Source organism: Anolis carolinensis, chromosome 5, assembly GCF_035594765.1.
Source record: "Anolis carolinensis isolate JA03-04 chromosome 5, rAnoCar3.1.pri, whole genome shotgun sequence".
Lineage (NCBI taxonomy): Eukaryota > Metazoa > Chordata > Lepidosauria > Squamata > Dactyloidae > Anolis > Anolis carolinensis.
Genome location: NC_085845.1, coordinates 15,910,304 through 15,962,273, shown reverse-complemented (window position 1 = coordinate 15,962,273; position 51,970 = coordinate 15,910,304). Strand labels below are relative to the sequence as shown.

Below are 51,970 nucleotides of genomic sequence, written 5' to 3'. Positions count from 1 at the left end.
ACCTTAGAGGATGGCTGCCATAGATGTGGGTGAAACGTCAGGAGAGAGTGCTTCACCCTGGAAAATACAGCATTGAGTCGTGGCAGTCGAAGTGGTATTAAACCGCATCAATTGAGACTCCTGAAGGAGGCAAAATCAGGCATGGGCCAACTTGGGCCCTCTGGGTGTTTTGGACTCCAACTCCCACAATTCCTAACAGCCTACCGGCTGTTAGGAATTGTGGGAGTTGGAGTCCAAAACACCCGGAGGGCCCAAGTTGGCCCAGGCCTGGCAAACTGTCTCAATGGTGAAGTAGGCCCAACCTTCCTTTGGGGCGGGCCTCTCTTTGGCCCGGAAGCCGGCGGCATGGAGAGAGGCGGCGCTGCGGCTGCCACGTTGAAGCGGAACGTAGAGGAATAGCAGCGTCGGGCCTTGGCAGGAGGGGGAGCAGGAGCTGCAGGAGGAAGAGAAACAGGCCGCAGTCGGGCCTCGGCCTTTCCTAGGGAGGGTGACCGGCTACCCGAGCTTCTGGGCGGCAGCAGGTGAGGCAAGACTGGCCGGAGGCGGAAAGGGCTTCCTCCATTTCTGTTATACCCCTTCCTTTTGTGTGTCATTATTCCTGCGTGTTTGTTATGCCTTTCTGTATTTCTCCAGCAAGGGATACACAGGGCCTTTCCATACAGTCATATAACCCAGAATATCAAGGGAGAAAATCCCACAATATCTGAGTCCACTCTGCCATATATTCCAGTTCAAAGCAAATAATGTGGGATTTTATTCAGCTGTGTGGAAAGGGGGCTCAGACTCCTTCTACACTGCCATATAATCCAGATTATCCAGATCAGCCACATTGTCTGTTTTGAACTGGGTTATATGAGTCTACACTGCCATATATTCCACCCAGTTCTAAGGGGGTAATCAGGATTTTATATGGCAGTGTGGAAGGGACCTCTAAGGTGGTTTTGACCTATTCCTATAACTTTTCAGAAGCATCTATTTCTTGGTGGGCTCCCACCCCAAGTCCCAACCAGGGCTGACTCTGCTTAACTTGCAAGATGAATGCAGGATAACGGTCCCTTTTTAGGACCCTTCCACACAGCTGTATAAAATCCACATTGAACTGGATTATATGGCAGTGTGGACTTGGATAACCCAGGGCCCTTCCACACAGCCATATAACCCAGTCCTCTTCCATACAACTGAATCAAATCCCGTATTATCTATTTGAACTGGGTTATATGGCAGTGCGGACGCAGGTAACCCAGTTCAAAGCAGATATTGTGGGTTATCCGCCTTGATATTCTGGATTATATGATTGTGTGGAAGGGCGCTTTGGCAGGGCTTGTTGGCTTGGAAGTAAATGCTTCTACTTCCAGATAGAACTGCAGTCAACATTTTAATTATGAGGTAGAGATGTTCACAATGTTCTTTTCAATGATAAGAGGCTTTTGAGTCCCAATCATGGAATTTATAAAATAAATGCAACTCACTCAGGGCCCTTCCACACAATCATATAATCCAGAATATCAAGGCGGATAACCCACAATATCTGCTTTGAACTGAGTTATCTGAGTCCACACTGCCATATACCCAGTTCAAAGGAGATAATGTGGGGTGTTATAAAGCGATGTGGAAGGGGCCTTGACCTTCCTTATTCACAGATTCTGCATCCATGAAACCAGCTATCCAACATTTCAAAATATCCCCCTCCCTTCCTCCAAAAGCAAACATTTGAATGTTACCCAATCGCTATAAATAAGAAATACCGTTTTACTCTGCTCTTGTCTATAATGGGGTTTGAGCATCCAGGATACAGTCAAGCTGAAAAGTGTCCAGAGAAGGGCAGCCAAAATGGTCCAAGGTTTGGAAGCCAAGTCCTATGAGGAGCAGCGTATATTTAGCTAAGAAAAAAGAAGTGTGAGGCCCCGTCTACACTGTCATATATTCCAGTTCAAAGCAGACAATCTGGACTTTATATGCAGTGTAAAAGAGGCCTGTGGGCCCTTCCACACAGCCATATAACCCAGAATATCAAGGCAGGTAATCCACAGTATCTGCTTTGAATTGGGTTATCCGAGTCCACACTGTGATATGATCTAGTTCAATGTGGATTTTACACAGCTGTGTGGAAGGGGTCTGAGAGGAAACATAAGAGCCCTGTTTAAATACTGGAAAAGATGTGACATTGAGGAGGGGAGAAAACCTTTTTTTTCTGAATGCTCTGGAAACTAGGACACAGAGCAATGGATTCAAATGGCAGGAAAAGAGATTCCACCTAAACATTAGGAAGGACTTTCTAATTGTAAGAGCTGTTTGTAAGCAGAATAAGCTGCCTGGGAGTGTGTTGGAATCTCCTCCTCTGGCTGGATGGCCATCTGCCAGGACTGCTTTGATTGTGTCTTCCTGCGTGGCAGAATGGAGTTGGATTTGATGGCCCCTGGAGTCACTTCCAACTCTAGGATTCTCTGAGATACCAAGAGCTCACAGTAATAGCAGTTGTCATCGTAGCAGTAACAACAATAATAATAATATGTGGAGGCATTATTTTATATTATTGTGGATGGAGCATCTTCTTGAGCCTAAAGGTTAGTGCTCTGTTTTAGTAAGGGATCCTTCCCCACTCAAAACATGTCAGGAAACCTACTCAAGGAGCATCTCCTAGATGGAAGCTGGCATTAGCCACCCTTTAATTTTGCAGTTGTTTTGTTCCTTTGGTTTGTGGTGTGAAGCCGTTGGTTGACTCACTCTTTGTCTTCCTCTAACCCTCAGAAGTTGTAATATGGAAAGAAAGAGGTGGATTAAAGACTCCAAACGCTGTTGACCAATCAAAAGTTTAGTGTTTGCAAGGTTTTTCCCCCTATTATTAATTAGAATCCATGTGTGTATAGCTGTGATCGTGTTTTTTTTTAAAGGAGGGTTGAACCATATCGACAAAATGTATTGTCTATACCAGACATTGGCAAACTTCGGCCCTCTCTCCAGGTGTTTTGGACTTCAACTCTCACAATTCCAACAGCTGCTCTTAGAAATTGTGGGAGTTGAAGTCCAAAACAACTGTAGGGAGGGCCAAAGTTTGCCCATGCCTGGTATATACAGTACTTTGCATTAATCAGGAAGAACTACTACAGTAAGACCCCCCCCCCTTATGTACGGGGGGAGGGGGGATATGTTACAGGACTTTGCATTGATATGTGAAACTGCAGATAATAACAAAACCTGTTAAAATGAAGGACTTGCATCCCAAGAATACCATGGACCTGATGCTGGAAGATCTAGAAAGTGCCTTTGACTTTGACTTAGATAAATGAAACACTGGATACTGGTAATGTAAATATGGAGGTCACACTGTACTCCTTAACTAGTTCCATTCTTTTCATGTTTAAACCTCCATTTTAATCCCTAAGCGTGCATTATAAACGTTGCACGTCATAGTAAAAATGTTTTGAATGATAGGATTTATAGCTAATTTCTTGTGTCATCCTTCACCCATATTTACAGTACTGGAAATTATAAGAGTAATTGGTTTGGGTCACACTCTTCAAATATTGGAATTCTTACTATTTTCTTACCAGTGTCTTGATTCCATGGAGGTATTTGCTTATAAATCACATATAAATTGGAATATTATTCCAGGATTGTTTAATTCCAAATACTTTTTGAATGCACACAAAAGACAATTTAAGCTAGAGTGCTTACTCCGCAATCTTGTGCTTTGGACTCTGGTTAGTGGAGTGTTCGTGGTGATAGTGTATATATGTATACACATCTTAGTGAAAAGTTGTAGGTGAACTGGAAATCTTAATATATTATTCAAAGTTGTTTTTATTTCTTAGTGTTGCATGCATTCTTTATGTAGCACACTTTTTGCATTCTTATTTGAATGGCTTAAATAGTACATTTTAAGCAACTCCAGACAAATTTATATATATTTATATATCTTTTAGTTTTGGATAACATAGAGAAGGGTTATTACCCTTGTAATATTCCTTTTACTGTCTGTGCCGCTGTTCAGAGGATTTCCCCTCACTTTCTGTCACTGTGATAAGTGGATTTTGAAATTTTTGGCTTGTTGTGGAAACGAATTGGTGGTAAAGCTTCAGTGGAGACTCTTTTCCCCCATGATAACTTTTTTCCTGACTTTTTCAGGAATGAATTTCCCTTCCTAGGGATACATTTCTCTTACTTTCTGTTGTCTCACTTCTGTTCTTAACTAAGAGTTGTATGTAAATTGTAATGTTTGTAATTTGGGGACTGCTTGCATTACCCAGACTTGCATGAGGGTGAGTGCCAAGAATCTGTTTCTCAACCAAATTAATTATGTAGTGGTTTAAAGAAAAACCAGGCAGGATTGAGTACGTGTCCTTCTGCCTGCTAATCTCTCTAAAAGAGAGGTGGTGCTTTATTCTGTGCTGTGTCAGTATCAAAGGTTCTCTACATGGCTGGGCAATGTGAAATGTTCATACTATCCCAGGACTTCTAGAAATAGCAAGAGGCACCAGGCTGCTGTGGTGTTTTCAAAGTATATGTTGCAAAAGACAGCTTCATATTATCTTAGTTACTTTGGAAAGGTGGAATGTATTGTGCTCTATGGATACCAGTGCACAGTGCAAGGTCGTATCTTGTCTCTAAGGAAAATACTGCAGAATAAACAGTTATCCTATTCAATCCTCATCCTGGCACATTAACAGAATCTGCTAGTGAGTACCTTAGATGTGGGGTATTTTCAGATTGCAGAAAGAAATCAATTTTATTGCAAGGTATAAAATAACCCATATTTTCAGAAGTGTTTCTTGGTGAAGAATGAATGCTATTTGACTGTTTCCAAACACCCAATGCCTGAAAGCACATGTTCATATAAGTTGGAATGTTTGTTTTGAGTTGCTATCCCCCATGTGTGCTCCCCCCAGAATAGCACAGATAAGACTAAATTCTTGAGATACGGCACATCAACAGTGATCATTGGATGCAGTTTCAAACCAGTATTAAAGGCTGTGCAGATTATTGCATAGGAAATCCTGGAACCAGTTTGAGGCCCGGATGGTGATTATACAAACTACAGAACACTGATATGCATTAAGGGATTTCTTTTGTGTGCTTTCATGGGCGCTTGTTATCTAGCTGCCACAGTTTGAAGTTAGCTCTGAATTGTAATAAATGGCCAGTGTAGATGGGACCACAGTGTTTGTACCTGCTGCTTTTTCTAAAAGTGTATATTGCAGGTTAGTAAGTAAGTAAGTAACTTTATTTTTCTATCCCGCCACCATCTCCCGGCAGGGACTCAGGTAGGTAACTTAATGGCATTTCTTTCTTCAGATGGCAATATTCTAAAATGCCTATCTTCTTAGATGAAGGCCTAAAATGGAGCATCTTCCTGAGAGTTAAATGTAATGCATCCTTTGATATATGACTTGTTACTGGTTAAAACCTGTGAAGTGTGAACTATAATTCTAGGATTCAAAATTTGAATCCCTTCTCAGTCATGGAAGCCATTGCATTAGAGAAAGTGGTAGTAAACCCAACTGTGGTGATTAAATAAATTGTTTCTGATGTAATTCTAGAAATGAAGTAGAGGTTGAATGTCCCTTATGTGGAATGCTTGGAACCAGAAAGGTTTGGGATTTTAGATTTTAAAAAATTACTTTCGAATACTTGTATATTAATGAGGTGTCTTAGAGATAAGACAGAAGCTTAAACACAAATTCATTCAGTCCCCCTCGGGGTAGAGAAAAGCAGGATATAAATATGGTAAATAAATAAATTCATCTTCTATCTTATACACATAAAATTTAAAATAATTTTGTGCTTGAAACAAAGTTTGCCATCAGAAAGGAAAGATGTCATTATCTCAGCCATTTTTGGGGACAATTTTGGAGTATTTTGGATTTTAGATACAAGCTGTACTCTCAGGTTTGACCACTGTATATGGTGGTAAAATCAGAATTTACCACATTGCCACCAGAAATGTCTGTTTGAGCCTTTAGAAAATACTTTGTATTTCATTTAGGTTAAATAGCACCAGTTTATTAATTTTATAATGCAGTATCACTATCAACATTTGTATCACATCGTAGCATAATGGAAAGTGCTGATTATGACTTCTGTATCACTGTATGGATTATTTGAAAGATTGTATGAACCTGCTGCAGTATTCAAATCTTTGGGGTAGGCTTACACTTTAAGAAAATAATAGCATTTACTTTAACTTACTTATTTCCCCCGACTATCTATTATCAGAGTTTTAGCTTGTTCTTGTTTTAGCAATTGTAAGCTACTTTGGATACCATGCCAGAAGAAAACCAGCATGTAAAACAAATAAATAAATATGTTTTAGCTATGAGGAGCAATGTGGTATATGTCCATTTTAAAAACTCGGTTCTGAGCTTTATATAGCTTTTAAAAGGCCAAAATAATTATACATAATATCAGAAGCCAGCTCTAGGTTGATACTGTTCCATGAAAGCCTCGATATAGAGATCATGGGCTCTTACTTTCCTCAAAAGTTTGGTCTGTGGTTTCATGTGTGTATTTCACAATGAGTCATGTAGATTCTGGTCTCCAGCAAAGGAGAAAGAAGATGAAAAAATGAATAATGGATCAAACTATACTCCTATATGTGGGTGAAATGAACATTGTTATGAAAAATGTGTCACAGCCCCTAATTCATAATTTTCTTAGTTCTTTATATGCTTCACAAGTCACCTATCTCTAGACATGGCTTGGAGCAAAAGCAGCGCACTACCAAAACTGATGGGGAAGAGAGTGAGCTACTTCTTGTTCTTTTCTGTAGAATTAATGCAGTCTGACACCAGTTTAACTGCTGTGGCTCTTTGGCATGGAAGCATGAGAGTTGTAGTTCTATAAGACCTTTTGGCTTTTCTGCCAGAGTGTGTTGGTGTCTCACCAAACTACAACTCCTGGTATTCCTTAGCATTGAACCATGGCAATTAAAATGGTATCAAACTGCATGACATGACAATGTTGATGCACCTTTCGTTAGCCAGGTAAGGGTGTTCCGTATGCTCCATTTTTGGGGTTGGAAGAGATAGAGCAAATGTATGGAGCAGTGTAGACAGTTAATTCATAATTTACTTGGATGTGGGGCTTTGAATGCTAATTTTTCTGCAAGTGTGGGGAAATAACAGTATACTTTAGAAGCCTACGTATAGGTAAATCAGTCTAAGTACCCTAAAGACATCAGATTCCATCTGATCGTGGAAACAGCAGGGTCAGCCCTGGATAGTACTTGGATGGAAGACGTCCAAGGACTACCGTATGCTGTAGTGTATATTTCAGAGAAAGCAACTGACCAAACCACTTCCTTGCCTAGGAAAACCCTGTGAAATTCATGGGGTTGCCATAAGGCTAAAATCTAGTACGTACATGCGTTACACTCAATCTCTTCCAGTTGACTCAGGCATGTAAGCAACTCAAAGAGTTAAAACAGCAAATACATTTTTCATAGATGTGAATAAAGAGCATTTCTTGACCTCTCTCTTACTAATAGCAGTAGCGAGTTAAGATCTGGACTGAATACAGCTTCATGTTTGAGTACATTCTCATTGGGAGAAACATTATCTTCCTGTACTAAAATTAAAGCTAGCATCCTGTTCCCATTGACCAGGGAATAAGCTCCATTAAATACAATAGGCCTTACTTCGGAATCAACATAGAAAAATTTCAATTTTAGCATTGGAATATTGTTGGATGTTCTGAAAGCTGTTTTGACACAAGCATAATTTTTAGTATTTCAATGAATACTAAAGTAAAGCAATGGATACCTTTCCGTTTTTAAAGTTTTGATTTAAAAGGTGATTTTGTAATCTAGCTTTTATTTCTGTTTAACCCTACACCTTTCATTTATTGATGCTGTCTGTTATACTCTTCTCATTAGGATGAAGCTGAAAGAGATAGACCGTACTGCCATGCAGGCATGGAGCCCCTCTCAGCACCATCCCATTTACTTGGCTACTGGTACGTTTTTAAAAAATTGTTTGTTACAGTTGCAGTTTTATGTCATAACTCAAGAAAATTCCATTTTTTAGCAACTTGAAATGACTTTTCTAGGAAAAAACTGTACTTTTTGGATAGCTGTCTGAGTTGATTCAATTTAATTTATTTTTGTCCATTATGAAAACACAAGACCTGCATTACGGGATAAGATCAGGTTTTCCTTAAATAACAGTTTATAGTAAATTACTTGTTTCTATACAGGTACCTCTGCTCAGCAGCTGGATGCTACCTTCAGTACAAATGCCTCCCTGGAAATATTTGAACTTGACTTGACAGATCCTTCACTGGATATGAAGTCTTGTGCCACCTTCTCCTCCACTCATAGGTATGTGCAATTTTAAAAGCTATTTATCTAATTATGAAACCCATACAACACTGTTTTAAGTAGAAAAGCCTATCTTTAGCCCTTTAAGCTCTGAAAAGGTTTTAATAGCATGGCCTAGATTGAGAAGAGTTATTGAAAAGACCTACATACTTCTGGGATAGAACATTCCAAATCTGGAGGGTTTTTTTGCTCCTTCAGGTGTGTTTTGTTATTTAAGCCAAAAATTATAAAACCTGGATACATACCAGTGCTTTCATTTGTTGTTATGTACTTTTAGATGGTTTCTGACTTACAGCAATATCAAGGTGAATGTATCACAGGGTTTTCTGGGGCCAAGAGTGTGTGTCTGGTGACCCAGTGGGTTTCCACATCTGAACAGGGAATTGATCCCTGTTCTCCTGCAGCCACATTGGCTCTCTAAAGCCTCCATATGCATGGCCAAAGGCTTACATTGCCTGTATCTAGCCACTTGCACACATGACAGAGCACACAGCTTCATTGCCACACTAAACCAAACACGTGTATGTATTTGGCTATAGCTTGGCAGTGACAGATCTGCCATGCCAACCCAGATGTACAGGTCCCTTGCCCAAGGCATAGAAAGCATGCCAAAGTAAGATATGGTAGAGAGGGATCATTGCTTTAAACCATATGCAGAGCAGAGTCTGAACAGTCTCTACTTGAGGGTCAAAAGGGAGGGAGGGAGGGCGGGCAGCATGCTAAAGCTTGCAGTGGCTGGTTCAGGTATCACTAGACACTGTGGCTCTGCTTGGTTCTTTCTTATATGACAGGCATAGGCAAACTTTGGCCCTGCAGGTGTTTTAGACCGGCTGTTAAGAATTGTGGGAGTTGAAGTCCAAAACACCTGGAGGGCTGAAGTTTGCCCATACTTGCTATATGGCCTCTGAACATAGAGCGACAACAATGACTATAAGAAGCACCCCTCATTAGGATATTTCCTTTATCACCTTAACAGTCCAATGCACAGGTTAGGGATTTGTCTAAGCTTATGTCCCCACTAAACATCCTGGTCTTGACAGAGTGCACCTTTGTTTTGCACAGATGAACTTGGAATTCCTTGTGTGTTTTGTTGCTGTGAATCAACTTGAACATACATTCTCTTAGGAAAGGTTTTGCTAATGGACTTCTTTAGTAGCATGCAGAATATACTAATAATTACTTATCTAGCAAGGGAAACAACATGATCACAAAGGTGGTTTTCCCTGGGTGAGGCTCATCCATTGCACTCCAGGTGTTCTGACCCCTGCAATTTCCCCAAATGCGGGACACTCGACTGCATAATTTGTGGTACTCGTGTCCTTTGTTTAATCTCTGTTTTTTGTATCTTAATATGTATTTTATAGAAATACATTTTAATATGTATATTTTATAGAAATACATTTTAGATATGTATCTTTTATAGAAATACATTTTAGATGTGTGCATTTGTGGTATTTTTACAATGTTTATGTTTTTCAATTATTTTGTTATCTGCCTCGAGACATGAGGAGAGGCGAGTAAGAAATAAAGTTATTATTATTATTAATAGCTGCTGTTATTTTGTGGCAAAGTGGCTTTGACAGTGTCAATATGAGCAAGTGAGGCTAGTCTTTAAAGTGGTGAAGGAGCTGAAAATGTTCCGTTGACATTGGAATAAGTCCATAAATCTTTCATAGCAAATGTAATGTCAATAGGAAACTATGTGTGTCTGTTTGCCATTAGAAGTGCATGTCTTACTTAGACTGCTGTATAGCATTATTTTGTAGCATAAGCAGATCCAAACTAAAGTAGGATGAGTGAAGTGCAGCTTATGGACAGTATGCCACCTCCCTTGCCACTTCCATCTCCAGCAGTACTGTTTGTCATTGATGAAAAGCTGCTTTAGTCCCTCTCAGGTGCAGGAAAAAGATGGCTTCAGACTCAAAAGATACCCATCCTGATTTAAAGGTTTTATATTGTAGGGCTTTACTGGTTTAGTGTTTAAAATGCTGGAAACCTCAGAATTTATGCTCATTTATTTTTGCAGAAAACCTGAGAGGTAGGTAAGATCACCCATCTCATTTTCTCTAAAGCCCTATTTTAATTGGATATAATAGTCACAGAAGCCTTCTCCCTCTTCTGTCTAGTAGAGATGCGACTAGGGTTAAGAGTGGAGTCGAGTCCAGTTCCTCCTCTTTTCCTTCTCTGGATATAGTTAGAAAATACCTGGGCTGGGCTTAAGCAGAAATTTGGAACAAACTTTGGACAATTCGGCACAGAATTACTGTACATTGACTGAGAGAAGGATGAACCTCTCTAAGCGATCAATTCTTTTGAAATTGACTTGCAGGTATCACAAACTGATATGGGGCCCTCCTCAAGTGGCATCTGATGGGAATCTATCAGGCGTACTTATTGCAGGTGGTGAAAACGGAAATATCATTTTGTATGACCCTGCTAAAATATTAGCCGGTGAAAGTGAAGTTGTAATTGCACAGAAAGACAAGCACACAGGACCTGTAAGAGCTCTGGATGTCAACCTGTTCCAGGTTAGAGACCCCGACTCCCTTCCAGTATCACTTATAGTGTCCAAGTAAGAGCTGTCTGGATTAATTCTTACCACATGAATCTGCATCCTATTTGTTACAGACAAATCTAGTAGCCTCGGGGGCTAATGAATCTGAGATCTACATCTGGGATTTAAACAACTTTGCAACACCAATGACACCAGGAGCCAAGACTCAGGTACAGGATATATATTTTATCTAGCAATGTTTAGGCAGCCAGTAGATGGTGCTTCTCTGAGAGATAGACATATTACTCAGTTGCAGCTTAAAAAGGAAATAGACTTGTTACCTCTTTTAAAAATAAAAATAAATCTGTTAGTTTTAAAAGTGGTAGAAAGCCACTTATTTATACATTAGATTATTGCTGAAAGAATTAAGAGGTATAAAATTTTATATAATTGTAGTCAGCTTGTGTTGTTTTCCGAAGCTTGTTGTGTAGAGTTGTTTAAGAAAACAGTTGAATGATGGCCATCCTTTTGACATCAAATTTCTAGAAATGCAAGTAGAATGAGAAGCAGAATTAAAAGTAGCACCTGGTCATCTTACTTCCTTGTTAGCACTTCTACCATGGCATCCCACATGCCTTTGAGTATGATGTTGCCCCGTGTTATGCTTGTTAGAAAGGGTAATATGGTTTTCTTTTGGGGGGGGGGGGGGGCATTTACACTGACTTGATAGGACTGCAACTGTGATAGTGTGTCCATCTTGTGTTACATTCTTCAGTGAGGCATGATGAGATTTTGGCCTGTGGAGATTGATACTGAAATATGTTCTGCTTTCAACAGCCTCCTGAAGATATCAGTTGCATTGCATGGAACAGACAAGTCCAGCATATCTTGGCTTCTGCAAGCCCCAGTGGCCGTGCCACAGTCTGGGATCTCAGGAAGAATGAGCCTATCATCAAAGTCAGCGACCACAGTAACCGGGTAATGATTCATCCAGTTGTTTGTGAACCTTCCCCAACCTGATGCCGTGCATAATCTCTGATGTATGATTCAGGCTTATTAGGAGAGAAGCTACATGAGATTCTTAGTCAACTCTCTTGCTAAGCAAACAGTGGATAGAAAGCCTCTGGTTTGTTCAGCTCCTCCCATTGACAGGAGCAGCTAAATAGAAGTGATTAAGCAGACTCTTGTTAACCCATTTACTGATTCAGAGTAAATATGTTTGAACACAGCCATTGCTGCAAACTAATCTTCTGGATATGGACCTGCTTGACCATCATGCAAAGCTTTATAACTTGGATATCTGTCAAATATAATTGCAGCCATATTTGACCACATATTTTCTTGTCCAAGCAAATAACTCATTTTTTCACTGGCTTTGAGATTTTCGCCTTAATGCATGTTAATATATTTCACCACTTTCTAGTTCTTAACTTTAACTTGGATTTTATATATTTTTATTGAAACACTTATATTCTGCCTATATTTGATGGTCTCAGGCATACTACAGTAAAATAAATTTAAAACATTAAATGGTGACAAGAATATAGAAAGATTTTTAAAAAGTCAAATAGTTTTAATTAAAAAGAGATGTTTTAAAACCAGTTAAAATCATTTTGAATAACACAACAATAAGCTGTATGCCTCCTGCATAAAATTACTGTATTTCTTCTATTCTAAGAAACATTTTTTTCTTATATAAACATGTCTAAAATGGGGTTTGTCTTAGAATTTCAGTTGGATCTTATGTATGTTTGTTGGGGTGATGGTGATAGGGTGCATCTTATATAATCAAAGACATCTTACAATTGAAGAAATACAGCAATAAAAAACCAAAATTGTTGGTGCTGGTCAGCAAATTTCACATTTTCTGTAGTAAGCCTGAAGGTTGTCTACAACAGGCATGAGCAAACTTATGCCCTCCAGGTGTTTTGGACTTCAACTCCCACAATTCCTAACAGCTATTGGCTGTTAGGAATTATGGGAGTTGAAGTCCAAAACACCAGGAGGGCCGAAGTTTTCCCATCCCTGGTCTACAAGATGACTAAAGGAAATCTCAACTGTGTGAAGATGTTTTTTTTTTCTCCTTTGAACATGCTTTATCTCTTAGCTAAGCACTGGCTATGCTATTTCAGATGCACTGTTCAGGATTGGCTTGGCATCCTGATGTTGCTACACAAATGGTTCTGGCTTCAGAAGATGACAGGCTTCCTGTAATCCAGATGTGGGACCTTAGATTTGCATCTTCCCCACTTCGTGTTCTGGAAAGCCATGCAAGGTATATGTACTTTGCTGTTAGAAATTTTAATAGGGGTCAGAGTATGCAATTATTATTGTATAATCTATAGAATATGTTAGCAGACATTGAAAACATCACTACATCTTCATTCATTGGTTTTAAAGTTCCATATATACTCATGTATAAATCTAACTCATTTATTAAGTTGAGGGCAGATTTGGGGGCCAAAATTATGAATTTTGAAATAATCCATACATAAGTTGAAGGTAATTTTGAATTCTTCTAATATTGATAGTAGCTTCATGCTGTTTTAATTATAAATGTTTTTGTCTTTTTAATTCTGTTGTAAGCACTGTAGGACATGTTGAGTCTCAGTCTCGAAGAAACGAAGGTGTGGGGGTGGTTGTTATTAATACCAACTATTTTTAGGGGGTTTTTTGCAGCCACTGTTCACTTTTTAAAAGATTGTGTTTGTTTTTTCATTTTACATAGGGGCATTTTGACCATTGCTTGGAGTATGGCAGATCCTGAATTGTTGCTGAGTTGTGGAAAGGATGCTAAAATTCTTTGTTCGAATCCAAACACAGGAGAGGTATGGTCTGCAAATACCTTTCAGGCACACATTAACTTTGCACTTAGTACAGCACAACTAGACAAAAGTTTGGCTTTCTTTTAAAAGAAAGCAGGTTCCTAATAAAAAAGAAATAATGTTTATGTTTTATCTGCTTTTGGTACCAACTTTTTTGCTAAAGAAATAATGCTGGATCACAGTTACCTGAAACCATGGATGCAACCAAATGCCATTCAATTACCTGATTTTCTATTCCAACATACCATAGTGTTACACTGAAAGACGTAAAGATTTCCAGGGAGTTATCCTCTCTATAAATTTGCTGAGTACTTCAAAGTAACTCTGGGCAATGTCTTGGGGAAGCATACCATAGAATTGGCTGGAGGATCTGGAAACTGCACAAATGGGTTCTGTGGTTATGGACCTCTTATTGTAATTGACTCTTTTATTAAAAGTTTGTTGCTTTTCCTTTGCCAACAGTAATTTTAGCTGGGCTGTAAGAGTCCATTAGTATCTTGTTGGTTCCTCTGACTGGAAACTTATTTGGAGACTAATTGAAGGGAAGAGCAGGCGAGGAAAGTACTGATGAGAAAAATGCCTTTGCAGTCTACATTGTCATAAAATTCTAAGTACAATCATTCCATATTAATAGGATTTCACTGCAGAAGGTATCAGAATTGTTTGAAGATATCCACATCTTGTTAGGATATCCCCATGTGTCTTGCTGATCTTTCTTGTATCTGATCTTTCTTTTCATAGCTGCCCCTGTTGGTCTAATGTATCTCGTTTTGGGCACAGGTGTTGTATGAGCTGCCTACTACCACCCAATGGTGCTTTGATGTTCAGTGGTGTCCCAGAAACCCTGCTCTGCTCTCTGCTGCTTCTTTTGATGGGAGGATTAGCATTTACTCAATCATGGGAGGAAGCCCAGACAGCCTGCGGCAGAAGCAAGTAGACAAGGTAATTTTCAAAAACAAAATGGAACTAAACATCTAGTTGGAGTAAGACAGATGTGTAATGTAGGATAAAATGTTTTAAAATAGGTCTGACTGTCAAAAGTATTGCAGGCTGTTGAAGGATTATTCCATAGTCAGAATTCAGAGAATTAACCTCCTTCTGCAGTTTTTTGTTTCTCTGTGAGGCTTTGTCTTGCCAAAGAGAATAATCATGTCCTTTACCCATGAAGTGATAGGATATTGACAGAGATTGTTGACTCATTCGTTCAGCCACAACCTACTCCTTGTTTGTATTTGTTAAGCATGAAAAGGCAAGATAATCATCTTAGAATCTTCAAAGTTGGAAGAGGCCCCCAAGGGCCATCCAGTTCAATGCCCTGCCATGCAGGAAAAGCACAATCAAAGCACCCCATACAGATGGCCATCCAACCTCTGTTTTAAAGCCTCCAAAGAAGGACCCTCCACCACATTCCAAGTCAGAGAGTTCCACTGTTGAACAGTTCTTATCCAATAGAACAGTTAAAAAGAATAGAAACACACTTAACAGAGTTTGGGGAAGTCACAGGCCTTCAAGTTAATTGGAACAAATCAGAAATTTTATTATTTAATTACACTAAAGAAGAGGAAGAGAGAATAAGAGAAGGGGGTTTGTGTAGAATAAAAATAAAGAAGTCAATAAAATACTTAGGAATAAACATATCTAAAGAAATGGGCAATTTAGAAAGAGATAATATAATCAGATTAAGAAAAAATGTTAAAGACACTCTGGCTAAATTTACCAAGCTTAAATTGTCTTGGTTTGGTAGAATTGCATTAATAAAAATGAAAATATTACCCAAAATAAATTTTTTGTTTAGAATGCTACCTATCAAAATTTCAACTGGTGAAATTACAAATTGGCAGAATATGATAAATACCTTTTGTAATGGGAATAAAAGGGCTAGAATCAATAAGGAAAAATGGTATAAAATACAAAAGAATGGAGGTCTGGGAATACCAAACTTAAAACTGTACTATATGGCAAATCAATTAAGGTATATTATTGAAGGGATTATAGGACAAGAGGATTTAGAATGGTTAGAAGAAGAGAGTAAAGATATAGATATGAAATTAGAAAATATTTTCTTCATAGGGAAAACCAGGAATTCGGAGAAGAAATGGTATAATAAAATAGGGAACCCCTTTTTAAAAAATATATTAGAAATTTGGGCCAAGTATGAAGAAAAACTAATACCACCAATCTCCCCATTAACATTGTAATTTTGTTAATTACAAAAAATTTCCCAATGAATCTCAAAAGGGAGTTAGAAAGAACATTTAAAGAAAAAGGAATGATGAAATTAAAGGATTGGGAATCAAAAATGAAAAATCTAGGGGAAATAAGGAATCAACTATCGGGGAGTATCAGGTGGTATAAAGTTCTACAATTGGAAAGATGGGCAAGGGAAATAAGAAAGAAATATAAGGGAGATAGAGAACTTACAAAATTTGAGAAGATGATTAGTCAGAGGGGGGGAAGGGAAGGAAAAGAAAGAACCAAAGGTATAACAAGTGATATTTACAAATTGCTAATAGTTAAAGAGCAGGAGCAGGATCACCTTAAAGAAATGTGGGAGTTAGATTGCAATAAGGAAATACACCCTCAAATTTGGAAAGAAATGTGGAATATGCGTATATTAAAAAACATGTCTATAAGAATAAAAGAGAATTATCACAAAGTGGTTTGGAGATGGTACCTCACACCAATTAGATTAAATCAAATTGATAGGAAATACTCTAAGCAGTGCTGGAGGGGCTGCCAGGAAAATGGTACATATATACATATGTGGTGGTCCTGTAAATATGTTCAAAAATTTTGGGAGAACGTTTTTAAAGAAATAAAGGGAATCACCAAAATAGAAATAATAGGAACGCCTGAAATAGCACTGTTGTCATTTATGGATAATATTCAAGTATCAAAAGAGTTAAAAAAAACTAATCGCCAACTTGCTAACAGCAGCAAGATTGTTAATAGCCAAAAAATGGAAAGGTAGTGATGAGTGCCAATTGGTAGAATGGTATAAGGAGGTTTGGGATATTGCGATAAATGATAAATTGACATGTAAGATTAAAATTATAAGAGGGATATTAAAAAAGGATGATTTTGGGAAGATATGGGGAAAATTTATAGAGTTTGTATATGTAGAAGGTAAGGGGGAAAAACCTGTAAAAGAAACAATGGAATTTTGGAAATAAATATTGTAACTGGCTGGTCTGGGGTGAAGGGATAGCACTAGGTGAGGGGTAATAAAAGGTAAATAATATGAGTATGTAATATAGAGAGTGAAAATACTATATGAGCTTGATATATATAACTCTGTATTGCAAATTTGTTTAAGAATGTATAAGTTTCAAGTATAAATAAATAAAATTTTAAAAAAAATGAACAGTTCTTACCGTCAGGAATTTCTTCCTAATGTTTAGATAGACTCTGCTTTCCTGTAATTTGAACCTGTTGCTCAGAGTCCTAGTCTCCAGGGTAGCAGAAAATCAATAAACTCTAAAATAATGATTGTGGTGTGGACTGATCCCTTTTTCTCTGTGTTTCTTTAAAAGCTCTCTTCATCCTTTGGGAATCTTGACCCATTTGGAACAGGGCAGCCTCTCCCTCCTCTGCAGCTTCCACAGCAGACCCCACAGAGCACAATCCTGCCCTTGAAGAAGCCACCCAAGTGGATTCGCCGACCCGTGGGTGCATCTTTTTCAGTAAGTGGAAGCTTCTCTGCACTCTGCTGTATAAAAATGGATGATGCTTCTGATCATTTTTCTGCAGAGAACATTACAGGACTGGCCTCTTTTGATACATAGTGGCATTCTAGAGTAATAGTCCCAACCTTTGGCCCTCCTGATCTTTGGGGTTTCACTTTTCAGAAGCCATAATTTGCTTGGTCAATTGTCAGGAAATCTGGGAGTTGGACTTCAAAACACTTGGAGGACGAAAGATCGAGAGCTATTGTACTAGAGCAGTGGTTCCCAGTCTGTGGTCCATGGACCCTCGGTGGCTCCCAAGAACTAAAATATGGTCCGCGGCCTCACTGTTACTACACCGTTGCAACAAGAGCAACTGGACTTGCAAAACCCTATTATAGTGCCGAGGCAATGGGGGTGTTGGCAGGGAGAGGCTGACTACTCACGTAAGGCGCGACAACAAGACTCCTGACTGCTGCTGCTTCTCCTCCTCCCTCCCCCTAAGTGGAGCTGATCCATGTGGCACCTGGAAGCGGGGGTGCCTTGGTGTCTTTGTTTTTAGGCCTATTCCTGGGATTATTTGGAATGCTGATTCAAAAAATTGCATTGTATAGATCACATCGGCTCTAGATTATTAAATATGGTTTTCTGTGGGCAAGTAGATGGTGACTACTGGATGGCACATGTTCTGTATCAGAATCTACAGCCGATGTAGTCTATCCAATGCAGTTTTCTGAATCAGCACCCCAAATAACCAAACCGAATCTAAAGTTGACCAAAAACAGATTCGTAACCCTTTTGGTAGTAATGTTGGAGAATGGTCCCTGGTCAAAAAAAGGTTGGGAACCACTGTTCTAGAGCGATGGTGGAGAATGTTGGGGGTCACATGTATTTGGACTGCAACTTCCAATGTTCTTGCCAGCACAATCAGTGCAAAGTGTCAGAGAAAATGTAGCTTTGCAGCATCAGAAGCCCCACTGGATTCATATTCTTGTTTTAGAATTTGCCCTTCATCTGGATGATGCACTACTGATTAAGCAATCTTGTAATGGGAGAAGGGTTTGGGTTTTTTTGTGTTGACTTGCTCGCTCTTCATTTTTTTTGTGAGCTATTATACATATGGCAGCAGCAGACAGCATCATTGTTCTGTTTGGCCCTGTACTTTGCTTTTTACAGTTCTGTCTTGTGAGATTTCCTTTGATGTTAACTGTCTGCAGGCTCCATGATTTATTTATCAATGAAACCTCAGAAGCTCTGCTTGCTGGCTAACAGTTTGTTGTTTTTTGTAGATTTTCCTTTCAACACCCCCCCCTCCCCCTTCAACTTTGGGACATTCATTCTGTGTTGTTTAATCAAGGATTACTAAAGAAATTACAAAGTCTTAACATAGTAAAATAAACTAAGTTGGAGAGAACCAGGCTTTTAAAAATAAAGGCCAACATATATAACGTATGTTCTCTTGTCATGAATACATATATAGCTCATAGTTGATATAATAATATAACTATTCATCTGATGACTGTTGAAAATAGGCCTTAGAGCATATAGTATCCTGGGAAATTCAAAACAGTTTAAGGTGTCAGTGCATTAATGTGCAAGCAAACTAAGCCCAAGAATGTGTCATTTAGTGCCAGTTCTTTCTCATTCTGAATTGGAAGCACTGTATTCAAATTGTAGCCCATTTCAAATGTCTTTTTCCTGATCTATTATGCTGAAAAGATTGATAAATCCTAATTATGCACTCCACGCACCTTTGCCCAGTCTTTTATTATTATTTTAAATCTCTATTTTGTTCCTTATGGCTGTTCTATTCAATCACTACATTATTGTTTTTATGGTGCTTTTAATCTGTTTAAATTTTTACCACTGACTATTTTTTTTTGTTCTGATTGTATTTTATCTTATTTTATTGTGATTATTTGGGCTTGGCCCCAAGTTAGCCACCCCGAGTCCCTGCGGGGAGATGGAGGCAGGATATAAAAATAAAGTTATTGTTGTTGTTGTTGTTTTTATTATTATGTCTTCTAACCTAAATGAATCACCCTGTTTTGAAAAGTACAGTGTGCCCTCAGTATCTTCTAGGGATTGGTTCCAGGACCCCCTGTGGATACCAAAATCCATTGATGTTCCCTTTATATACAGTCCCATTATATACAGTGGCATAGAAAAACCGTGTCCCTTTTGTTAAATACCCAAATTATGCTTTAGGGATTTTTTAAAAATGCATAAGCTCAACCTCTGTCTTCATATAGCGGTATGTTTCCTAACATTAAATGATGCTTACAAACCTCCTTCAGGCATTTTTCTAAGCTAATAATCAACTTTCTTACAAACAATCTCTCATTAATGAACACAGTTATAAGTACACAGAGCTGCCTGAGAGCATTAATTTAATAATAATTGGTCAGAATGGTTCTCTGTACTTAGTCTGTGGTGTGTCTAAATTCTAGTTTGGAGGAAAGCTGGTCACATTTGAAAATAGCAGGTCCCAGCAACAAGGGCCAGAACAGCAGCAGCAGCCGCCGCATTATCATGTCTACGTGAGTCAAGTTGTCACTGAGAAGGAGTTCCTGAGCCGTTCTGATCAGCTGCAGGAGGCCGTTCAAGCCGAAGCCTTCATCAACTACTGTCAGAAGAAAATCGATGCTGCCAGGAATGACTTTGAGAAAAATGTGTGGTCTTTCTTGAAGGTAATTTTAGAGCTTGTTTGTGTATTAAAGTTTCCCATCATCTTAAAAACCAATACTCAAAGGATGTGGTGGTTTAGGAGCCTGTTTTGTTATCTTTATCATTGGTCTCAACATAGTGTATATACTAGACATGGGTAAACTTTGACACTCCAGGTGTTTTGGACTTCAGCTTCCACAATTCCTAATAGCCTGGCTATTAGGAATTGTGGGAGTTGAAGTCCAAAACTCCTGGAGGGCGAAAGTTTGCCAATGTCTGGTATATACCAATACTTAAATATAATTAAAATTCATGTTTAAGATGAGAGCAAATACTGAGGCCAAAATAATGGATTTTGATATGGATAAGCTGAGGGTTATTCCACAAAAAGGGAATGGCACAAGCCCCAATTCAGAATTCTCTGCTCCTGGCCACCATGGCTGCCATTTTCCTGTCCACACATTTGTTATATTGGGGAGAGAATGAAAATGAAACTGGTTTCTGACATTTTTCTTTTCTCCCAACTTTCAAAAAGGTGCATTTTGAAGAGGATTCACGTGGTAAATACCTGGAACTTTTGGGATACAAGAAAGATGATCTGGGGCAAAAGGTGAGTCAACTATTTAGAAGATTTGTATTTGGAAGGGCAGATATGAAGGAACTAGAAATTAACCTAATTAAATAAAGATATATAATTCAATACTATAGTTAGTACAAGCAGTCTCCAAGTTGCAAACAAGATAGGTTCTGTATGTTTGTTCTTAAGTTGAATTTGTATATAAGTCAGAAGAGGTGAATTTCTTAAGTTTAATACCAGCTTAAAATATATATCTTTTACCTTTGGATAGCATAAGGAATGGGTGATAACCCTGTGGTGTTGTTTTGTTGTCTGTTCAGAGGATTTCACCTCACTTTCTGTCCCTGTGATGTTTGGATTTTGAAAAATTTGGCTTGTTGTGGAAACAAGGATTGGTGAGAAAGATTCAGTAGATTCACTCTTTCAGTAGTGAATTTCCCTTCTGAGGGGTAGATTTCTCTCACTTCCCGTTGTCTTACCCCATTCTTAACTGAGTCATTTGAATATCCGATGTTTGTAACTCAGGGACTGCCTGTATTGTCTGTATGCCATGATATTCTCAATTTCTTTGTATGGTTGTATAAAGCGGACAGTAAAGAAATCTGACAAGAAGAAAATCAACTCATTTGAAATGTGTTGGAGGAGAAGAGTTTCAGGGATACGGTGTACTATTAACAGACAAATATGTTTGTGTTAGAACAAATCAAGTCTCAAATCAAATTTAAGATAGTAAAGTAGAATGAAGAAACTGTTTAAAATTATAGATTAGCGGGATCAGATATTTTCACTGTTTATCTTTAAGATGGGAGGTGGGAAGTCCATTGTAATATTTTATTAGTATGCTGGGTTTTTTTTTCATTGAGGCAGGTGGGGGAAGCTAGTTTAAACTGATGTATATTACTTTTCATAATTTTGTCTATTTTCTGTTGGCCTTATGCATGGAATTCATAAATCTAATAGAGAAGTAACCCATGATGTCAGATTGCTGAGATATGGGTTTTAAATAGGAGAGATTACTGGTCCATTGTGTCTTTAGTCCTAACAATTGCATATGTTTCCATGGGAAACGTTTGAAGAAGAATTTTTTCAAATGCCTTAAGGTTCATGCATGCAATCTTAGAATTGCACATTATTTAATGACACAGTGCCAGGAAGGCTCTTAAAACCAATTTATATACAATTCTTAGAAAAATATTCACTGGAAGTAATTGAGCAAAGGACTATGAAGAACAAGTTCACTCACCCATAAGGAGCAAGCACTATTTGTCGCACTTGTTCTTTGAATTTTATTTTAATCTTTTAGTCGGTACCTAATCAGTAGAATATGTCAAGATGTTTCGGAATAGGAACTAGGAATGTTTTGTGCATGTTTAATGTAATGTGGAATTATTGGTAATTTGCCATATTCTTTAGGCAATTTGTCTGAACCTTAAGTTGGACTTGTCACTTTTCCAGTTTAGTTGTTGTATAGTAAACAGCCCTAAGATGTGATTTAGGGAAGAAATGAAGGAATGACAATACTGTATGCATTTTTATTAGCACTTCTACTTTTTGTAGACCAACAGCAAACACATTTTTAGATCCCTTTTGAGATGTATTCTTGCTACTTGAATCCGGGAAAATACTTGGTTTGGGGGGGGGGGCACTTAAACACTGCCTCAAGACCAGAGTTTTCAGTCTAGGATCAGGTCTGATTCCTCACTTAGATCAGGATGAGTACTTAAGAAGTTGGTGTAAGATAAAATTCTAAGAAAGCCTCCTCCACCGGCCTTTCTGCATCCCCCTTAACTCATCTGGGCTTTGATATGGCGCTCAAATTAATCAAACATAGACTGTGGGACATTGCCTTTTGTGAGCTACATTCTCTTTCATCTATATCTTGTTCCCCAAGTGCTCTGTCCATACACTATGTTGGACCTTTCTACGCAGCAAACTACTTAAATAACTTGACTGTGGCCAAATATCACTGTCTATTTTCTAAGCAAGATGTAATGTGCTCCTGTGTGAACTGCTGCATGTGAGATTCACAAGTATCTCATATAAAGAAAGACTCTGCCCATGTAACAAACAGGAAGTAGAATGCATCTACCATATTCTGTTGGCATGCAGTTTCTATGAATAGGCTTGAACACACATAAACAATCCCCTACTGAGAAACTTACTGGCTAGTCCAGTGAAACTTTATGTAAAGTTTCTACTTCGTGACTATCTTCCCCACATGACCTTGACAGTTGCCAAGTTTCTTTGTACCTTTGTAGTTTTTAACTTGTCGTTTTAGCCATCATGTATGGCATAAAGTAGTTTTAACTCTGTATTCTAAGCAGTTTTAACTGTTGCAAATTTTATCCGACTATGTCTAATCAGTCAGCTGCTGTTAACCTTATTAACCTTGTACATCTATGGAGAAAAAGGGTCTTTGGACCATAATAAAATGTTGTTGTTTTGTTTTGGGTTTTTCAGTCTTGTATAAAATTTCTTGTTAGTAATGCCCTGATGAAACGAGTTATATTTTTGAAATGTACAGTAACTTATGACTGACTTTAGAAAAAAAAGAGCTGTACCTCCACTTGCCATTTTGACAGGGGCCTTGAAGGATTGTTTCTAAGAGAAATAGATCAGTCTTCTTTCCTCCTTTTAGATTACTTCAGCTCTACATAAAGAGAGTCTTCACAGCCGAGAACCAGATGAGGTAAGAACATAAACATAGACCTTTTGTCACGCAAATGCATTTGGAAACTGCCACTTTGTTTCTCTGGCAGCCTGCATTGGTATGGAAATGCATGAATCATCTATACTTGTCCTCACATTAATTTGCAGTTTATAAATTCCACATCAGGCAGTAAAGGTTAATGTTAATAAAAAGGAAAGAAATCAGCTTTTTTTAGCTCTATAGAAAGCCAAAACCCTAATTCTTTAACATTTTTCTTGGGAGATAACTTCACTTTGACTTAAGACTTACCATTTGTGTGTCTCTTTGTCTGTTTTTTTACAAGTGTGCTGCAGTCTCTATTGCCATGTTTTATTCTGCTGATTTTTTTCCTAGTGATGTAATGCATCTCTTTAACATCCCCAGTTTTCTGGAAACAGTGACTGCACTTAGTTTCCGTAAAATGATTGAGTCCTCGTTTTGTATTTAATAAAAGCTTTTAAAACGAAGGCAGATTATTCCCTATTGTGCCACTTTGGAAGAAGAAGAAACCAAAGCAACACAGCTAAATCTGCAGCAGAAAGTACATTAAGAATTTGAGCCGTGGTTTCATCCATCAGCTTTTCTTGCAGCAGACTGTCATTTCTGACACCTGAGTAGAAGCAGTAGTTTAAAAGTGGTTAACAGCATACGCTGTGAGTGAAGAATTCTTCTGGTTCAGATCTCATCTCAAACTCACATTTAAAAAAAAAAAACTGACAAGCCTCTATTGCTCATGTCAGCCCATTATGCTAAGCCATATTTTAGAGAAGTATGAACAAGCAGTAGCAAACCTTGGGGTTTCATATTGAATATCGTCTCTTTTTGTTGTGAGGAGGTTGGGGTTTTTTTTTGTGTTTATTGTTATCCTCAATTCTAGGTTCAAACACAATAAACTGTGGTTAACTTTTATTATGGCACTGTACTAAGCCAGCCTCAGTAATTATAACTTCCAGTTGATTTTGTTGAAACAAACTAAAGCCGCTTTGAGCCTCCTTTGTAGAGAGAAAAAGCAGCATATAAATAAACATAATAATAAATAGTTGTTGATGCTGACCATGGTTTGTCAGTTAAGAGAATACAATAAACTATAGGTAAGCAAAAATAAGAGCTTCCAAACTTAGCTATGTAAGTAAAAAAGGAAAGAATGTATTATATGTATAGCATCAGGCCTCACTGCAGCTTCTATGTGTTTGTCCTTGTTAGCTAAAATGATAGAATCATAGAATAGTAGAGTTGGAAGAGACCTCATGGGCCATCTAGTCCAATCCCCCGCTAAGAAGCAGGGGGTTGGACTATGATGTGGACATAGTTTGTGGACATGTCAACTATGATGTGGACATAGTTTGTGGACATGTCAATTTTCTCAGCCTGAGTCCAGGCAGATCTGTCTGTGGGAATGAGATGGGAGGTTTATGTTCCAGAGATACTCTACGGATTACCAATATAAATGTTTTGACCTACTTTCACAACTTTAAAATGTTGGTGTAAACTTATGTTTGTTTTGCATTCCTCATGATTTTAACATGGTAGCAAGTTGAGCAGGGAACTGTTCGTTCATTTATTAAAGGTTTGCTGGTGTATTCTTTCCTCTCTTTGTGCTCCATTAGTCCTGTCTTGCTCTTTCGTTGCAACTTGAGCCTCCCTTTTCCCCTTTTTAGGATGCATGCCATTTTCTCTAAATTCTGCAGCAGTACTTGGGTTGTTTGTTTTAACTTCACACTTCTGTGATGCATTTTTGCCCAAATGCATCCTAAGGTGACTCACAATTAAGCTAGAAGCACAATTTTTAAAAGCAACAACAAATGAAAAGTATATTTCATAGTCTCATGCAGAGAAAGTAGCAAAATTGTCTTTACAAGCTATTGAAAAGTTATGAAGGACAACATAGACGTCCTGAGGGAGAATATTCCAGCGCCTTAACATTATCACCAAAAAGTTCCTGTCCTATATACCCACAACTAAATGTCAGATAGTGGAAGGGCACAGAACAAAGGCTTTACTGATTATCCTGATTATTGAGAAAAGGAATTGCAGATCCAGCTTGTGTTAGGAACTCTAATTTTATTTGAGAAGACTAAGGAACGTTTGCTCCTCTGGATGTTGTTAGACTCTGTTTTCTATTAGTCCCAGCAAGTCCGACTAATAGTGATGGTTGTTGGAAGTGGTTGTTTGTCAATATATGGAAGTCCATAAGATCCCCACCCTTGATCTTTATATAGGCTACCATAATTTTGTTCCAGTCACATAATGTGTTTGCTGAAACACAATATGAAACATTGAGATGACTTCAACACAGCAATGTTTATCCAGGATGACTGAGTGGCCCACACAAATCTTTCTTGACGCTTTGTATAGCCAGGGAGCAGAGGATGCCTTTTAAATAAATGAAATTTACCCTGCCATTAAGTTATCCTCCTCTCTCCTGAATTAATCGGGAGAACAGGCAAGTAGTTCTCCCAGGAGCTACGAGTCACGAAGTATTTCTTCCCTGCCTGTTGTCCCTGTGGGGTTACCTCCCACACATTCACTTGTCAGCACAGCTGTGGAGCACTTGCATACAGTCATATATTTTGACAGATATTAGTCATGTTGTGTGAGACAATTTAGAAAGAGAAGTGAAGGAAGAAAAGATTGTGCTTGTTCTTACTGTAGCCGTAGGTTTACTAACATGGGAACTTGGGGAAAATATAATGCTATTGGGATTTGCTTAACTGCATTGCTCTCTCTCCCTCTCTCCTTAAATCGCTGAAACATTCTTTTTTCATCTGTGAGAAAGGCTCTTGAGGCATTTGACCAGTCTGCACAAAGCGATGGTGAAGAGGGCCTGGTGGCTAAGGATCGGCACTTGGGAGAGGTATTAATTCTCTTCTGGACTTAATTGCTGGACAAAGAGGTGCTTTTTCATGGTCTCCCAGCTTTCAATTGCTCTTGTATGTCTGTGTACAGCTAATATGTGAACAGGCATACCCCATTAGACATACATACTGTACATGGATATGTATCAGTGACTAGGGATTTACAGTCTGTTAGGATCTCAAAATTCCCTCCATGATTGTCCTTTTTGAAAAGTGAACATTTTAGAGCCAGATCTCTGATACAAGCCTAAGCTATCCTTACAAATTGCCTGCAATGAACTGTGATTTTAAGTAATGTCTACTGCATTGTTAGAGCTGAAATAATAAGGTGCCATTGAAAAATAGACTATGCGTTTGTAAACAGTGTCAGGTAGAAGGCATTGTGAATTTCATGGTAAACTCTCCCCTGTGTAGTGACCTCAGAGGAAGATTTCTGAAATCCTGCCTGACTAATGGAAGTGGGAAATCTCGTATAAAATTTGTTCATTTTTTCTAAGTGATTTCGGTGATTTTGTTTTGGCTGCAAAAAATATTGGAAAGAAAGCTAGATCAGATTGCCATAAATTGCCACATGGATTCAAAGTATTAATTTGATTTTCATGGCTTTTTGGGTGTACAGTACTTCTAAATTTCCATTTTTGTAACTATGGGAAGTTGTATGACACCAGGGGGCAGCAATGCCAATGATATTGTCTTTCCCCTAACTCTGCTGCATTGGCTTGGAAAAAGATGTAGAGCTCCCAGGTTGCTTATTCTCAGGAGAAACAAGGCCAGATTGGTAAAACAAAGGGCTGTGCTTCTCCAGGCCTTTGTTTTAATGATCCATCTGGACTGTTTTTCCACTTGACTGGCATTAAGGTGCTTTGATACTGTATCTTTTTCAAACTCAGAAGGTCCTTGGTTGATTTTCCATCATCCCCTCTGCAAGGATGCTTCGCCTTCAGAGAAAACAAGACTGTCTTTCAGTTTTACATTCTGGCCTTGGAATTTGGGGATTCCTGTTATAAATCTGCGGTATGGGTTGTGTTACTAACTTACCTTGCTTCAAAAGGAAGCACTGGATAGTTTCATGCATTCTTCAAAATATGCCACTTGTATTGGAAATGGGTGGCTTTGTAAGTTTCTTTACATGATGATTTGACAACTGTGCAATTAGTTCAGGGTTCACCGGAATATATTCTAAGATGAGCGTGCATAGGATTGCAAGCCTAAATATGTACCCTTTTTTCTACTACGACTAGAGATCTTTCTTACTGCAAAGGAATAGGATAAAAGGAATTTAATTGATTCAGCACTTCATAATCTGTGTACAGTAGTCGTAGCACTCTCCTTTCCGTAAGTGAGCAGTTTCTTAGGAAAATGACACATTGAAAACACATCTCAGCTTCCCAGTGCCAGCTGTGTGCATTCTGCTGTAATTAAAAGCATTTCCAAAACTACACTAAAATACATTCTTTCTCCCTATCAGAAGACAGAAAACGAGACTGATGCCCTGTCATCCACAAAAGAAACATTTAACATTTCCGTCACTGGAGGTAAAGATAAAAACAAAACCACATTTTTTCCAGAGTATGCCAGTTGCTTTGAATGCTTAGATTTCTTTTTTTTTTTGTACGGCTGGAGTGGTGATCATCAGCATATGTTTGTATTTCCCTTGGTGCAGATATTGATGGCTTAATCACTCAGGCTTTGCTGACAGGGAACTTTGAGAGTGCTGTTGACCTCTGCCTCCATGACAATCGCATGGCTGATGCCATCATACTGGCTATAGCTGGCGGCCAGGAGCTGCTGTCCAGAACACAGAAGAAGTACTTTGCAAAGACACGAGGCAAAATTACCAGGGTATGTAGGTTTATGTAGACATATCTCCCTCATTTTATTCACGGGCACCCAGAAGAAGCAGATAATACAGAGTTCAGAGAAGCAAGAGTATTTATTTTGCACCAAGGCAGGAAAGTAGAAAGCTTTCAGATCATTAATCCAGTACTGTCGATCTTGTCTAACTAAAAAAGCTCTCTCATTTTTTTCAAGCAGGATTCTTTCTCAGCCCTATCTGGAGATCTTATGTATTCCCCAGTGGCATTGAGTTCAAAGTCTAATCAGACCTGACCTTCATTATTTCTAAAATCAGATGGGATTAACTGTGTTCAGTGTGAAATGGTGGAACTGATATATATTAACATAAGATCAATTTGAGTTTGAGGAGATATACAGTGAATTTAAATGATGGTCATTACTCACACAATCAGGAGTTGGCTGCCAGATGGTTAGTTTAGACACATGCACCTGCCACCATACACTACACAGTGATCTCTCCCTTCTGCCTTCACCACAATTAATATTGGTGACAGAACATTACTTAATTACAATCAAGACAAAGCAGAGGAGCTCACTGTGGGGATAGAGCATAAAATGCTTGTTTTTTCCTCCCAATTTCTTAAATCCTATTTTAAAGTGAGATTTTCATCTGTTAATATGTTATGTTTTTCTTGCCGGAATCCTGACTTGATATGATGTTGCTGTTGCTTTGAATCAATCAAATTTGAGGAAACCATACTTACTTGTGGATGCACCTTTTCCTTTTTTTAGCTCATCACCGCAGTTGTGACTAAGAACTGGAAGGAGATTGTACAATCTTGCGATCTGCAAAACTGGCGAGAGGCTTTAGCTGCCATGTTGACATATGCCAGGCCAGATGAATTTGCTTCTCTATGTGGTAAAGAAAAGTTTAATTTAAATGCAACACTTGTCAGTGAAATATTTTCACTCTTTCATTATTAAAATTTATATTATGCCTTGCTCCAAGCATGAGGCCCCAAGGCAGCTTATATACATGGCCATGTCTCATTTGGAAAATTAGCTACCTATTTAAGGCACTTGAGATCTAGTTTGTGAGCTTGGAAACAGTAGTGTAGTTGTTATATTGTACACACCACCAAATATAGCTTGTCTTAGCTGGTCTCAGTATTCTGCTAGTCTATGGCAGAAAGCAGAATGACATAATATATAACCCTCCATTTGTGTTGGGCCATAATTACTGGACACTGGCCTGTTAGTGGAAGATGATGGGATATATTGTGTTGGAGTGGAGAAGGCTCTTAACTCCAACGGCAGCATAGCTTTCTAAGTCTGTTGGAGAACTGTAACTCAAAATGCATCCTCATGGGAGTGTCCTCTACACATCGTCTCTCTTTATTCACTTAATGCCATAACTTCTAAGATCAAGAAATTTTGAAAAATTATAGCCCCAGCTCTTGGAAAGCAAGATTCCAGTGTTTGACTGACAGGATAATCCAGGCCACCTTTCATTATCTTTAGATGGCCCTTCTTCTGCCACCAGTGTATTAACTGGATCTGTTATAATTTTGCTCTAGATTCAGACTTAGTTAAGATGACTTTCTAAACCCTATCTTCCATTTGGATAATCTGAAGATACGTTGTGGGCTTGTTCATCCTTTTGCATGCTGGTTTCCTTCTGAATGGCCTTTTTAGTACAACCATAGCTTGCTTCTTTATTCTGATTAGGCAAAAGTAGGTTGCCTTATTTAGATATTTCAGCAGACAGTAGTTAGGGAAAGCCATTCCATGAAGAAAAGAAGCAGGTACATAAAGGCATGAAAGCACATTTTGATCAGATGTTTTTAATGGTATTTCAGTAATCTGGTTTTTATTACACTGGTTTATATTTAGCTTTCTTCTGTTTTTATTCTTAACTATAGATTTGTTGGGTGCTAGACTTGAAAGCGAAGGTGACAGCCTTTTGCAGACACAGGCTTGCCTGTGTTACATTTGTGCTGGTAATGTGGAGAAACTGGTTGCCTGCTGGACTAAAGCTCAGGATGGAAACAGTCCATTGTCTCTTCAGGTTCGTGTCATCGTTAGTTGGTTCTGTTTGGCCTGGTCCTAAGATTTTAATATTTCCATTTGGATAGAAGCACGATAAAAGGTTTGGATGCAAACCATTGCGGTTTGATATTCCCACTAGCTCACTCTAATCTAATAGACTCTTGTGTTGCTTTTGCTAAAGAAACTGCTAAATCATTAGACTTGCTTTTTAATTCCTGCTAAATATCCAGCATAGAGACAAGGGGAATCTGGGGTTTCCCCAGCAGTCCTGAAAATCTCATCGACACTGGAATCAACAGCCCCACTTATTGCTTTTGTATTGCACATCTGTTCTGCTCAGTATTAAGAACATAATAAGAACAGCTTATGGACTGTTTGAGTGGGAGGAAAGCCCTGCCTAGTCCAGCAATCTCTTTCTTCCCAGATGCCACTGGGAAGTCCCAAAGCAAACAGCCCTGTCCTGTTGTTGAAGGTCGTTGATTTTCCAGCGCGTGGGAAATTATGTGAGCTACTTTGCTAATGACGTGACACCTGAAATAGAAACATAATCCTTGCTTACTCCACTCAGCAATCTGGGGGACCATTACACATCTGCAAGGCTGACATCGAGCAGGTTTCATTCCACACAGAAAAGCCCCTGACCCAGATTGAGCAAGGCGCCACACTTGAGGAACAAATTAGGTGTCCACCCCGGTTGTTTGGGGGTCAGTGCATTTTTGAACAAATGCTGCAAGCTTTTAAAAGGAGAGTTTGTCATTTGTTTACCAAATTCAAAATTTAAATTGATCTTGAGTGAGTGTAGGTTAACTGATTATGATATTTATGGGCTTGCACAGCTCCTGTCCTTAAAGAAGTCAGATTTCTGCTGCTATTGCCACCGCGAACTCTCTGTGACTATGTACATTTGAATCCTTATCAGTTTCCGTTTTAGCAGTGCTTTTTTGTTTCTTTTTTTTCCCTTCCATCTGACATTTGCAGGATCTCATTGAAAAAGTGGTAATCCTGCGTAAGGCAGTGCAGCAGACACAGGTGATGGATGGCAATGCTGTTGGTGCTCTTCTGGCCGAGAAGATGAGTCAGTACGCTAACCTTTTGGCTTCCCAGGGCAGCATTGCTGCCGCATTAGCTTTTTTGCCTGCAAACACCAACCAGGTAAATGGGTTTAGGTTTGTTTTTTTCCTCAGTTTCATATGCTTTGGCCTTATATTAGATTGACAGTTGAAAGCCTTTTAATCACCTGATCCGTTATAGCAGGCATGGGCAAACTTCGGCCCTCCAGGTGTTTGGATTTCAACTCCCACGATTCCTAACAGCTGGTAGACTTGGAGGGCGGAGGTTTGCCCATGCCAACGTTATAGTAAGTAAAGTATAGTATAATAAAGTGGAAGATGAATCTGCATGGTAGCCTGCACCATGAATGTCAATGCATATAAGGAAAGACTCAGTATGAAAGCCCACCAATAACTGATTTTGTGGGAAATGCTGTTACTGTAATTGTGCTGCAATGGTTCACAATGCACCTCCACATGTCTCTCTGAAGAGCATTTCCCCCCAGATTTCTTGCGGCGTTGTTGTTGTTGTTGTTGTAAGTATTAGTATCCAGCTTTTCCCCGCTAAAAAAAGTCTCAAAGTGGCTTACAGTAAAACCAATACAATACAATTTAAAACTTAAAAATATACAAGGTTGTATATCTGAGATGCTGCAAATCTTTGATACTTAGGTGGTGGCCTAATCAGGTTTCTTCCAAGTTTCTGAATAAAGAATGCAGAAAGTATACTGTCTGAAATAAGCTACTAGAAGTTATGCTTCCTTCTGAAGGTTTCCAGAATGCACCTTGGCTTACTTCTAGAATCTGTGTTTGTGTGTAAGTAATTTCTTGTTTTGTGGTTTGCAGCCAAATGTTGTACAATTGCGGGAAAGAATTTGTAGAGCTCAAGGAGAGCTTCCCAGAGGCCCAGAGGCCCCTAAAGCATCTTATGAGAGACAGCCTACAGCCAAAGGAAGAGGTGGGCCTTCAGCAGGCCAGATGCAGATGCCACAACAAATCCCTGCCCAACAATACTATCAGCAGGTAATTCTTCAGCGGAAATGCTTAGTCTTGGGATTGTGACAATGTTGAATGATTCTATTTGATGATCCGCATGCATTTCTGTATGAAGAGCACCCATAAAAGGCTTTTGTGTGTGCTTTTTTCAGCCTGTAGAAATGTATCTTGCACTCAATCTCTAGAAATCATTCTTAGAAGTAATTATAGTCAACTTGCTTCAGGGTTGCACATGTTTTAAATGCTTAAGATTTTGGCAGAATGTTTCTTGGAAAACTTTTTATCGGCCCTCCCTTCTACACTTAGTTGTTGCTTTTTCTGTATGCATTCCTCAGATTTCGTTTAGATTTACCCTGCCCTTTCCACTCAGGATAAGCCCGTTATTTTTCTTTTTGGATCTTATACTCTATTGTCTGCTAGGATGATTGACCAGTAGCTATGATAGCAAATCTATAACTTAGTTACTGTACTGAGTACTCCATTTACAGTGGGCTTGTAAATAGTCTATTGAATTGATTGTCTCTGTAAGCAAGAATCTTCTTACAGGCAATCAAACAGGGAAGTATTTATAAACTTATAAAAATACTGTCCTTTCTTTCAGGGTGGTATATCTGCCACAATTAACTAGCATGGATGTTTTGAACAGGTGGTTACTGAATATTTTTCTAGCTAATAACTTTGGTAAGCTTATTTGTGAGGCTGCTGTATGTGTAGTAGTAGTGAATTTTATGTGGTTCATAATACATAGCAAGCACTAAATACTTGTGTTCGTCTCTTCTTCCTTAGCCATGTCCACATGCTGGCATGGTGACAAGGAGTGCCAGAAAAGACTATTTTAAAAAGACATAGAAGCTCGATTTTTTCCACCCTTCTCTGTATCTCTTTGATTTTCAAACTAGTTGTTTGTCTTGATTTACCTCATTGACTCCAATGTAATTAGCACTGGATGTGAAGCATTTTTAGATAAGACCTTACCACCAGGTCAAGGGATAATGTATGCAGGAAGAGCCATTTTTGGTTGATATAAGTTGTATGCTGAAAGAAAATGAAGATGCACATAAGTCACACAGGAAATGTTAGGTGGGACAGCCTATTATATTAAAGCAATGTTCAGTAGACTGTAATTAGTCTGGAGAGCAATGAGTTGGTTATTAGGATATAAAAGAACTTGCAGAAAAAGACAGAGGTAGGGAGGGAAAGGAAACGTTTCCGATGACAGCAGGAATTGTTTGATTACTTCTACCTGTTTAATACATACCTTGGAGACATCAGAAGGAAATAATGGAATGAGACTAGCTTAATAATGTTTCAGTACTCACATTTTGGGATTAATTCAAGAATATCATTAGTTCCCAAGCCTGCAGTAATATTTCACATGAATGCCTTGCACTGATAACACAGTGGCTGACTTCAGATCGATACTTTTCAACCGTGACCTTTTGAAGGACACCACTGTAGAAAATAGCTCTATTAAGAATGAAGATGAAGCAAGTAACAAGATTCCTTTGTATCTTTTGTATTTCTCACTGTGAAAGAGGGACACAGAGGCACACCATACCTATTTGAAAGAACCTTTTATAAAATAAAAGCAAAGAAAGGAAAGCTCTTAAATATGCATATGCTAAAGTAGCACAAATTAGAGCTTATTCAAGGAAGTTAAACTAAATCCTTATAGGTGTACCTTAGTTAAAAGAGTAGATTTTTTAGACATTAACAGATAATTTACTATCAGAAGCAGGAATAACATGTAGAAAATCGAAATCAGTTGCTACACCACAAAAAAGAAGCGTAATTTAACAAGCAAACCTTTCATTCCAAAAATTGTATAATATGCACACATGAAAAGGAATAAACAGGTCAGATAACCCTAGCATTAGTAACCAAAACATTTTAATTCTTTAGAAACCACTTGGAAATTTATTTCTAAACACATCCCAGGATGCATTTTTCTTTGTTTTTTGTTTTGCTGATCATGCATGTAAGGGATTCTGGAAGGAGTTACAGTTTACCTTGCCTATTGTAAACAAGCACAGCTGCAGTCACATCAGCTGGAGCAAAATCTCATTCTTTTCAAGTTTTCTTGAGTTATTTACCGCAGACATACTATTCTCAAATGTCCATTGTTTAAATGAATTATATAGGACTGGTTTCTCTAATCTGGCATCCTCAAACTCTGTTGGACTCCAACACTCATTATCTCCAGCTAGAATGGCAGTAGTCCTATCCAGGGCTGCTTCTGGCCATATGGCTGGGGATTATGTGTATTGTGGGCCAACATTTCACAATATCACCAGTTTGAAGAATGCTGTTAAAACATTCTTATTCTACCAGCTTTAATGAATTTTAAATGTTTCTGCTATAATCTCTTAACTGTCTTTATTCTGGCTCTTAATTCTCCCTGGCAGTAATTGTGATGAGATTGTAACTGTGGATACAGGCTGCCTTGGGAATCCTTTTTAATTGGCAGAAGATGTTACATAACTATTTGTATAATTAAAATATGATACATACATACAAAAGTATATTGCTATTGTAGAAATGTTGGTAGAAATAAATAAGCATACCATTACAAGTGAACAAAAGGAAACACATTTTGTCTTCTTTTCTTTTTCACTTACATAAGAGAAATTTTGGAGTGAAATGACATTATCACAGCAAATGTGTATTCCTAAGGTAACATTTGCCAAGATAATGTTTGAATACAGAGGAAAGGGCAGGTAGAGCTGAAAGAGATGGATATGTTTGCCATGTTTAAAAAAAGATTAGGATGGAAGCATGACAGCTGTCTTCAAATATTTGAAAGGTGTTCAGATAGGAGATTGAGAAAACGTGTTTTCTTTGCTGCAATGACCAGATTAGAACCAAAGAATGGAAATTGCAGGAGGGAAGAAATGTTCATCTAGCCATCAGAGGAAACTTCCTAATGATGCCTGTTTTGAGAGACCATGGGTTCTTTGGGGTATTTAACCCAAGATAAATGGCTGTGTCATAGGAGTACTTTTTTCCCCTTCAGCATTGCAATTCCTGCATGAGAGTTAGACCAGAAAACTCTGAAGTCCCTACCAACGCTAACATTCTCTGATGGGAGAGATAGGTCTTTAATAATCCTATGCTTACAAAAGTTCCTGAGATCTGTTTCCATGAAATCTGCTTCACTTCCAGTTTGGAATGTTGCTGATGGATAAATGATTAAAAAATAAATACAAAGGGGAAAACAGTCAGTTGGGAAGGGGCTAATTACTTTTCTACTTTATCTGTTAGTTCTCCCCTACAGATTCTCCTTCATTCTCCATCTTTTTTGGTAAACACAGATTTGGAAGTGTCAGATAGCCCCGTGTAACATGGTGCAGATCTGGTTTAAAGTAACAAGAGTAACTCCACAATTAAGTTTTAATGTTGGCTTACTTAGTACTCTGGCTATAGGGAAAGCTTATTTTTGAACATATTCTTATAGGCCAGTGTAGTACAGTATAATACTTAAAGCAAACCATGGAGATAACTTCACACAGAAGAGAGGAGCCCATTCATGATCTCATCCCTTTGAAAGCCATGGTTTATTAGCTAATCCCCTGGATGACCTTGGTCAGGTCACTCTCGGTCTCAGAGGAAGCCTAAGGCAAACCTCTTGGAAAGAATCTTGTTATGATAGGGTCAGCATACCTCTGAAATGGCTTGAAAGACACAGCAGGAACAATAACCGTCTAAATTTGAGAACATGTTTCAGGAACAGCAAAATCAAAGATACATATTTGAAAAAACACCAGTCTGCAGGTCGAAAATTGAGTAATCTTTGAGTCTTTCTTTATGATCTACCTTGTTAATCTTAATTAACCTCCCATTGTTTCTTCATTTTATAGAGTGTATGTGTTTTATTCACTGGTCCCTAATTTAATACTATAATTCCAAATCAACTGCAGTCGGGGGCATAGACCACTCTCGGCTCCATCCTGATTTTTGCATGAAGAAGTGATTTCTTTCTCTGCCTCCTTTCTCTTTCTGTATGTTTGGTTGTTCACAATGCATGTTGCATTCCTGTGTTAAAGTCTCAGAACTGATGTTCCCCTGCAAGCATGTTACATAAAGGTTATTAATGTTGTAGCAGCAACAAGAGAACTCCTGCCTAATTCTGATATCAGGCAATTTTGTAAAGCAGTGTTTTGGCATAGAGACTGTTCTTAGTTGTATAAGAAGTGATGCAAAACTTGAGAACAATATGATTGTGAATATGAGATTAATAGCATGATCTTTGTGATATTTTTAAGCCACAGATTGATGTTTGCTGTCTTTCACTTGCTGCCTTGTCTGTGCTGCTTGGCTCCTTCCTAGCTTGCCATGATTGAGATCTTAATCCTAATTACTAAGTAGCATGAAAACCAGAAAACATTGTTTGGTTTTGATAGACTTTTGAGCTTTCTAGCTATTTAAAACCCTTTGGGATTTCCCCATTTTTTATTTTTTCCATGATTGGTATCTCTCTGTTTAATTCAGGTTAGAGTTGCCCCTACTATCACTACCTGGAGTAACAAAAACCCCACTGCCCTTCCCAGCCATCCTTCTGCAGGGACACAGGTATAACATCACTTATTCCTTTCTGAGCAGGACCTGCTCGTATATACCTTTTCTAAAAAAAAAATATAGACACTTGCACACATACCTTCATGCACCACCATTTACCTTTTGTATACACTTTCTAATTCTCAAGGCATCCTCAGGCTGTCTGGGAGGCAGCCACACATTTCTAATTTGATCAAGTTTCATTTTGCTGTTGCTCATATTACAAGAGAACTCTCAGAATCCCAAAAGAAATGTGAGTGGCTTCATGAATCCAATTTTGAGTTCCAGCAGTAGACACTAGCCTCCTTTGGGGAAACAGATGGGTTAAAATAATATAATATGCCTTCCCTACCCCCTGATTTCCCCCCCTTATTGAATAAATGGATCACCCTCATCAAACATTTTGAAACTAATTACCACCTCCCTCCCTGCACCCCATCCATGTAATTAATTCAGCTTATATCACATATAATTTTCATTCAAGATGTTGCAGGTTGAGATACCGTCTTGTTAGTTACCTTTTTTGTAGCCTGTCCTTACATTCAAAATCCATGCTATGTGGTTTGGTAAATGATGGCATGGTAAAGGTGGGCAGTTGAATGAAATTATAAATAGACTGCTGAATGCTTTGAGATCATATTGTTCATCTTCGAACATCCTAAACCCATCGTAGTCCTTTGATGCCAGAGCAAATGTAACCTTTTGAAAAAGGGTGTTTTCCTCTATTTGTTTCCCAGGGAGAAAATCCCCCTCCTCCAGGATTTGTCATGCAAGGGGCTGTCAATCCCAATGTACCACCACATCAGCCTGCACCTCCTGGTTACAACATGTATTCGCAGGTGGGAACACGGCCACCTTATCCTCAACGTAAGTAGCAGCGGTTTTTTGCTCTGCTTTTTAAAATAAGTGATTGAGTTGCAAACTTGGGACTAAATGGAGACAGTATTTTTTATGAAGTGCCCTCATATGCGGTAAAGTGAGGAAAGCCAAGTTGGTGGGTGAACTCAGCCCTCAAATCAATGTTCCCCTACCAAAATGTTGATCAATGTTTTGTTCAGAATCAACCCAGATTTTCTTCTTGAAAAGAAATCATATTCAAGGTATAAGAAACAAGAGATCCCACCCTCATTCTCCCTCTCTTTTTGGGTATTGTTTATAATATGTAGGTATAGATATTTCCTCCTAAGTAAAGTGGTCAGATTAATCTTTTCAACAGCCCTATGGGGTGAAGAAGTTGGTGCTAAAAGCAAGATTGCTGAATGAGGAAAGAAAACTCACTCAGGACTTGATTCCGGATGAGTGTGCCGGCCTGCTTGTGCCACAGGGGATTGAGTGGATGAGACTTGGGGGAAAGCTCTCTCTGATTCACCACATCGATTTTGTCTATTATGTGTACATTAGTGGAGTTGTAATAACCTACTTTACTTCCATCCCCTTGACAAGGCATTCCACATGAAATCTTTTTTTTCCTCTGTATTTCTGAATGTGGGTGCCCCAAGAGAAAACTTGGTTCCACAAGTGTATCACCAAAATTGTTGACGGGCCATTTCACTTCTTCATGTAGGCAGGATGAACATAAAAGAATGTGTTGGAGTCCTCTTGGCTTTCTGTGCTGGTTAACTTCAATAACATTGCTAAGGACATCCTGTTTTGAGTAGCTCAGGATATCATGGTCTCTGTGGCCACCATGGCTTGTTATATAGTCATCCTATAAAGCTTTGTGTTTTATGAGAAGAGCAGACTATAAATACTTTTAATAAAGCAACTTTGGGATGTGTTTTTTCCTCAGACATGTCCCAAGTGCATAGAATGATTTGCTTTACCTTCTCTGCAAAGCCCAAAAGATAATGGCTTGCTCACAGGAATTTCCCAGTGGCATTTATAAAGGAGCAGTCCAGTTTCTAGCCACTTCCTTTTCAAACTCAATTCTTGATTCCCAATTCAAACTCGGCTACATTGGTTTCCACTAAGGTTGACAGTTGTGTCTAAGATCTCCTTAGAAGTATTAAATAAAGTAGCTGTAATCTTGTGATGCTCATTTTATTGCTTTCCTATTTTTCCTTCTCTGATTTTTCAGCAGGAGCCAAAGAATTATTAACCCACCCTTATGGCTATAATTTTTGCGGTCAGAGGAATTTTCTAAATTCTAAGAGCTGGTTACATAAGATGTGTTTTAGGTAGTGTTGCTTTAATATTCTGCCTTGAGATGAATTTCAGTTTTCAGTTGTTTTTTAATGTTAATAAGGAACTTAGCTGAAATCTATGATCTAGAGCAGTCATGGGCAAACATCAGCTCTCCAGGTGTGTTGGACTTCAACTCCCAGAAATCCCAGCCATCTTACCGGTTGTTAGGAATTGTGGGAGTTGAAGTCCAAAACACATAGAGGCTGAACTTTACCTATGCCTAGAGTAGAGGTTCTCAACCTTTGGTCCTCCAGGTGTTTTGGACTTCAGCTCCCACAGTTCCTAACAGATGGCAAGCTAGTTGGGATGTCTGAGTTGAAGTCCTGGAGGACCAAAGGTTGAAAACCACTGATTTAGAGTAATTTCATCCATCCTCTCTCAGGATATTGCAATCTATCGATACTAACAGACATTCTCCCTTTTCTCCTCCAATGTAGCTTGTCAGCCAGCACAGCAGTGTTCTTATGGAACAGGGGGACCGTCGCTGTATCAGCCTCAGCAGCAGCCTCTTGCTCCTCCTCCTCCAGCTTCTGTCTCTTACGCTAACCCCAACCCTCCTTACATGCCCTCTAATCCTCCCAGTTCTATGCCTTCTTCCTTATATTCAGCACAACCCCAGCTTTCTCCAACAACCTTGAATCCAAATTCTCCCCTTCCTCCGCCTCCTCCTCCTTCTGGTGCCTCCTTCCAGCATGGCAGGCCAGGAGCTCCAGCACATTCTATGCCGTATGCACTGCCACCTGGACCCACAGGTACAGAGCCTGCAACCAGTGAGCTCGCTGCATCCCAAAGAACAGGTCTGCGCTTGGAAGGGGCCATTGTTTTGTATTCTGAAATGGGGGGGGGGGGGTACATCTATTATTATTATTATTATTATTATTATTATTATTTATCATTACTAATATTGCTGCTGCCTGTGTGTGTACTAATTGCATTATGTCACCCATACGTCATTTAGGTTTGCTTTTGTGTTTCTAAAAGTGTATCCAAGAGCTTGCTTGCTCTTGAAACCGCCTAACTTATAAAGGTTGAAACAAATACAACTAAGTATACATCATGCAAAAACTAAAAGAATAACTTCAGCACAAAAAAGTATTAGAGTACCCCAAAGTCATTGCATATAAAAAGCAGATTCTCAGGCTAGTATGCAAGTCTTTTAAAGGTTTTAGCATCCGTCCTTACTTGCTTAAATATTTTAATTTCTTCAGTATCCTTATTGGTTAAAGGGTAATCTAAAAACTTGTTAGTTGAAGTTAACAAACTATGGATCTCGCTAAATTGATTTTGGTAGGACTAATGTTAAACATTTTTATTTCTGAAGAAAATTATATGACACAGTCTTATTAGTCCCTCATTCTATTTATTGCAAGCTATATTCCACCCTCCCATTTGCAGTTTAGAAACACTTTAAGTTGTACTTTTTCACCTTTCCACAAACTAAACAGAAGCATGTGTGCATGACTAGAATGTTTGCTCATAGATGTAATGTGGGCATGGCATGTATCCTAGAACAAGGAGCTACTATGTGATCTTGCTTTGTATTAATGTTTTTATCTTCATCAGTTTTGAATGCATGGTAACAGACCTGTTTCTTTATCAATGCTGTCCAGCTCTTCTTTTTTTCTCCTTTTCTTTAAAAAAATCTTTAAAAATGAACATTTCATAACAGAAAGACATAGAGATTATATATATTTTAGAGATAATGAGTGTTCTATGTTTATTTTTCTAGAAGATGAAAAGAAAAAGAAAACCGCAGATTAATGTTTTAACTGAAATTGAACTGTTTACATAGTAGCTGGCTTTCCAGACTTTTAAAACGGGAAGCAGATTAGAATGCTTGGGGTATTATTCACTTGGAGAATGTATAACATTTCAAGACAACCTATAAGGCAAACTAGTAGCAGAAAGCTTCTTGCCTTGGTGAACAGATGCTTTCAACTTGTAGATCGTTTCTTAAAAGCTGATCAAAGCTACAACCCTGAGCATTCTCCCTGGCATGGGATTTAATGCAAATGGAAGACAAATAGATCGTATAGCCAATGTTGCTGGGTTGTCCTATAAGAACATCCACCAGATGGGCACAATCTGTTGTTTCACAAAGAGATCAACAAGGTTTCAAGGCCAACTATACTCTCAGATGGGTCTTGAATCTACAGCACTGTCCTCTCCTTATCACCATTGTTGTCACACACACCCTTTCAGAGCCTATAAGAGTTAGTATTTGGTATTATAACTTCTACAATCTCCTAGCCAATACAGCCATTGACTAGCCGTGCTGCCTGGAGGATTCTGGGAAAATGCAAAGTAAAACATTCACCTTTCTGATCATGTTAGTTGATGGGGATTCATCTTCTGTACATGATTGATGGGGATATCCTTAAAAGTTCTATCAAGGGCTGAAAAAAAATGTGGCTCCAGTAAGACCTTGGGCGCCCATATTTGCAGATGGTGCTTCTTAAGTATCTAAGGATCAGTTACTTGATTTCTTTGTTCTTTGCTTCTATGTGGATCTGTATATCTTACGCTTGCAAAGCATATCACTTATGGCCCTTATCAAATAACATGATTACCTTCCATGTCAGCAATGTAATGTTTCATTCACCATGGCAGCTGGCTCTGAACAAAACTGCCCATTAGCCAAGTGCCCCATGGTGACCTGAAACTTGAGATAGCTTTGACTTTGAGTGAAAGTCAAACATCCTGCCACATCCTCAGTTTCTTCTCTGAACATAAATGCTCCCAAATACAACATTTTCAGTGCAGAACCCATTAACTCACCATTTGGAGACCAAAACATTTCTGAATTGAATGTTTGAAAGAGAGGGACAAGCTCCAGCAGTCATTACAGGGCATTTTCTTCTCCAGATGAATCCAGAAAGAGTGATAATTAGGTCGCTTCCAGCCTATTTCATTTCAGCTACTGAAGTTTTATTTAGTTTTACATTTTTATCACTTCTATCCATGAATCTTAATTTCAATTAAAAAGTTGACTTATAGGCTGGACGCAATCAGTGGTGAAGACTGTGGTGTCTGGGACACTATCCATGCATAACTTTGGAGTGTGCTTCCATAATTTTTCTCAGTGTGCTGTCTCTTTGGCAGATGTGAGAAGGACCTCTTAAAGATAGAGACATTGATGTGGTGGAAAATACACTGATTTATACCACAGTGGCTCTGTTCAAAGGTTAACTGGTGGCATCTGACCCTGTTTTGACCTCTTGCCCTATCATATGAGTAACACTACAGTTAATACTGTGCTTCTAGGTTGAGAACAGAAGAACTCAATGTGTCTGTGGAACAATTGGCTCCCGTCAGAGGACTCGTGACAGGGAGCGTCTCCCTTTCATGGCTAATCCAGATCAGTCCCAAGAGAAATTTTGTATTACAGTCAAAAGTTAAAGTGGGTTTAACTTTTGTTTGTAAGTCTGGTGTGACTTTATGGTTAACTTCTACTGGACGTTGACCATGGAGTGGAACTGGAGAACTAGGAAGGCTGGTCTCTCAGGTTTAAAAAGGTGTGATTTTTTTTACTTGTGGTTTATTGATGGGAAGGGTCCTGCACCCTCTGCAAAAGTAGAAGACCTATTATGGTTTTGAATTCCACTTTCAGAGTCACCTTTTGAATATAGTCAATGGAGTATCTTAAAATCTGATAAATTGTTATTTTTCTGAACATATATGGTAGAGTTCTGAGTTTATGGGGCTAATTGGATGATAGACGTGCTAAGGAGTGACATTTCCAGCCTGTACCTCTAAAAATATTTTCTGGAAATATGCCAAGTTTGAAAAGCTAATGATAAAAAGCAGTAGATCCTGACTCAATGCCTGAGCTGTGTTTGCATTTTTGTCTGCAGAATATCAAACTATACAAGAGCAAGACAGTATCCTGCAAGGTGAATTAGATATCTTATAAACAGAAAATCATTAAGGCCCAGCACGAAAATCTAACAAATCTGACTACTGCAGTGCATGTGACTTCAAATTCAATACCCTGAACTAATAATACTTGTGAAATTCAATAAATTGTAACATTTGGCAACATCTTAATGAAGACAAATGCTTCAAGTCAAATGACAGAGCTGGGATTTATAACCACAGAGACAAACAGCTTATAAAACAGATGTTTATTAATGTTTACTGGAGCAAATGTAGTTTTTCTAAACTATTGATCCATGGTCTGCACCACAATTATTGAAACATTCTTTTGTGCAAGCAAGACAGCGATAAAAATAACTGGGAAGACAAGTCATGGTCTTCAAAATAACTCTACTTAAAATTCTTCACCTGAGCAGTCTAAAAATTGGAGTCTTGCATCACTTATTTAAAGGTGTACAAAAGGAACAAATCTGTGCAGAATATTTATAAACTTCCTTTGGCTCATGAAAACATAAGAGATGGTGGAAGGAAAGTGATGAAGATATCTCTGACAAATAATACCAGTTGATATCACCCCAAAACTGTCCCAGAAGAACACAAAAACTATCATGATTTGAAGTTGTAGGTGCCATATGCTATCTGGGGAATGTTTTGACAAAAAGACAGTGAAATTAAGGACACAGCTCTTGTAATTAGAGCAAAATATTCTGGGAGTGAAAGGAAGTGAGGAGCAAGCTGCAATAGTTTCTCTTGGGTGTAGTTAATAATGCAAATCCCAGGATGGCTTTGGGATCAGAGAAAAAGACACTAACACATCCCACAAAATGTCAGTCCAAGCGGCTTGGAACCACATTCCAAAAGTTTTCGGGGACAATGATAGCTCTCGTTAAGTCTCCATTTTCTGGGTGAGAATGGTCTTTGTGGGATCTGTAATGAAGACATACTATTCCCAAGCCTACTTGAAGTTCTCTTCCTTTTATTTTTCCTAATTTATTCTACAGCTTTCACCCATTTGAGCAATTTAGATTTCTCTTGTCTTGGGAAAGTGCCAGGGCCAGGCAAGACTTGAATTATGAATCCAGGTGCCTTTTGAGATTTGAGAAAGCACTGCCGACACATTTTCAAAACACTTTTTCATCATCATTGCTTTTGCTCAGAATTTATTTAGCTGTTCCCAATATTTGTTTCAGCACAAATCCACAATTTTGTCCTTGTTTACAGTTGAGCTGCACATCCACACAGAATGCTTGCCAAATTTCTTAAAAGAATGAATTTGCTATTTCATCTACGAAGATGTTGCAGTCTGCTAGATTTATGATACTGTGGTTAAAAATTCCAGCTGTGATGATTTTAATCCATTAGCAATAATAATCCATCATATATTTTTTTGGTTTCAGAAGTGTTTTTATTCATTTTGGTGCAAGCCTAAGTAAGGGCCCTTCCACACTGTCCTTTATCCAGGCTCTGATCCCAGATTATCCACTTTAAACTGAAATATATGAGTCCCTGCTGCCAGATAGCCTGGGATAAACATATAATCCGGGATCAGATCCTGGGATATAGGGGCAGTGTGGAAGTGGCCTACGGGTGTCATCTTATAAATACCTTTAAGAAAAATTTGTATTCCCCTGGGAAAGAGCAAATGCCTACCAAAAAATCTGCTTCTATTATTTTGAAATTAATAGTATGTAAAACCTCTATTCATTTGTTTTGAAGAATTGGTCCTAGTTGATTGTCACTTAAATGTGATCAATATGCACATATGTATTGTGCATGAGCATGTGCTTTTGAGTGAACCCATGACTTATTGTGACCCCATGAATTTCATAGGGTTTTCTAAGGCTGGGAAGACTCAGAGGTAGTTTTGCCAGTTCTTTCTTCTGAAATTTACCTTACTGCACCTGATATTCATTGGCAGTTTCCTGTCCAAGTACTCATCAAGGCTGACTCTGCATAGTTTCCAGTATCAAACAGGATCTGGTGCCTTTAGGGTACTTGGACCCCTTGAAATGTGTATCATGTGAAGCTACATTGGGATTTCATTCAGTGGACACATACATTTTGCATTGCACGTTTGCTGTGAATCTCTGCTCTCACAAAAATTGTCTAGATTGAAAAACTAGCAATTGTTGTGACCTCTAGTGATTTGATTGTTGTGATCCCTAAAGATTGAATTGTTTGAAGGGACTTGTCCAAGTTAATCTAATTTTATGTGTGTGTTTTTAAAAAGTAACTGGGCAGCTTTAAAAAAACACATTTTCTTAAGAGACCTTTTGGTAAGTTTAAATAGTAGTTTTTCTGATGTAAATACAGTTGTAGCCATATCTGTGAATGGGATGTGAAGGAGACGAGATTATCTTCCTCACCCCCCAGTAAGAATTCTGCTCTCACAAGTGAAATATTCCTAAAATCCACACATCTCTTAACATTTTAGTGACCTAAAATTCAGTCAAAGATTTATAAATAGAGCAGGGGGCAGGCAAAGTTATCAAGAGAATGCAAAGTAGCAAGCGTCATTTGGAGGCTTATAGTGTCTCACACACTGTAGAGATATGAATTTGGGGAATTGAAGGAAAATTTCATACAGAATAAATTGTTACCTGGAGGACAATGCCTTTAGCACTACCACCTATCCTTGTATTTGCACCCCTGTAAAGCTTGGTGAGTCTTTGTTAACCCTGGAAAGCAGTATAAAATAGTGAATTCTTTTTATATTCACAATGACCTAAGGTGAAAAGAATGTTTGGTTGCTCCCATACCCCTGACTTTCAGCAGAATGCATGCTCACAGCACTACCTCTATCCCACTGTCATTAAAATTCCTCTCACCCTCTGAACTGATTTTGAATTTGTAGGTTCAAACCCTGATTTTAGGGTTTAGGCAAAAGGTCTCCTTAGACTTCTAAAATGGACGAAGCAGAAATATTACAAGTTTTGGAGAGAGGACTAGGTGTTGGTTTGGAGGGGGAAAAGGAAAGTGTGTGGAGTCCCTGTAAAAATTTCCCTTAGGATGTCTGGCCAAGGTTATTAAAATTCCTCATGTCAGGCAACATTGCTACAGAGATCCCAATGGATCAGTTAAGATACAACCTTTTACCTTGTTTCCCAGTTAGGTTCATTATGAATTCAGGTGGCAAGATGTGCCCAAACCCTTTCTGGCTGTTCAATATTCTGTGCACAAAGCAACTGTAAATCTTAACCAGGCTGCTAAAATAAGCATCTTTTTACAGCTGCTGCATTTTTCCTGATCTTCCTGGTTTAATCTAAAGTCTGTTTTGGTTTTTAAAGTAGCTTCTGCTGTGAATTGGGCTTTCAAGAGCCTGATGATGGTTTTTTTTTTGGTATTAATGCAGCAAAACATTGCTGTCTTTAAAACCATTCAATCTCAGAAGGAAGTGCAATGAAATTTGAAATGTCCTGAGCAGAATTCAGCATGTTTCTCTTAACATGCTGTACAATTGTCTCTACTCCGTAAATTATCAGAATTATTACAGGGGTAGCTCTTCGGTTATTAGGGATGGTGCAATGTCCTTTAACACAGAAGAGGATCTCGCAACACCTTTGAGACTGACAGAAAAAAAATCCTTGTGACAAGATTTCTTAGACTCAGTCTACTTCATAAACAGTCTAAAAAGCTTATGCTGCAAACTTCTTCCTCTCAGTCTCAAAGGAACTACAAGATCCCTCGATATACCTATATAGATTAACACAGCTATGCCTTTGAATATGGCTACCATTGAAAACTTTTATTAGATTATTTTAAGGTGTTAATAACTGATAGAACATCTCTCTCTATATATATATAGATATATAGATATATAGATATATATATGTCAATAGCAACAGTATATAATGCCGTGTTATTGACATTTTAATGAGGGGAGAAAAACATAATTGTGCTTGGTTTCAATTGGAAAGTGAGGACTTGAGGTAGATCAAAATCTTCCACCTCTGAAGGGAGCAATAGTTTTTACAGTATTCAAATTCATGTTGCAAATACCACAGTGCATCTTCTATCAAGCTTCTGTAATTTGAGTCAGTGACAAAAAGCCAAACAGAATATGGCAGTTTTTCTCTTCCTGGGCAGGAAGCATACTTATGCATTGCTAAGTTTATTTGCTCTTTTTGTTTCAGGACCTCAGAATGGCTGGAATGACCCTCCTGCTTTGAGCAGAGTTGCAAAGAAAAAGAAGGTATTTTGAAACAGTTCTACTCAAAACAGTGAGGGTTGTGGACTGGATGTAGCCCATGAGCCATCCACTGCTGGTCACTGGAGAGTTTGCAGGAAAGACAGGAGGGGAAACCAATTGTAGCCAGTGGGCACAAATATGGTGCTGGTCCCTGGCACATTGGGAGTTTGGCCGTATCCCACAGTAGACAGGAAGCACTGCTCTATATGGCAGCTGTCTATGTACTGAAACCCTTCTCCGTGTGCTTCAGAGGTTTGAAGCAACCTCTGAAATCCTTCTCCAAAGACAACCTAGCAAAAGGTCTTGTCATTTGTGTCACCCTACTTTTAAGGTAAAAAATTAAGCACGTCTCACCTAATAGTGAGAGGTAATCTGCATTTTAATTGTCATTTGATAGTTTTAGGGTGAAATAACTATTTGGGGAAAAGTGGTAAGCAGTAGTAGAGTAATGTGTTGTCGAAGGCTTTAAAGTAGTAGAGTAGTGGCTGTAACTGCCTGTTTGTATCAATAGTCTTTTGATGTCATAAAGTCCAGCTGTTCCACATATTTCCTTTCCCTTCCTTAGATGCCCGACAACTTCATGCCACCAGTTCCCATCACTGCCCCAATAATGAATCCTCTGTCCGACCCACAAGCCCAGATGCAGCAGCTGCCGCCAACCTCTGCACCTCCAGCCCAGGGACCCTTTCAGCCCTCGCATCTTCCTCCTGGACAGCCAGTGTTGCAGAACCCTTTCCAAAATATTCAGCAGCCTGTAGGTCAGACTATCATGACTCCGTCTGTGTCGGCATCTAGCATGGAAGGAGCCCCAGGAGCCCCTATTGGCAACACCATACAGGTAATGAGTCATGGGCGGCTCAATTTCCAGTCAATTTTTGTTTTCTAGGGTGTCATCATGGATTAACTAGTGGATCTTGCTGGTAGAACTGCAATACATTTTCTGAGAACTTTCTTTGAATATTTTTTAATTGCTAGTAAATGACCACCATGGTTTGAAGGATGTGTACAAGTACATTCCCTGTAGTAGGCATGGGCAAACTTTGGCCCTCCAGGTGTTTGGAATTCAACCCCCACAATTCCTAACAGCTGGAGGGCCAAACTTTGCCCATGCTGGCCCTTTAGGAACCTTCACATTAAAAACTGCCAGTTGGAGCAGCAAGGAGTAGAAAGAGTTGAGCCTTCCTTCTCCTGCAGCTGTCACTGCTACAGAAGTTTAGGCAACTGCATAAATGAAGACAAGGGAAGATCTTCTGTGGGATATAAAGCCTCAGTTCCTGGGGAAGCGGAATACAGCTTACTGCCCCTCTTTCTATTCTGTATGAGATCGGAGGGGATGCCATTAGTTTGGTTGATAGTGGAATGAAGGGAAAGGTCTGTGGCCTGAAAATTGTTGATAGTGGTTACTGCCCCCGACCGTACCCCTCTCACTGCCCCCCAAATAAATACTGTTGTCTCACAAATTTTGAAGCTGGACAGGAGAGTGAAATTGTGTTCACCTCAAAAGGTTTTCCCAGTTAGCCTCCTGTCTCAAAAAGTCTACTGCAACAAGCAGCTGCAGGCAAAGGCCTATTTGATTGGTCCATCTATCCTCATTCTCTCTCTCTCAGAGTTAAACACTGCAGTCTTTTCTTGGTCTCAACACACTGCAGTCTTTCTCTCATACTCTCGTCTCTCTCAGACACACCAATCATAGTCTTCTTGCACACACACTCTTCCCCACATGGGAGGAAGGCCATCAGAAAGGTATAAGGTCCAAAGTGTCTGTTTCGCTGCAAAGCATTCTGAAATAGGCAGCTGCTGAGTGTTTGAATAGGTGATGACTTCTTCTCCCTCCCACTTGTTCAAGTGAGAGATCTGCTGGGTACTACATAAAGAACCAATCCTTTGACTCAGTAGGGTGGCAGTGGAAGCAAATGATTCATACACTGTGGTTTATGAGAGCTCTGTGTGTGGGTTGCTATGCTCTGGGAGATGCTGGCTTCTTGCAGCCTCTAAAGCAGGTTGAATTTCTCACCAAAAGTTGATTTCATGGTGTTGAAGCAGAGGGAAGGATTTGTCTTTTCCAAGGAAGGGATTTAATGCGATCCCAAAGGTATTTCAGTGTGGCTGCTGAAAAATTTGTTTCCTCCTCAATCAGAAGGAAACAGTATTTGTTTATCCAGTGCTGAAAGGCCTGTGCCTTTCATAGGGTAGTGATTTGCAACAGAGAGATTGTGTTAAAGGGCACTACAGTTTTAAAGGGTTTACTTGTGCGAGGGAAGAGGCATGATTGGGAACCAGGATTTTACTTTTCGCCCTACATTCTGAAATGTCTTTGGCTCGTCCTTGTTGACTAGACAGAGTCCCTAGATGAAATTCAGACTTTTCCTGTCTCTGGACACAGCCTGAGGAATATACTTGCACTTTAAGAAGTGGGCTCTTAGGTAGCTCAAGTGGTTTACTTTTTTGCAAAATGGAAACAAATGGATCCAAGGAGATGTCTGTTTTCCCTCTCTGTCTTAGCATGTGCAATCCCTACCAACAGAGAAAATAACAAAAAAGCCCATCCCTGAGGAGCACCTTATTCTAAAGACCACGTTTGAAGCTTTGATCCAGAGATGTCTCTCTTCAGCGACAGATCCGGTATGTCTTTCATACACCATGCTAGCTCTATGTTGTAGGTTGCTGTTTCATTTCTGTTACTATATTTCATTTAATTTTGTGGAATCTCACATTTCAAGTGCTGTGTGGCAAATTGCCAGATACGATTTATAACCATCAGATAGGTGTGTACCTTCATGTAGTCAGACTAGCCTTCCCCACCCGCCATAATTTCCATTATGGTGTGATTTATGCATAGGTTGGACGGCCTTAAATGAGATCCTTTTTGCAGGCACCAAAATGGTTCAGACAGAAATAACATGTATTGTTGCATGCCTTCAAGTGGTTTCCAATTTGTGGCAAACACATGACAGAGTCTTCTTTGCACGTTTTGTTCGGGGGGGGGGGGATGTGGACAAACAAAACATATTTTTCACACACTCAGCTAAAACGGGAAGGTGTGAATTCCTGTAGCACAATATATTGTAGAGGAACTATAATTCCATCAGAGGGCATGCTTTGAATAGGGAAGGTCCGTTTCCAACAGATTAAAGGAACCTGGCCTTAAATTTGTCTTGGATCCATATTAAATATAACATGTTCATGGAGTCTGGATGGAGCACAAAGGTGCAAGAGAATAACATCATGTGCACTGTCCAAAAAATGACACATGTGTAATTAATTAGATTTGCAGAGCCCATTGAACATTGAATTGAGTAAATAAAAGGCACTCGGGGCATTGCTGCGTGAAATCTGTTCTTTATTCATCATGTACATATGAATATTGGCTCTGGTCTTAACATCTTCCAGTAACTTTCTGTGGCCTATTCTCTCCTGTAGCAAACCAAGCGGAAATTAGACGATGCCAACAAACGCTTGGAGTTCCTGTATGATAAACTTAGAGATCAAACAGTAAGTTTTGTTGTTGTTGTTATTGCACATTGCCCTGATATCCTGCAGTCCTCCTGTCAAGCTAAGAATAGCTTCATTAACAGTTCCCAAGAGATCCCTTAGCTGGGCACACTGTATTTTAGCAGTAGAATTGTTTCATTTTCTCCTCAGATCATTCTCCAAGCATGTTTATACAGTTATCTATTTACTTGCTTATTTATTCATCTTTTCTGAAAACAAACTGAGCACTTACTAGAAATAATCACCATGCTGCTATATGTAACACTGAAGAGTAAATTAGTTGCATGCATAACTAGAGTGGGGTTTTGCATCCATTTTGAGATGTTACCACCACAAAGTTGACTGTGACTGCTGGATGTTGAAATAATCTTAACCAGTTGGATGTATGGTAAATTTAAGACTCATTTTACCATTGGCTCTAAAGTGGCCCTCCAGGTGTTTTGGAGTTGAAGTCTAAAACACCTGGAGGGCTGAAGTTTGCCCATGCCTGTTGCTAAAGAGTCTGAGATCTATACCTGAATCAAAAGAAGCTTTTTAAAATCAGGGCTAACGTCTAATGAACTGCAAGATAAGTTGGAGCAAATGCTGGCTACAGCATTTCCATTCAGAACAATGTTGCATTTTAGATAGATGTTATGGGCAGCCTTGGAGTCTGTGGGAAGCCATTTATTAGTTGCCTTTGATTGGTCAGGCAAGATCCAGCTGCTGTTGGAGCAAGCAAGGGGCAGCTTTAAATGAAACTCAAAATTGTTTAAATTAACTTGTGAAAGCCAGAGCTCTGGAATGGCTCTTTGCAATGTTTGGTCTTGATCATGCCAAAGTGTGGCCACAGTACTGGGAAGGAAGCTGGAAGGAAGGATTGTGTTTTCTGTACCATTTTTCTTTTCTGTCTTCCCTTCCAGCTCTCCCCAACAATAATCAACGGTTTGCACAACATTGCCAGGAGCATTGAGACGCGGAATTACGTGGAAGGGCTGAACATCCACACTCACATTGTCAGCACCAGCAACTTCAGTGAGACGTCAGCCTTCATGCCAGTGTTGAAAGTAGTCCTCACTCAGGCCAATAAACTAGGCGTTTGAAGTGAGAAGCAGCATTGTTGCGTGACATGATTGATCGAGTGATGGAAGGCTGGTCACTACAGTCCCCTTTGCAGATGAGCTTCCTTTTAGCAGGGCTAGAGAGCCCTGAGGCTTTCTTCTTTTTCTCTCTCTCCATCTTTTATTATCCTTACCTACAGATAGTGTATTTAATTATGCCATCCTGTATTGTCCATTTTAAATGCATGTTACCTGCTGCTTTGACAGTGGCTTTTAAATACAAAAAAAGAGGAGAGGAGTTTGTGTGTTAAGGCTGACCTTGAAAGTGATTCCTGCCACAGTTCCTCAGCATCAACCAATTAAAAATTCAAGATTCTATTTTATGTGTGTCCTGAGTATTTCCTTTCTTAAGAAAAGCATCCCTTCAGTGTTGTGGATCATAATGAACATAGTTGTCAGTTGATCTAAATAGTTCATTAACTTCACTTTTGTGTTGGACCGCATGAATGCAGAGTTAGTTAAATGTTCCATGAAATTAAGCTTCAAAAATGGGCCTGATTTCTTGTACATTGTATGTTATGTTAAGGTTAGATGAAATGGTGCAAATTCGAAGCTTTATAGCCAGTTACATAATCACTCCATTGGATTAATAATATTT

General features: G+C 38.9%; 1 protein-coding gene and 1 non-coding gene across 13 annotated transcripts; both read left to right on the top strand.

The window, feature by feature from the left end:
• Positions 1–293: 293 nt before the first annotated feature.
• sec31a (SEC31 homolog A, COPII coat complex component) lies at positions 294–51,690 on the top strand. 12 transcript variants are annotated; one of them, XM_062981556.1, is made up of 29 exons: positions 295–521; positions 7,871–7,950; positions 8,191–8,314; positions 10,644–10,842; positions 10,943–11,038; positions 11,646–11,786; positions 12,941–13,083; positions 13,537–13,636; positions 14,414–14,575; positions 17,167–17,316; positions 19,749–19,988; positions 20,501–20,575; positions 23,181–23,231; positions 26,008–26,085; positions 27,555–27,621; positions 27,750–27,928; positions 28,676–28,802; positions 29,806–29,951; positions 30,911–31,084; positions 31,828–32,004; positions 36,466–36,546; positions 37,269–37,398; positions 39,153–39,467; positions 42,570–42,608; positions 46,725–46,783; positions 47,346–47,618; positions 49,283–49,402; positions 50,201–50,272; positions 51,175–51,690. In XM_062981556.1, exons 2-29 carry the CDS (start codon positions 7,872–7,874, stop codon positions 51,352–51,354), a joined length of 3,777 nt encoding a protein of 1,258 aa, XP_062837626.1. In that variant the 5' UTR covers positions 295–521; position 7,871; the 3' UTR covers positions 51,355–51,690. The 12 variants fall into 12 exon arrangements, with proteins under 12 accessions (XP_062837627.1, XP_062837626.1, XP_062837624.1 ...); XM_062981554.1 differs by having other exon boundaries at positions 39,153–39,512; XM_062981557.1 differs by lacking the exon at positions 26,008–26,085 and having other exon boundaries at positions 294–521; positions 39,153–39,512.
• Positions 9,491–9,650, top strand: LOC134299789 (U1 spliceosomal RNA). Its single transcript, XR_010007046.1, has one exon. It is a non-coding gene; the product is annotated as a U1 spliceosomal RNA (small nuclear RNA).
• Positions 51,691–51,970: the final 280 nt, after the last annotated feature.

What these genes read in the sequence shown, in the direction of transcription:
- sec31a (XM_062981554.1), top strand. Translation starts at nt 7,872, where the DNA reads ATGAAGCTGAAAGAGATAGACCGTACTGCCATGCAGGCATGGAGCCCC. An exon ending in CCCAACAATACTATCAGCAG is followed by an intron (nt 32,005 to 36,465) that starts GTAATTCTTCAG and finishes TGTTTAATTCAG; the next exon opens with GTTAGAGTTGCCCCTACTAT. An exon ending in GCAAGACAGTATCCTGCAAG is followed by an intron (nt 42,609 to 46,724) that starts GTGAATTAGATA and finishes TTTTTGTTTCAG; the next exon opens with GACCTCAGAATGGCTGGAAT.